General features: G+C 47.1%; 1 protein-coding gene across 1 annotated transcript; it reads left to right on the forward strand.

The window, feature by feature from the left end:
- Nucleotides 1–13999: 13999 nt before the first annotated feature.
- On the forward strand, nucleotides 14000–48630 carry NOX5 (NADPH oxidase 5). Its single transcript, XM_033850031.2, is given in 13 exon segments — nucleotides 14000–14049; nucleotides 25123–25192; nucleotides 26527–26674; nucleotides 26677–26693; nucleotides 28359–28491; nucleotides 31785–31945; nucleotides 35666–35710; nucleotides 36105–36229; nucleotides 36507–36561; nucleotides 36563–36595; nucleotides 37231–37327; nucleotides 44053–44219; nucleotides 45251–48630. Coding segments are annotated over 13 exon segments (1233 nt in total). The 3' UTR covers nucleotides 45383–48630.
- The last annotated feature ends 23197 nt before the right edge of the window (nucleotides 48631–71827 follow it).

Consider the following 71827-nt stretch of genomic DNA (forward strand, 5'->3'; position numbering starts at 1 on the left):
ATCTTTTTTGACAGCATATAATTGGATCCTGTTTGTTTGTTTTCACTCATTCTACCAACCTCTGCATTTTGGTTGGAGAATATAATCCACTTACATTTAAAGCAATTACTGATAAGGAAGGACTTACTTCTGCTATTTTGCTATTTTCTGTATGTCTAATATCTTTTTGTCTCTTATTCCCTCTACTACTCTTTTCTTTTGTGTTTAGTTGATTTTTGTAGTGAACTTTTTTGATTCACTTCTAATTTCCCTTTGTGTATAATTTTTAGATATTTTCTTAGTAGTTATAAAAGGGATTACATATAACATATTAAATTTATAATGATCTAGTTTAAATTGATACCAACTTCAACAGCATACAAAAACTCTGCTCTTATAGAGCTCTGTCTTCACCCCTTTATGTTAATGTTGTTACAAATCACATCTTTATACACTGTGTGCTCAATAATAGATTTATAGTTTTTAAAATGCATTTTCTTTTAATCATGTAGGAAATAAAAAGTGGAGTTAGAAACTAAAACTACAGTAATGCTGGCTTTCATGATTACCCATGTAGTTACTTATACTGGAGACGTATGTTTCTTTTTTTTTTTTTTTTTTGCGGTACGCAGGCTTCTCACTGTTGTGGCCTCTCCCATTGTGGAGCACAGGCTCTGGAGGCGCAGGCTCAGCAGCCATGGCTCACGGACCCAGCCGCTCCACGGCATGTGGGATCATCCCAGACCGGGACATGAACCCACGTCCCCTGCATCAGCAGGCGGACTCTCAACCACTGTGCCACCAGGGAAGCCCCCTATATTTCTTCATACAGCTTTGTGTTACTAACAACTGTCCTTTTATTTCAACTTGAAAGACTCCCTTTAGCATTTCTTGTTGGTCACATCTACTGATAAGGAATTCCCTCAGCTTTTATCTGTGAATGCCTTAATTTCTCCCTCATTTTTGAAGGATAATTTTGCCACACGTAGAATTCTCGATTGACAGCTCTTTTTCTTTCAGTACTTAATTATGTCATCCCACTGCCTTTGGCTCCATGGTTTCTTCTAAGAAATAGGCTGCTAATCTTATTCAGGATCTATTGTACATAATAAGTCACTTCTCTCTTGCTGCTTTTAAGATTCTCTCTTTGTCTTTCAACAGTTTGATTATGTCTCAGTGTCTTAATCTGTTGGGCTGCTATAACAGAATGCCATAGATTACATGGCTTAAAAACAACAGAAATTTATTTCTCACAGTTCTGGAGGCTGGGAAGTCCAAGATCACGGTGCTGGCAGATTCACTCTCTGGTGAGAGTCTGCTTCTGGTTCATAGACAGCCATCTTCTCACTGTGTCCTCACATGGCAGAAGAGGCAAGAGAGTTCTCAGAGTTCTCTTTTATAAAGGCATTAATCCCATTCATGAGGGAAAAGCTCTCATGACCTAATCACCTACCATAGGCCCCACCTCCTAATACCATCACATTGGGGGTTAGGATTTCAACATGAATTTGGAGAAGGTGGGGACACAAACATTCATTCTATAGCACTTAGTATGGATCTCTTTGAGTTTATCATACCTGGAGGTCATTGAGCTTCTTGGATATGAAGATCCATGTCTTTAATAAAATTTGGCGAGTATTCAGCCATTATTTCTTCAAATATTCTTTCTACTTCTTTCTTTTTCTCACATCCTACTAGGACTCCCAAAATGTGTGTATTGGTACATTTGATGGTGTCCCATGGGTCCATTAGGCTTTGTTCACTTTCCTTTATACTTTTTATTTCTGTTCTTCAGACTTTTATAATTTCGATAATCTTATCTTCAGGTTCGTTAATTCTTCTGCCTGTTCAGAGCTGTTGAACCTCTCTAGTGAATTTCTCATTTAAGTATCGTACCTTTCAGCTCCAGAATTTCTGTTTGGTTCCTTTTCATAATTTGTATCTCTTTATTGGTATTCTCATTTTGTTCTTTATTTTCCTACTTTCTTTTAGTTCTTTGACCATGGTTTCCTTTAGCTCTCTGATCATATTAAAGATAATTGATATAAAGTCTATGTCTTTTTGTCCAATGCCTGGATTTACTGCTTCTTTGTATGTCTTGTGACTTTTGTTGAAAACTGAACATTTGAATATTACAATGTGGAAACTTTGGAAATTAAATCTCCTCTTCCCCAGGATTTGCCATTTTGGATTGTCTCTTTGAAGCTTCAGTCACCTATGGTTTAGTGACTTTTCCAAATTATTTTTTCAAAGATTATATTCCTTGCCATGTTTTGTTGTTGAAGTCTACATTCCTTTAGCTTATGGTTAGCTAGTGTTTTGACAGAGATTTCCTTGAATATTAGGAGCTAAAAACAAACAAACAAACAAACAAGCAAACCACCTCTCCTAGTCTTCACAGATTAGCTCTGTGCTGGGGCAAGCTGTTTAGCCTTAGCCTTCGCTTCTTGCTTGTACCAATTCTAGAAATTAGCCAGAAGTGAAGGTTTAGGATCTTCTCAGGTCTTTTCTAAGTATGTGTGTGATTTTCTAAATTCCCCAACATACTTAGAAACTTCCCTTCTTTGGCCAGCTTGCCACCATCATCTTGGATCCTCCACATCTACTCCACAACTCTTTTGTTTTTAGCTGCCTACTTCAACCCAAAATTCCAGCACCTTCCAGCTCTCCAACCCAATTCTACATCAAGCTCTGAGTCCTTCACAGGTCAAAATGCATCAAGAGACCCTGATAAATATTTGTCAGTCTCCTCAGGGTCTGTGTTTAGCAGCACAAAGAACTGGCAGTAGCTTTGGCTCTGTAGATTTTGGGGGGTTTTTGGTTTTTAATATAATTATTTTAGGCAGAGTACCTCTCCCACTATGGAAAGAGAATTTTCCTTCTCTGTGGAGCGTGTTCCATGAGTCATGGGAAGGGCCTGGTCTCCCATTTGCATCTCTAACTGTAGCAGGGGTGAGCAACTTCACCATTTCAACATCGGCTAGAAAACTAATACTAAATTAGCCCACTCAGGAGCAAAGGCAGGGTTTACTGCCAAATACCTCGGCTGCTCTGGACATCTCTGTGTTCTTGCTTTGAAGGAATGACTAGGAGTCTGGAGGCAGGCTTCTGGATTTGTCTCTACTAGAGTGGGTTGGGGTTCCTTATATCCTTATTCAGCTCTGCAGGAGTGAGCTGAGCAGGCAACTAACCCCGGTGGCCAGTTCCATTGACTGGGCTTCCTCAGTCCTGGGTACTTTGTCCCTATGTAGGTGGCAGGAGATGGGGATAGGGCCAAACTTCTTACAAACTTCCCAGCGGTCACTGACATTTCTTGAAGGAGGCAGGGGTTGTCAGATGAGTTTTCTGGTCTGGGTCACCAAGACGGGGTCTGGAGGATGTGTCAACCAGTAGCCTTTGGGCTTCACTTTCAGTCACAAAACAGCCTCCCCTGCCCAGGTTTCATAGATCTGTTCCCGTGTGGTGGTGAAAATCAACGTGACCTTCAGAAAGCCTAAAATATTACAACTTGTGAACACAGGAGGATGCCCTAACCCACCAGCACACAAGAGCATTTTTAAAAAACATTAAAATGTTTTCAACTGCGAAATTTCTTAGACTCTCAGTGTGTTAAAATTGGAGGAGATCTACGAGCTAGGCTGAACCCAGCCCCTCACTTTACAGATGATGAGACAGAGGTCACAAGAGGGGAGGCCTTGCTCAGGGTCACCCTGAAAGCCAGTGGCACAACCAGGACTGCCCCAAGTCCACCCACTGCCCTCACCACCAGTTTGGGGACGAAGGTCCGCACATTCTCCTTTTCTTATTCTTGCTTCTCCTCAGAGCTCATCTTTTGTTTTTTTGTTTTTTTGTTTTTTTTTGCGGGACGCGGGCCTCTCACTGCTGTGGCCTCTCCCGTTGCGGAGCACAGGCTCCGGATGCGCAGGCTTAGTGGCCACGGCTCACGGGCCCAGTCGCTCCGTGGCATGTGAGATCTTCCCGGACCGGGGCACGAACCCGCGTCCCTTGCATCGGCAGGCGGACTCTCAACCACTGCGCCACCAGGGAAGCCCAGAGCTCATCTTTTGAATTCTGTGCCCTTGTTCCTTCTTATCTAGTCCCACTACCACTGCCTTAGTTAAGGCCTCTTGTCGTCTTGCCAGGATGGTGATGATGGTAATAATATTAATGATAGCAGCAGCTGACACTGATTGAGCCCTTACTGCTCACCAGACCCTGTTCTAAACTTTACGAGTATGAACACTTTAAAATCTAACAGCCCTTTGAGGGAGATACTAGTATCACTGTCATCTTATAGATGAAGAAACTGCGGCACAGAAAAGCACAAGGTCATAGAGCTGGTAAGTGGTGGAGCCAGATTTGAATTTGGGCAGTTTGACTCTGGAGTTCATGCTCTCAACCATTTGATTAAACTGCCTTTAGGGGATATTAGCATAATGGGTAACAATTACTACCCCATTTTACAGACCAAGAAACTGTCTTGGTGAGATTAAGCAAGGGCACAAGGCTAGTAAGGAGCAGAGCTGGTTCTCAGGCCAAAGCCGTGGCTCTTAAACACCAGTTATACCTCTTCTTGTCATCATGACCACCCTGCCCCCATCAAACTGACAAAATCTAAGCCTCCAACAGGAAGGCCAAGAAGCAGTATTTTTAACAAACAAATTTAAGAACAACTGGTGTCAGGAGTTTGGGATTGACATGTACACACTGCTGTATTTAATATGGATAACCAACAAGGACCTACTGTATAGCACTGGGAACTCTGCTCACTATTCTGTAATAACCTAAATGGGAAAAGAATTTGAAAAAGAATAGATACATGTATATGTGTAACTGAATCACTTTGCTGTATACGTGAAACTATCACAACAGTGTTAATCAACTATACTCCAATATAAAATAAAAAGTTAAAAAAAAAAAGAACCACTGGTATCAATGGTATCAAGATTAAGGGACTTTGGAATCAAACAGTACAGAGCGTGGAATCCTGGGCCTATCACTTTAACCCCTTTAAGCTTCATTTCTCACTTCTCTAAAAAGGAATATTAGTTATTTTAAACCATAGCTAGTATTTATCACCTGCTCACTGTTGCCCAGGCCCAGTGCCTCACATGCAGTTTCAACTGATCACAGTGCTGTCCCACCAGGTTGTGGTGGCAGTTAAATGAGATAACACCAAGTGTTGACCCGGCATGGACTCAGGCTCAGCAGATAATAGCTATAATCTTAGCCACGATGATAGCTCTCCGTCCATTTTGTGTCTGCTCCTTCTGGATAGGAAGATTCTCACAGTTATGATGTGTGTCTTACTCATTTCTGTGTCTGACCAGGGTCTGGCTCGTAGCCGGTGTCCAGTCAATCTGTAGAAATCTGTTGACACAAAGGCCGAGAGCATGTCCTCTGCTTGCTTCCAAGCCCTTAATGATTTTTTGGCTGAAATGAGCCTCTTGCTTTTCATTTTGTTCCAACTGTTCCCAGTTCTTCCATGAACCTGAGCTATACATGCTTCAGTGATTGTGTTTTTGCTTTAGGGATCAGGGACAGCATAGGGTGGATTTTTGAAGATTTTGCAGACAAGGATGGAAAACCCAGGCAGCTTGGACCAGCCACTGTCACAGTGTAACGGAAGATGTGAGCTGACACACTGGTGGCCAAGGTGGGCGGTGATCTCTCCAAACTTTTCCGTCTGCATCTGAAGTCTCATGAGGCTCATCACTGCGGCTATGGGAGTGTTTCTTTTGATGTCACCCATAAAGTGGGGTGACCACTGCCTTCCTACATCACAGGGTCACTGTGAAGATCAAATCAAATGACCACATGCTTGTGGAGGCTTTTGCTAACTGTAAAGCTCTGTACTGGGGCTAGGCCTTGGTCAGGTGGGCGTTTGGTTCTCAGTGAGTTGCCCCTCCCCTTGGTGGAGACGTCCCTCTCCCAGGACCCAGGGCCTTACCTTCTCATTGTTCTCTTCTCCTACGCCTCTGTTCATTCAGCTCAAGCCAGGCTGGGCTTTCCTGACTTGCTTCTGAATTCTTTCAGACCCACCTTCCTTATCTTTGCCCCCTTGCTTTCAAATTCTTAGCTGACATTTTAATTTTTCTACAGAAACCAGAGTCTTTACAGCATTTCCATCTTACTTTAGCAGTGCACTGTGTCTGCTGGTAAGTCTTATTTGGCAGTCCTGGCTCATGGACCACTGCCTGAGCATGCAGCTGTCTGATAAGCTCTTAGCCATGTGGGGGAGGTCGTCTGTTCCTGTCTTCATCACACACATGCAAGCCTCCTGTCTCCCGGAGCATCCTGTCACATTGCTTGTCCCAAGCCAAGATCTCGCCTTTCAACAGAACCTCATTCAGTCTGTTTCCTTACTGACCTCATGTCATTCCATCAGCATGATCTTCTGGTCCCTTGGTGGCCCTCTGAGTCACTCCAGCTGATGGGATATAACCCAGACTTCTGAGGAACTGAACCTGCTGCTGGTGCCAAGAGCTAACAGGCAGGGAGCTGTGAGTGGGACTTGTGCCTGGGACACCTCGGTATAGACACAGCAGGTCCCACAGGAGGATCTGTTCCCTGCCAGTTGCCCTCAGAAGTCCTGGGCAAAGGCTTGAAGGGCAAGGATCACTAGTGTCCAAGTAGGGGGACCAACTGTCCCAGCTAGCCGGGATCCAGGAGTTTTGCGGGGCACAGGCCGTTCAGTGCTAAACAGAGAAAGTCCTGGTCTTCCTGTGTCTGGGACAGTTCAGCCTCAAGAGGACAAAAGGGGGTCCTTTCACTTCGATTTGGATTTGAGGCCCCTTGATTTTTCAAGGCTCCCTTGATTTTTCTCAGCTGATGAGAGTATGAACAGTGGTTTTGCCTGAGCCTGAAAGCTCTGTCCCTGTCCAGGTGAATGATGACAAGAGGCAGGCCCAGGCAAGCCCTTGCTGGCCCTCAGCAACCTGCCTGATGATGTGGGGAAGTGAGACTCATACACGGGGAGAACAGAGAAAGAGCATGTCTGTTTAAGCTAAGGTGGCAAGGCTCCATCAAGACAAGAGAAACCCCAGGAAATAATGATACAGCCCATTATCGGGTAAGTTAGCTGTTGACCAACGATGCCCATCTATGGGGTCCTGCAGAATGTACAAATCAGACCTTTTCTTCAGGTGAACACGGTGGGGGAAGGATTTGGAAATGAGTCCTCGATTTAATGCATCTGCTTCCGAGGCCCCTTGCTCCCCTGCCACCACTCAATGCGTACACGCATATACACGCACACGCAGCCAGCCTCTCCCCGACTCCTACACATCCCCGCAGGTCCTTGACCCTTGCTGCTTCTGTGTCCAGACCATGGCCCCCGCTGGGCTTCCAGATCCACAAAGGGAGCTGAGTCTCTTGGGCGGTGACTTTCAGCCCTAACAGCATCGCTGGCCTCACAGATGTCCTCATGTAGCCCTTTGGTGGCTGAGGGATTGCTGTATCTGTCCCCCTGCCCTAATAATTCCAGGAGCAAGTACCAGATAGCTAGGGACAGCCCCTGTGCCCCAGAGCCTGCTAGAATTATTCAAACAGGCCAGTCCTAAGCCTGCTTACCCTGCCTCACCCATCCTTCCCATGGAAACTGCAATAAAGGCTCTTGCCCAGTTTCCTCTGCTCTCTCTGTCCTGACTGGCCCCGGTGTTACCCAGTGTGGCCCTGCGAGTTGTGGGGTGCCTCCTGTTTCTAGGGATCTGTGAGTATAACACTCTTCTTCCTTTGTGACAGTTGTCTCTATGTCTGCATGTCTTACCTTACCTGACAAAACAAATATCAGGTAGCTTTATCATGGTCAGGCACACACCTAAGCACTCACTGTACATGGATCATCTCATTAAATCTCAGCACAGTCTGTGAGGCGGGTGCTATTATATTTTGCAGATGAGGAAACGGAGACCTGAGTACACGCAATTAAAATAACAGAGGCAGGATTAAGAATTCAGGCATGCCAATCTGAAAGGCTGCACTCCCAACCTCCACTCTGATCTGCCTCAATTATTATTGAGTAGTTGCCTTATTATTTTTATTACATTAGCAGGCAGGGGCAGGGCAGTCTGGTGTCCCCATAAGCTCCCATGTGAGGGCAGAGGTCAGGTGGGAGAGCTGAGCCGTGTCTCTGGTCCTGGTCCTAAGCAGCCCCACTTGAGAGCTATAAAGGGCTCACGGAAGAGCTGGATCCTAGGTGGGAGGCAACCTTCTGGAGCAACCTGTCTTGATGGATTTGAAGGGCCCTGGGGCAACCCCTGTTTAGAACTCTCTGTCCAGTGATCTGTTTACAATCACCCTCTACCCCCACCATCTGTCAGTCAAGGTTTTAGGTTATGAGCAACAGATACCAGCTCTGGGTAACTTAAGCAACACTGATTAGAAGACTACTGGTACATTAACGGAACTGATAGAGAATTTAGAAAGCCAGCGTAAGAATCATTACACACCAAGAGGAAACTAGTGACTAGGAACACAGCAAATTCACCTTCAGGAACAGTGTGATCAGGATGCAACCTGGCACCCCGTCCCTGGACTCTCACTGTTGATACTCTCACGTTGCTGTGTCTTTCTGACACTGACTCAGTGTCAAAGCCAGTGGGGACTTTTGGGGGTGATGGATATGTTCACTGTCTTCATTGTGGTGACAGTTTCATGGATCTCTACATATGTCAAAGCATATCAAATTGTACATTTGAAATATTTGTAGTTCATTATATGTATTCTTACCTTAATAGCACTATTTAAATAATATAGTCTGGAGAGATCCCTGTGCCTAAAGCTGGGGGGCGGCAGGGAGGGGAGTGGAAGATGAAACAGAGAGTGGGGGGCAAAGGTCAACAGGCCAGCTTCATGTAGAGGCCAGACTGGCCATGAGAGGCGAACCGAGGCTCCTCTCCCCAGCTCTTCTGGAGGGTCCTAGACCTCTTGCTGGGTCATGGCTTGTCAATAGCAAGTTAAACTTGTAGCTGATGTTAGCTTTGATGGAGAAACTACTTCTTCTTCCTCTTTAGGCCTAGCTCTCTGCTCCTCTAACCATCTTGCTCACTGAGCCTCAGTCTGGGAGGGGCAAACTCTCTTCCTTTAGGAGTGGCATTGAGAAAAGTCTCAATGGCTAGAACTGTTGAGGTATAGCATTGCTCAAATGGGTTGCCCTGAAGCAGATAGAGAGGCATGAATTTGTAGCAAGCCATTTATTAAGCTCTTAGGGGACATAGGTAAGGGGATGGGGAAGCAGGACAAAGCCTGGGGCCCCTCAGACAAAGGCCTATGAGGGCAGCTTCTGCCCATCCCGCAGGGAAGTCTGGAGTGGGAAGAACACCTCAGATGTCCCAAGCTGAGCTGGGCTTGCATGCTGTGGCCCACCACCCGCTGGGAGAGGAGAAGGATGCCTACTTCCAGGCACGCCCTGCATTCTTCACTCCAGCAGCCGAGGGCAGCTCCCCCAGAAGAGGTGGGAGTGCTGCTGTGGGAGGTGGACAGGGGCCCAGAAATGATGAAAGGTGCTCTGGATGCAGCACCAACACTGTCCATGACAAGCCAGTGTCTCCTTCAAGTCCCAGCAAGTCCAGGGCTTGGCCGACAGAGGTAATGGAAAGGCAGCCTTGTTTGGAGGAAGGTGAGCCTTGACGTCCAGAGACCCCAGACTTAATTATCACATGATTCTTTTACTTGGCTGTGTGCTTTCAGCCTGTAGGACAAACCAGGCTTAGTTACACACATCTGACACATTCTTCCACTGCTCACGTCAGAGGTATGCAGAAAGATCAGTTTTCAAAAAGTGCTGCACCTTCGATTTTAGTTTGACTACTCATTTTGTCACACTGCTATTATATTCTGCTGGAGACGTGGGGTATCCGCCTATGGGGCCTGCGGGTTGGGAGGGAGAGCAGGGAGAGTGTGAGGAGTCAGTGCTCAGAGAGTCAGCTGACTGGTTTCACGGGCAGGACCACATGCCACTGCACAGAACAGAACGTGGGGACTGGAAATGTGAAGACTGTTTAGTCCACAGGCCTCATTGTACAGATGGGGAAACTGAGGCCCAGAAAGGAGAGACCCTCCACTCCTTTAGCTTATATTTACCCAGCACCTCTCTGTGCCAGGGCTTGCACCAGAGCCTGGGAACAGAATACCAGGATGCCACAGACTCCGACCTTTTAGCTTTTCACCTTGAAATAATTATAGATTCACAAGAAGTTGTAAATGTGGTACAGAAAGGTCCCAAGTGCCCTTCACACAGTTTTCCCCAGTGGCAACATCTGGAATAAAATTACAGTGTAATAGTAAAACCAGGAAACTGACACTGGTACAAGCACACAGTGTTTACATGTACTAATTAATGTGTGTACAGGGGTATGTGTATGTGTGTGTGTGTGTGTGTGTGTGTGTGTGTGTGTGTGTAGTTCTATGTACTGCTATCACAGGTATAGATATGTGTGCCCATCATACAATCGAGACATGGAGCTTTTCTGTCACTGCAAAGGACCTCCCTCTGTGTCCCCTTCATAGTTGTCCACACCCCACCCCCCCCATTCCTCAGGCCACTGCTAAACTACTTTCCATCTCAGACCTTGCTTTTAGGGGGCTCACCTCTTCGGAGGGAGAGAGATGCAGATACAAATCTTGGCAATATGAGGAATAGTAAATACCTATATAAGTATAGGAATGAAATAATACCATGACATTTGGGTGCAGTTAACGTCGCACTCCTGAGGGTGTCTAAGTCAGATTGAATCCATTGAAAGGGGACCAGAAATGGGGTGGTTTCAGCCATTAAAAAGAATGAGGTCGCACTGAGGTAGCTGACGTAGATGACGGAAAAAGCAGATGACGGAAGGCAAAGGACGGAACGGTACATTCTGGCTTGTGTGTGTGTATGTGTGTGTGTGTGTGTGTGTGTGTGTGTGTGGCAGCTCTGTAATCAGATGTCATGTGTACATACACAAACAAACACCACTAATGGTATCACCTGTGGAAAGTGAGACCAGCAGCTGAGGAGGGAGGGATACTCATCTCCTTGTCTACTCTCTTGTGCTATTTCAGTTTTCACTGCGTGTGTGACTTGCTTTTATTAAAAGGAAATGGAATCATTTTGGACCCTCCTTAAGCAAGAAGGAACGTATCCTGTATATTTGTATCCTCATATCGCCATATCCTTGCTTTCTCCTCTCCCTTGGGTTTGCAAAAGGCCCTCTAGGGACTTAGCAGTCTAAAAAGGGGGTTGTGCAGCCTCTAGTTGCCATGGTAGCTGTTGCTCCTGGTGACACAAGATGCAGGCCTGGCCCTCCCAGCCCTGTGAGCAGGGGGCTTGGAACCCGCACACCACCCTGGGTACCAGATGTTAAAAAAGACGTCTCTATCAGTGCTAGCATGGAATGAGTCAGCTGTGTGATTTCAGGAAGACACTGCGTTCAGTGGTCTGCATGCACTGCATGGTGTACGCTTTCTCAAGACAAATGTTCTTTACCTAAAAACATCTTAACCTCTACCTCGGAGCACCAAGCCCCATTCTCCTCCCCGCTGGGATAATCTGGTTTAACTGCCTCTACTGGTTTCTAAACACAGAGTCTGGTTTAGCGGTTGTCTTGGGGGCAGCCCATTCTCACACCAGGGTCCCCTCCCAGCCCATTCATCTTCCTCTCTCAGACCCAGAAACAGGGAGAATTGTTTATTGCTTCTTAGGGGGCTGGAGAACCCTTATTGACCACAAGAGGAAAATCGAGCCACCGTCCAGTGTGTGGGGCTCATGTCAAGACAGCTTTTGTTCTTTTCTGGTGAGTCAACAAGGGCAATAAATGATATAAATTAATTTCTTAATAAACTATTGTGATACATTAAATTCCCAATAGGTTCTTCTGCTTCAACTCAAGTGTGTGTTGATAGAATAAAAGTAAAATGCAGTGAGAACTAGAGGAGAGAACTAAATTAGCTCTCTTGGGGAGGAGTGGGCTGGGGAAGGGAATTTTTGTCGTGGCCCTTGAAGGTTGGGTAGGAGTTCACCAGGTGAAGAAATGAGAAGGCGAGCTATCCTATGCTTGGTGCTAAAACCAGGGACCTGACTCTGACCAGAGATTTTCCGAACTATTACATGCTGCCATGGCCCTGACCCCTCTCTGTCTCCAGGACTGAAGGCATATGTTCAGGTGAACTTAGAGCCTGGAAAGAGGCGATGCTGTCTTGTCAGCTGGCCAGGACATGTTCAGTCCAGATGGAGCCTGTAATACACCGATGTGAACCGAATTGCCAGATACTCCACTTCTCTTGTGGAACCAGTGTCCTGGGAACAGGCCGGGACTGCTGCCCTAAAGTAAGGCCTTACCATTCATGCTGTGATTTCTGTGGGTGCAAACTAGACAGGGTTAAAAGACTGGGGAGAAAAGAAAGGCAAGGCACGGTGGAGAAAGCAGGAAAGCCCAGGCAAGTTTGCTTTGGGGAAGGTCTCAGGCCACGACTCACAGTGGGAACATGATTCACAGACATCCTCCGAGGCCTGATTATTCGAGGCTCATGTTTCCTTCCTCTGGGACTCCCAAAGCCTGATGGTTCTTGGCACTTCTCAAAAGCTAAAGGCAAAAATAATATTTTAATTTTCTCCAACAGAAAGTCTGCGTTATAGCTACTAGCCTTATTCCAAGAACCAATTCTTAGGAAATTGGATTAGGACATAAATTTACAGAGTTCCTGGATCGGCCCAGGATTCTTTTTCCACTTACGCCACATGTGCTCCACCCTGCCTTCTTCTTTGCGTCTGAGATGCAGAGCCCAGCCTCGGGTTTTGCAGTCACCACCTCAGGGTGGAGGCTGGTGGAAAGAGTCGCATTAGGGGACCAGGGCTCTAGTCCCAACTCCACCAACTCCTGAGATACCGCCAGGAGACCACATCCACTTCATGGGCCTCAGTTTCCCCATCTAGAAAGGAAAGGTTGCACTAGATGTTTCATAGAAAAAAATCTGCATACCCATTTTTTAGGGAGGGGAGTCAGTTAAAATTTTACCCACATAACTGAAAATTAATTTAAAGTGTTTGGAAGCCACTGGAATAAATCATCTTCAAGGCTGTACCCAGACCTAATTTCTGTAAGTCTCTAGACTTCTCCATGCTCAAAAGTGGAGGCAGAGTGGGGAGGAGGGAGGTGGTTTGGCTTCAGCCAGGTGCCCGCAGCAACCCTCCCACCGTTGCCCTCTTTTAATAAAGGAGTGTGTCTCACACATGTCACCTGTTTCCTGGGCTGAATGGTGGTGGCACTGGCAGCTGGCTCTTGCTGCACATGTTTCTGGTGGCTGGAGCAGTGAGGGGGTCTCCTGTGCTAAGGATGCAGAAGCGGCTGGGAGGGAAGTGGGGTGGCTGAGGAGGAGAGGTTCTTGCCCAGGCTCCAAGCCCTGCCCCACACTTTCTGGAGAACAGACCACTCCAGGAAGGAGAAGGCAAGGGGCACAAGATCACGTATCCAGTGCGACCCACTGGAGTGTGTACTTGCGGTGTCTCAGTGGAGTCACACAGCCTCATGGGGCTAAGTCTGAGTGTTACTGAGTCTGAGCTCATACTGCTCGCTGCACAACAGGCCAGTCAATTGAGAGGCGAGGTGTTGGGGCAAGGAACAGCAATTTTATTCAGAAAGCCAGCAGACGAGAAGATGGTGGACTCGTGTCCCAAAGAACCATCTTGCCCAGGTTTGGATGCTAGTTCCTTTTATAGAACAAAGAGGGGGAGGTGAGGAGGTAAAGTAAAAAGAAGGCGATCGGTTGTTGGAAATATTTCCTGGTTCCGGCCAGACTCCAGAGGGGATGTGATAATTTCTTCCTTCCTGCAGCCATTCACAGGTGGGCCTGGTGTGTGTGTGTTGGGGGGTTCCTGTGAGCTAAACAAAGGTATTTTAACTTAACAGTCAGGCATGAGAGGCAGGGTTCCTGGAGAATGGGCCATTATGTAAACTTTAAGCTCTAGGCAATATCCCTTGAGTGATTGACTTGTAGCAGAAGGAATACAATACAAAGGTTAAAGTGAAAGCACCATCCCAACATGGAGTCAGATTTGTTCTTCCCTGTTTCAGGAGCAGTCCCTTTCTACAGGTAAGAAAAGTGGGGAACAGGGAGAGGAAGCACACTGGCCTCAGGCAACAAGTGGTGAGCCCAAGTGCTGATTCTGGGGGCGGTGGGGTGAGCGGGAGCATCGGGACCATGACCCCTGGGTAGGCAGTTGGGGCCACATGAACTCACCTATTTCTGCTTCAAGAAGACTAGTCAGGATTCTTTTTCTGGGACTTGGGAAACAAAGCAGGTGGTTGAGAATAATCAAAACAGCCTTCTGAATGAGTGAAAATGAACTGAGTGTCTCTTCTGGGTCAGGTGCTTCCTTGTGGTGTTTCATTGAATCCTCACAACCATGTGCTTTGGTATTCGGGGAAGACCCCCCCTCACCCCCCACAGAGAACTCAGAGAGGGTGAGGGGGCTGCCAGGGAGGGCAGAGCTCCAGCCAAGGCTAGCCCCTCTCACTCACAGGTCTTGTTCCCATCAGGGGGCCCGCTGGCCACACTTGCCAAACAGCTGATTGTCCCACGTGAGTTCCATGAGTACAGTCAGCCCCTCCCTCCTGTCCCTGACCCAGTGCTGGGTACGGAGGAGATGCTCAGAGCCAGAGCATAAGTGTCTTCCAGCCTATTTTAAAGTATTTGAAGCCACTGTTGTGAACTGCTCTCCCCCACCCCTCTTTCCACCGGTGTGCTCCTGTGTGCCAGAAAGCCTTCCAACAGCTAAAGGGAAAACAAGTCTTTCCCTTTAGCAGGAAACTATACCTCAGTGGGCTCCTAGGAAAGGAGCGCTGTGCTGGGAGTCTAGTACTGGAGCAAGCACAAGCCCACTGCAAGCTTCAGTTTCCCCAGCTATGCCATGAGGGTGCCTTTGGTGAGCCTTAAGCCCTCTTCAGGGCCCATGACCCCTGACCCTTTATGGGTGGAGCTTCCAATCTCTCCCAGGAGCAGGGCCCAAAAGGAATCCCCTTCTAGGTTTGCCATCCAGAGGCAGCCACACAGAGACCCCACCTCTGTGGTCCTTGCTGCTTTTCTACTTAAAAATAGTCCTCACTCAGCTTTGACTAGATCAAAGGGACACACTGCTGGAACTTGCTGGCCAGAGGCTGTCACTGTTAACTCTTGCCCGCTGGTTACAGGTGGATTATAGCAAGTCCTGTGGGGACATAAGGAAGAAATAAGGAATATAAGTTCTGTGAGGGCAGGAACCGTTGGTCATCTATTTATCTCTTGGATGGCATAGAATATTTCTTGAAGGAATGTTTGAATGAAATAGTGAATGAGCAGAGGTGATTCCTACCTAGAGCTGATAGGCTCATTGCGGAGGGAAGAGATATATACACAAAAAGTTAAATAATGATCCAAGGACCAAGTTACCATGCAAAGCAACGGTATGACATGTTGCAAGACAGAATTTGTGGTGCAGGAACACAGTGCAACTAATTCTGGGCTGAGGAGAGCAGGAAGAGCCTCTAGAAGAAGTTGGACTTTGGGCTGGACCTTGAGGGGTGAGTCCGGTTTGAGGGGTGTGGAGCCCCCAGATGCTTGCCCTGAAGAGGCAGTTCCTGCAAAGTTTCCGTGTTGGAAACGAGCAAAACACGCTCAAGGTCTCCAACAGAGGATGTGTCTCTGCTCCGGAGAGAAGGGAGACTGGACACGACTGGCGGGGCTCAGAGTGTTCTGGCCCAGGCTCTGCCCCTCAGTTTGTCTGCCTGACAGATGGAGGTCAGAATGTCTACCCCACTGGGATCTTGTTGGGATTTCCTGGGATGTGTTTGCACAAGCATTTTGCGGTCTGCGAAATGTTTTGCAAATACTCACTGTAATCCCAAGATGAAACCTGTTGCTCAAGGCAGGCACAGTGTTTGTTCTCTCTGTGTTTTCCTCAAGCTGAGGGATGGCGACTCAAGGCCCAGGAAACAAACACTGACGAAATCAGTAACCGTTTATGGAGCTGCTACTGTGGGTGGAGCCCCACAGGGGATACAAGAGGAGGAAGCCGGGTCCCAGCCATCAGCAGGAAAACAGAGCCTCTGCTTACTGTTCTTGGCCCCAGGGAACAGCTTCTTGTGAGCCTCTCTCCCAGACACAAGGTGCATAATGTGGGTGAGGTCAACTTTGATGGTTCTAAAAATGTATACCCCTGTGTCTGCTCTTACACTGTGTGCCAAGGCAGGGAGAACAGGAGAAAATCTCCATTGAGCAGAGGAGGGACTGGATCCTGAACAGGGGAGGTGACTTTCCCAGGCCAGACAGTGAGTTGGCCTGGGCATAGAAGCCCCCTCTCCTGATTAATGCCTAGAGCTGTTTCAGTTCCTGCTGACCCTGCTTAGAACTGGAGTTGGGCATCGGGAACGGTTGACTGGAGTGGGGAGATTCCTCTGCGGGATGCTGATGTGGCTGGTCTACTACAGTCATTCACTAAATATCAGTTGAGTAACTATTATAATCCAGGCACTGCTCTAGTGTTGAGATTCATTCGAGAATAAAACAGACTCAAGTCCCCACCCTTATGGAGCTTACTTTCTAGTGGGGGAGGAGGCAGACAAAAAACAATAAGGAAGCACATTATATAGCACATTAGAAGATGGAACGTGCTGTGGAAAGAAGGGAGTAGAGCAGGATAATGGGGATCAGTAGTTTGGGGTGGGTGAGAACCACCTTTAAGACAGGGTGCTCAGGGTAGACTTCATTAAGAAGGTGTGAGATGAGCAAAAGCTTGAAGGAGGGGAGGGAGTTAGCCAGGTAGATCTCTGGAAGAAGAATGTTCCAGGCAGAGGGAATGGTCAGTGCAAAGGCCCTGGGGCAGAAGTGTGCCTGGTATGTTCAAGAAGTACTGAGGAGGCCAGTGTGGCTGGAGCTGAGTGAGCAAGGGGAGAGCCCAAGATGAGGGCACAGAGGTCATGGGGCCATGTCATGGGGGGAATACGGAGGGCTTTGTGGTTATTCTAAGTGGGATGAGAAACCATCTAAAGGTTTTAAGCTGGGGAGTGGCTCATTAATTTACATTTGAAAAGGATCTCCAGGGCCCTGAATAGAGAACAGACTATAAAGGGATGAGGGTGGAACAGAGGGTGAGTTAGGAGGCTGTCCAGGTGAGCAGTGATGGTCCCTCTGGCTAGGGTGGGACCTAAGGAGGGGCAGTCAGATTCTATATCTATTTGTAATGTAGAAGTAGAAGCAGCAGGATTTGCTTGTGGGTTGGATGTCAGACATGTGGGAAAGAAAGGAATAGATGAGTACTCCATAGTTCTGAGGTGAATGGGGAAGGGGTCGTTTACTGAGATGGGAACAGTGGGTGGCTCAGAGTTAGGGATACCGTGAGTCCAGTTTTGGACGTGTTAAGTTTGAGATGCATATTGACATCCAAGTGGAGATGTTAACTGGCCATTGGAATTACTGGACCACAGTTCAGGGCCAAGGTTGGGAATGGAGACATGCACTTGTTGATGAGCTAGTTGACAAGGAATTTAGTTTAGATAGAAAAGATAGGCTGAGCCCAACTTATAAAGGCCAGATAAAAGAACAGGATCTATCCATAAGTCAGGACACTGAGAAGGAGACAGTGAGTTAGAAGGAAACCAGGAAAGGGTGGGATTCTCGAAGTCAAGAGAAGACAGAGGTTCAAGAAGGAAAAAGAATTCACCTTTGTCAAACTGCTAAGGGCTGAGAATGACCCCTTGGCTTGGCCATGAGGACATTGTTGTTCATCTTATTAAGAAAGGTTTCCTTGGGCAATAGAAATCTGATTGGAGTGGGTTCCAAAAATAAAAGGGAAATGACGAAGTGGAGACTGAATATAAGCAACTCTTTCAGGAGGTTTTGCTATTAAGGAGAAACTGGGCAATAGCTAGAGGAAAACGAAGAGGAAAATGATGCAGAAAGCAAGGAGATAATTGCAGGTCACAATCCTCAAGTGGGTGAGAGGATGAGGACTTCAGGGCACAGGGGGCGAGGCAGCTGCAGAGAGGAGCACATGCAGGTGAGCCATCATTTTCCCTATGGCTTGTCCACATCTCAGCTGCCTTTCTGGACTCATCCTGGCAGAGGAAAGCGGCCGTAGCAGTGTTCCCACCCTACAGCAAGCAGAGCAAATCCATGGGCTACAGACTCAGGTCTTAAAATCAGCCCAAAGAATCAACAAATAATATGTTGTAGGGCTGGAGTGAAGATACCATGCTTTTGACAAAAAAAAATGTAGAAGAAAAGTGTTCTAAGCCAAAAAACAACCAGTTGGGAGTACGTCATGTAACGAAGCTCTGTGTCCCCTCTACAGTAAAATATGTCCTACTTTACCCAAGAAATGAGGAAAAGAGGTTTTCACTATTTTTCCTTCCATGATGATGTTTCACTTTGTTACTAATCAGACTAAGGCAAATAAAAATTGAAAATATTGGGCTTCCCTGGTGGCACAGTGGTTGAGAGTCCGCCTGCCGATGCAGGGGACACGGGTTCATGCCCCGGTCCGGGAAGATCCCATGTGGAGCGGAGTGGCTGGGCCCGTGAGCCATGGTCACTGAGCCTGCGCGTCCGGAGCCTGTGCTCTGCAACGGGAGAGACCACAACAGTGAGAGGCCACAACAATGAGACGCCCGTGTGCCACAAAAAAAAAAATCGAAAATATCATTTTTTGCCAAATGGACAAATATTTTTTTTGTCTTGTTATCTCATTTTTTTTAACATCTTTATTGGAGTATAATTGCTTTACAATGCTATGTTAGTTTCTGCTTTATAACAAAGTGAATCAGTTATACATATACATATGTTCCCATATCTCTTCCCTCTTGCATCTCGGTGCTTTGTGACCACCTAGAGGGGTGGGATAGGGAGGGTGGGAGGGAGGGAAACGCAAGTGGACAAATATTTTAAGGGATAATTCTTAGTATTCAAAAATGTTCTGTTAAACAGGCATTTCTTAAAACATGGGTGGGAGTGAAAAATTGGTTCAAGATCTTTGAGAAGCAGTTTGGCTATTGGCTGTAACCAAAAGACTTAGGAAATTTCATACTTCTTGGGCGCAGTAATTCCTCTTTTGGGAATCCAGCCTAGAGAAACCATTGGAAACTTGGACAAAGATTTAATAACAAGATTTCTCAAAAACTTGTTTATGGTAATGGAATAAATATAAGAAAGTTAACTGTCCAAACATAGAAGACTAGTTTACAACATTTTTGACACATTCATATTTAATAATATGGAGAAATGTTTAACATATGTTGGTAAGTGAAAAAAAGTTACAAAATTATTCCAAGTGAATTATTCAATTCCATCTTAGGGATTGTACATCCACTCTTCAATTAGGTCTAGACTAAAAATTATGTATTGAATTATTTAAAATTTTAATAACCATATGTGTCTCCATATTTCTAGTTGCATTTTCTTCATACCAGCTGGGCTGGTTTCATTTCTGCCCATTTTTATTTAAGTTCTTATTCTTTTTTTTATGAATGTTTTTCTTTCCTTTCCTTCTTTGAGAATTCTAAATATGCTTAATGTCTATTATTTTCACTTCTTACAAAATGAATTCCCCCTATTATTGGTTTGATTGGCTGTCTTCTTTGCAGTCATTCTTTTGAGGTCTTTTGGAATACCAGCTTGTTGACTCATCTTGAATGGTGTGTGTGTGTGTGTGTGTGTGTGTGTGTGTTGTGTTGTGTTGTGTTTGTGTTCAGCCCTTCTTTAGAAGTTCTGCATTGCTTCCACCCAGCTTCCTGGTCCCCTCAGTTCAACATTAGCCTTACCTTGGTGGCCTCGGGCTCCCATCCAGGGAGAGCTGAGGATACCATGGGTCCAGTCACCAAGCAGCAGTTGTTGTGGTCCAGCTCTTGGCTAGGAGGCTAAGTACAAAATATAAATCACAGTCCCAGGCAATGGTCAGACACAGCTTTTTCCAGCCCTCTCCCATAAGCAGGGGCATGGCATGTTTCTGCTTCATCTCTGGTCAACAGAGATGTTTATCTTATTTGAGATCAGTTGGTCTTTTAAACTAAAAAAAAATTTTTTTATCTATCATTGCTTTGTATGTGGTACAGATGAGGGGGCCTCAAAGAGTGAATGTAATACCATCTTAACCAGAAGTCCCAAGTCTCAGCTTCTTACTTTTCTGACTCTGGCTTGTGGCTATGAAGAAGTGTCATTAGCATTCATGCCCACCTTTTGCTAACTGCTTTGCTTACTCCACTCCCAATTTTCCCCAGGTACTTGGGTGTCTCACATGTGCTCACGAGCCAGCCTGCTCAAATCCCACCAATCTCGTGCTCCTGGAGCTGTCTACTACCTGGCGGCCCTCCTACTGGCTGTACTGTCCTAGCACCTCCCAGTAGAGGGGTGATCTCCTGGACTTCCAAACATTCAAGACCTCCGAGTCCAAACAGTACCGGAGTCTCCTGCAGTCCCTGTAAAGAACTCCCTGCCTTCCCTATCTCTTCAGAGAACTCAGACCAGAGTTCAAGGGCAGAGCTGAAGAACAGACCCGTGCTTCCCTCTCCTTCTTCCCAGGTTTCACCCCCAAGCCCTCCACTTACAGTGTTCTCCTCAGTGGCCCCTTTCACACAGGTGACACTGATTTCTAGGAGACAGCAGTGAGCAGTCCTGAGACAGATCTTAGTTCCCCTGTATAGGAATTGAACCTGGGTAGCCTGGATGAAAACCAGGAATCCAAGCCGTTAGTCCACCAGGGGCTAGAGGCTAGAAGCAAAGTGCCTCTAGCTCTTTCCCCCATTGAAAGCAAGAATGTTTCAAGGAGGCAAAAACTGCAAAATAGGTACAAAGTTTATTACTAGAGACACAGCCCAATGTATGGGAGAGCACACAGAGAAAGAGTGTATTTATTTAAGTCAGAAGCAAGGCAGAAATACACACCCAGGGAGAAAGGGTATAGCCATCCTTCCTAATGAGGAGGAGTGCAGGAAAGAGGTGATTTAAATCACTTACATAGGACACTTCTTCCTGGTCTTTGTTTACCTTTGGCCAAATATCTGGTTTCTTTTTCCACACCTGACCTGCCCTAGGACCCTCCCCAACATGCCTGCCAACTTTTTGCTAAGATGGTTCCCACTGCAGAGGCCTGTGGCGGTATGTTCCACACCTATTATGGGATGGCGCCCCCTCCCTTTTTGACCCCCAAGGAGCCTTCCCGCCCATGTGCAGACAGGGAAGTTTTCCTTGACCTCCGGAGCGGTCATCTTATCTCTTTACTTCAGCAGAGCTCATCTTCTGCCACTAGCTTTGTCCTTGGAGCATCTGGGTGAGAGCAAAGCTTCAGTTTTCCTCCACTTGACACGTACCAGCTGTCCAGCCCAGGGGCCCATTTATCTCCTACCTCAAAACCAGTTCATGTGAGTGAGTCCATCACACACAACCCCCCTCTGAATCCCAGGCTGGGCTACCTTCTGCATGTGACTAGAAATAGATGCTCAACATTAGCAGTGATTTTATTTGGGTAGGTAGATTATAGTGATTTTTTAAAAAATCTTTTTTAAAGTGTGTGTGTGCTTTTAGGTATTTTTCTAATTCTCTACAGTTAATGTTTATAATTTTGTAATCATGCAACAATATTATTGGGGACATTTCGGTTTCTTCCATGTCCTGGCGATTGTAAATAGTGCTGCAATGAATATTGTGGTATGTGTATCTTTTTGAATTATGGTTTTCTCAGGGGATATGCCCGATAGTGGGATTGCTGGGTCATATGGTAGTTCTATTTTTAGTTTTTTAAGGAATCTCCATATTGTTCTCCATAGTGGCTGTATCAATTTACATTCCCACCAACAGTGCAGGAGGGTTCCCTTTTCTCCACATCCTCTCCAGCAAGTATTGTTTGTAGATTTTTTGATGATGGCCACTCTGACCTGTGTGAGGTGATATCTCATTGTAGTTTTGATTTGCACTTCTCTAATAATTAGTGATGTTGAGCAGCTTTTCATGTGCTTCTTGGCCATCTGTATGTCTTCTATGGAGAAACGTCTATTTAGGTCTTCTGCCCATTTTTGGATTGGGTTGTTTGTTTTTTAAATATTGAGCTGCATGAGCTGTTTATATATTTTGGAGATTAATCCTTTGTCCGATTATTCATTTGCAAATATATTCTCCCATTCTGAGGGTTGTCTTTTCCTCTCATTTAGGGTTTCCTTTGCTGTGCAAAAGCTTTGAAGTTTCATTAGGTCCCATTTGTTTATTTTTATTTCCATTACTCTAGGAGGTGGATCAAAAAAGATCTTGCTGTGAGTTATGTCAAAGAGTGTTCATCCTATGTTTTCCTCTAAGAGTTTTATAGTGTCCAGTCTTACATTTAGGTCTCTAATCCATTTTGAGTTAATTTTTGTGTATGGTGTTAGCAAGTGTTCTAATTTCATTCTTTTACATGTAGCTGTCCAGTTTTTCCAGCACCACTTATTGAAGAGACTGTCTTTTCTCCATTGTATATCCTTGCCTCCTTTGTCATAGATTAGTTGACCAAAAGTGCGTGGGTTTATCTCTGGGCCTTCTATCCTGTTCAATTGATCTATATTTCTGTTTTTGTGCCAGTACCATATTGTCTTGATGACTGTAGCTTTGTAGTATAGTCTGAAGTCAGGGAATCTGATTCCTCCAGCTCAGTTTTTTTCCCTCAAGACTGCTTTGGCTATTCGGGGTCTTTTATGTCTCCATACAAATTTTAAGATTTTTTGTTCTAGTTCTGTAAAAAATGCCATTGGTAATTTTATAGGGATTGCATTGAATCTGTAGATTGCTTTGGGTAGTATAGTCACTTTCACAATATTGATTCTTCCCATCCAAGAACATGGTATATCTCTCCATCTGTTGGTATCATCTTTAATTTCTTTCATCAGTGTCTTATAGTTTAATGCATACAGGTCTTTTGTCTCCCTAGGTAGGTTTATTCCTAGGTATTTTTTTTCTTTTTGTTGCAATGATAAATGGGAGTGTTTCCTTAATTTCTCTTTCAGATTTTTCATCATTAGTGTGTAGGAATGCAAGAGATTTCTGTGCATTAATTTTGTATCCTGCAACTTTACCAAATTCATTGATTAGCTCTAGTAGTTTTCTGGTGGCATCTTTAGGATTTTCTATGTATAGTATCATGTCATCTGTGAACAGTAAGAGTTTTACTTCTTCTTTTCCAATTTGTATTTCTTTTCCTTCTCTGATTGCAATGGCTAGGACTTCCAAAACTATGTTGAATAATAGTGACGAGAGTGGACATCCTTGTCTTGTTCCTGATCTTAGAGAAAATGCTGTCAGTTTTTCACCATGGAGAATGATGTTTGCTGTGGGTTTGTCATATGGCCTTTATTATGTTGAAGTAGGTTCCCTCTATGCCCACTTTCTGGAGAGCTTTTATCATAAATGGGTGTTGAATTTTGTCAAAAGGTTTTTCTGCATCTATTGAGATGATCATATGGTTTTTATTCTTCAATTTGTTAATATGGTGTATCACATTGATTGATTTGTGTATATTGATGAATCCTTGCATCTCTGGGATAAATCCCACTTGATCATGGTGTATGATCCTTTTAATATGTTGTTGGATTCTGTTTGCTAGTATTTTGTTGAGGATTTTTGCATCTATATTCGCCAGTGATATTGGTCTGTAATTTCCTTTTTTTGTGGTATCTTTGTCTGGTTTTTGTATCAGGGTGATGGTGGCCTCATAGTATGAGTTTAGGAGTTTTCCTTCCTCTGCAATTTTTGGAAGAGTTTGAGAAGGATGGATGTTAGCTCTTCTCTAAATGTTTGATAGAATTCACCTGTGAAGCCATCTAGTCCTGGACTTTTGTTTGTTGGAAGATTTTTAATCACAGTTTCAATTTCATTACTTGTGATTGGTCTGTTCATATTTCCTATTTCTTCCTGGTTCAGTCTTGGAAGGTATACCTTTCTTAGAATTTGTCCATTTCTTCCAGGTCGTCCATTTTATTGGCATAGAGTTGCTTGTAGTAGTCTCTTAGGATGCTTTGTATTTCTGCGGTGTCTGTTGTAACTTCTTTTTCATTTTGAATTTTATTGATTTGAGTCCTCTCCCTCTTTTTCTTGATGAGTCTGGCTAATGGTTTATCAATTTTGTTTATCTTCTCAAAGAACCATCTTTTAGTTTTATTGATCTTTGCTATTGTTTTCTTTGTTTCTATTTCATTTATTTCTGCTCTGATCTTTAGATTTCTTTCCTTCTGCTAACTTTGGGGTTTGTTTGTTCTTCTCCTTTAGGTGTAACGTTAGATTGTTTATTTGAGATTTTTCTTCTTTCTTGAGGTAGGCTTGTATAGCTATAAACTTCCCTCTTAGAACTGCTTTTGATGCATCCCATAGGTTTTGGATCATCGTGTTTTTCATTGTCATTTATCTCTAGGTATTTTTTATTTCCTCTTTGATTTCTTTAGTGATCTCTTGGTTATTTAATAACGTATTGTTTAGCCTCCATGTGTTTGTTTTTTCCTTTTTTCCCCTGTAATTGATTTCTAATTTCATAGCGTTGTGGTCAGAAAAGATGCTTGGTATGATTTCAATTTTCTTAAATTTACTGAGGCTTGATTTGTGACCCAAGATGTGATCTATCCTGTAGAATGTTCCGTGCACACTTGAGAAGAAAGTGTAATCTGCTGTTTTTGGATGGAATGTCCTATAAATATCAATTAAATCTATCTGGTCTATTGTGTCATTTAAAGCTTGTGTTTCCTTATTAATTTTCTGTCTGGATGATCTATACATTGGTGTAAGTGAGGTGTTAAAGTCCCCCACTATTAATGTGTTACTGTCAATTTCCTCTTTTAGAGCTGTTAGCAGTTGCCTTATATATTGAGGTGCTCCTATGTTGGGTGCATATATATTTATAATTGTTATATCTTCTTCTCGGATTGATCCCTTGATCATTATGTAGTGTCCTTCCTTGTCTCTTGTAACATTCTTTATTTTTTATTTATTTATTTTTTTTGCGGTATGCAGGCCTTTCACTGTTGTGGTCTCTCCAGTTGCAGAGCACAGTCATCCAGACGCGCAGGCTCAGCGGCCATGGCTCAGGGGCCCAGCCGCTCCACGGCATGTGGGATCTTCCCGGACCGGGGCACGAACCCGTGTCCCCTGCGTCAGCAGGCGGACTCCCAACCACTGCGCCACCAGGGAAGCCCTACTGCTGCTTCTCATGTCCGCCTGCTCCAGCTCCTGTGTCCGCAGGAGCGGCCACTTTGAGGCGCCCCAGCCCTTGCCCCTTTGCCTGTCCCATCCTGGGCTCCCAACTTCATTTCATGCTGCGTTCCCTCTAAATTACTCCAGAGCCCAGGAAGCTCCAGGCGGTCTGCGTACTATGGACGTGTGATTTGGGGTTCTGCCATTGGGCAGTAGTTTTATGTCTGCTGAGTGAAAATGTTCTGCTCTAGAAGATTCTTCTGGCTTTTTTGCTGGCTTATCCCCTTGCTCTAATTGGATTAAACTGAGCACAGGGAGGGGAAGGAACACAGGCTTTCGGGATTCTAATCCCCACCCCACTACTTACGGGTCACTCATTGTCGTCATCTGTAAAACGGAGCTATAATTCTCTACCTTAGGAGTTATTAATATTTTAGGAATTAAATGAGATAATACATGTGAAGCCAATAACTACACACACCTGGCACATGGTCAGTCCAAAAGTATTAGGTCTAGTTTTGCTTTCCTCTCTCTAGCCTCCTCGAGATACAAGAGGTCGCAGAGGATTTGGTTGGGAGACAGGAACTGTCCCTTGGACTGATCTGGTCACATCAGAAGTAGACATATATATGTATACATATACACAGCACCTACTTGGGGCCAGCAATGATCCTTTGAAGTCAGAATCAGCATCCTCATTTGACCCATGAGGAATCTGACTCTCAGAAAAGTAACTTACCAGGCCAAGGTCCCACAGCTAGTAGCAGAGCAGGTATTAAAACTCAGGGCTGGCTTCCCTGGTGGCGCAGTGGTTGAGAGTCCACCTGCCGATGCAGGGGACGCGGGTTCGTGCCCCGGTCTGGGAAGATCCCACATGCCGCAGAGCAGCTGGGCCTGTGAGCCATGGCCGCTGAGCCTGTGAGTCCGGAGCCTGTGCTCCGCAACGGGAGAGGCCACAACTGTGAGAGGCTCGCGTACTGCAAAAAAAAAAACAACCAAAAAAAAACCTCAGGGCTTTGCTCTTTCTCCTCCACTCCCAGGACACCATTGCTGTCTTTCCTTCCTTCCTGCTGAGAAAGGGTCAGTGGGCTGAGACACTGATGCTCATGAGCCCATCAGAGGGGGCAGTTCACTCTGCCCAGAGCACCCCCAGGCAGATGTTCCAGATGTTTGCCACTAGCACCAAGAATCTTCCCTTACAGACTTTCTGGACCAAGCCCCCAGAACAGAGAGGCAACGAAGCTTCCCACTCCCAACCTCCTACCCAAGCCTGTTCCCAGGAGAGGGTGTGTGTGGCCAAGGCTCTGGGCACAGTCCTGGCTTTAAGGATGGCCGTGAACCTTGGCTCTGTTCCACCCCCAGGCCCTGACTCTGGCAACTTACTCCCCACTCCAACAGGTGTTCTATTGGACCCACCTGTCCTACCTCCCATGTCTGCACGGGCCCAACTTCTGGAAGTAGCTGCTGGTCCCCGGCATCTTGTTCTTCCTGGAGAAGGCCGTTGGCCTGGCCGCATCCCTCATGGAGGCCCTGTGCATCGTGGAAGTCATCTCCTCCCTTCCAAGGTGCAAAGGGGGCCTGACGAGCCAAGGGGAGTCACAGGTGGTGGGGTGCAGAAGCTGAGTACTCTGTTAGACCCCCACTCCCAAGGAAATGGGGCACCCCATCACAGTGGAGAAGATAAGCAAAGTGCAAGACTCGATCTAGCCCTCCGGGAGTGACACTTCTGGAAGGGGAATAACAGGTAAGCAGGGTACCACTAAAGGCCAGTGTGCACAGAATACCTTCAGTAAGTATATATTAGTGTGTACAAGGTGGCAGGCCCTGCACTAGGTGACAGAGATGCAGAGAAGGCTCAGGCACTGTCCCGCTCTCCATGGGCACCCAGGCTAGTAGGAGAGCAGCCCTTCCGTTACAGTGCAGGGCTGTGTTGTAAGAGAAGAAGAATCCCAGGAGGTGTTAAAACTCTTTGTCTTTGAGAGATCAGAGAAGCTTCAGAATGAGAGGGGAGCTGCCTTTTCAGGGTTTTGAAAGATGAATAGGAGTTTGTTGGATAGACAAGACAGGGAAGGGTTTGCTTGGATAAGGAACAGCATGGGCAAAGGCACAGAGTTATGAAAGGGCATACTGTGCTTGGGGGACTACAGGTAGTTTGGCACAGCTGGAGCCAAGGTGCCAGGGAGAAGCTGGAGGGGTGGGAAGGGCCTAAGGGTGAGTGGCCTCACTCTGCAGGCCACGGGGAACCCTTGAGCAGGGTGAGGGATGGGTGGGCGGTGGTATTGAGGTGCTTTATACTCCAGCTGCATTTCTTTACTCGCTCTGTAGAAGATGGCTTGGAGGGGACCACTGGGGAGGCTGTTGCATACATGTAGATGAGAGCTCACGAGAGCCTTGACCTTGAACTGGGTGGGGAGGGGGCATGTCACAGAAAGACTCAAGAGGTAACTGGTTGCATTTGCGGTTGAGGTGGGGAAGGCGTCTAGGCTGTCTTGCAGGTGCCTGAGTAACTGGGGCCATTTCTGGAGAAAGGGAAGGCAGTTCTGGATGGGTTTGACTCTGGACAGCTTGAGAGTGAGGACACAGAAGTTGACTAAGAGGCTGAGGTTTCTGTCTAGACCCTGGCATCAGACAGAGTGGTTGGATTCAAATCCCGTGGTTTCTTAGCTGGTGGCCTTGAGCAAGTCATTTAACCTCTCTGAGCCTCAGCCTCTCCTGCGTAAAGTGGAGAAAGAATGACATTCATCTCAGAGAGTCGCTCTGAGGACTAGAGATAGCACTAGAAGAGCTCCACACAGCTCTGGCACCCAGTAAGTGCTCAATAAACGGAAGCTACTAGCCGGGAGGCAGTTGTATCCTGGGGAGATGCCCGTTCACGGTTGGAATACCACCCAGGTGCCACAGAAGTTCCAAGAAAGGGGCTGGAGCAGTCAGGGGCTTCACAGAGTGGGAGGGCCACTGAGAAGCAGTATTTACACCACAAGAAGTGGGATCACACCATGAGCCCCACTTCAGACACAGCCTGACTTCCCTTCTCTGATCACTGCCCACCCCCTGGTTGGCAGATGTGCTGCAGGGGCGAGACCCCACTCACAGGCACAGAAGAGTCTCATGTCTGGGGCCGGCCTGGCTTATGGTGGAGAAAGACGGCCCAGCCTCCATCCTCTGGCCTTGGGGCCCCTGGCAGCTCTGGGCCTGCACAGATGACCCTGGTCTCTTTCTTCTCTCCCCAGGTCACTCATCTCGTCATCAAGAAGCCCCCTCCTTTCCACTACAGGCCTGGCGACTACTTGTAACTGAACATCCCCACCGTCGCACACCACAAGTGGCACCCCTTCACCATCCGCAGCGCTCCCGAGCAGAAAGGTAGGCCTGCGCCAGCCCCACTGGTCACTCAGCAGGTATTACTGAGTCCTTGCCGTGTGCCAAACAAGGCTGGGAACCAGGAACACAGAGGTGAACAAGACCAGACACACAAAGTCGACCTCCCAAAGCTCCCTCTGGAACACAGAGGCAGCCGTGCAGATGCTGACCGAATGAGGTGTTTGGCGCTGTACTGGCTGCCGTGAGGGTCACAGGGGAGGGCCTGGCCTGGTGGGGGAAGTGGGCAGGGTGGCATTTCAGCTGAACTTTGAAAGGTTCGTAGGAGTTTCCTAGGTAGGGAAGGACGAGGGGGTGGAGGCGGAGGGAGAAGCATGAAAACATGGAAACGTAGGAGGGTCTGATGTAGTTTGGGCTGAGAGTTGGGTGGAGTAGGGAGGAAGGAAGTAGGGGCAGTGGGGGCGGGAAAGAGGGTCAGAGAAGGGACCAAAGGCAGACAAGAGTGGCTGGCAAAGTCGATGAGAACCAGGGTGGGACTGTGAAAGACTTCGAACGCAGAGTGGAACGCAGGATGGCGCAGGCGGTTGGGAGCCCGCAGGGGTCTTAAGCGGAGGAACAGCGGCTCAGAGGAGAGGGGACCAGGTCGTTTCCAAAGGGGCTGTGACAGGAAGCCAGGCTTCCGCACTCCATGTGGGCATGAGCCCTATGGGGCGTCAAGGCAGCAGAAACCCTCGCACCCTTCTCCCCCATCCCTGGACCACCCCTATTCCCTCTGGATACCCAGCGCCCGTAGAACTGCTCAGCGGACCCTCCCTTTGCCCAGCTGTCCTCTGACTCACAACCATGCGTGGCCCTGCCTTCTGGTCCTGAGCTGTTGGTCGGGCCACAAGCTGGACCTCTGACCTCCTGGCCAGGCGTTGGCCCTCCCACCTCAAGCGGTGCTTCTGACAGAGGAGGCCTTGCGTGGCCTGTTACAGCGAGACCCTTGCTCGGCTTCATGAGGGGTAAAGGCTTCTGGTTGCCAGGGTTCTCTGACCCACCCCCATCAAAAGCTGTAGCTTCACTCAGGATGCCTCCCACCCCCTGGCCCAGCTCCCTCAGCTCAGGGCGCAGACCCAAGTCCAGGGTTCCCCACCCGGAGCTGCACAACACCCACCCTGGAATCATGTGAGTGGTGGCCTGGAGGTACAATGGGGTGAGGGTGTGGGTTAGAGAGGGTGGGTTACCTTCTTCCTATTTTTCTTTCCTTTGCTGTTTTGTAAAGAACAGATATGCTTCTGGAAAATTCAGACAGTATAGAAACATGTCCTGAAGAAAATTAAAATCCCTCAAGTAATTCCACCCAAAGAAATCCATTGTCCGAAGCGGGAAAGGGCCGATGGGATGAATTGGGAGATTGGGATTGACATATATACACTCTTGATACTATGTATAAAATAGATTCCATAATGAGAACCTACTGTATAGCACAGGGAACTCAATGCTCTGTGGTGACCTAAATGGGAAGGAAATCCAAAAAAGAGGGGATATATGTATACGTATAGTGATTCACTTTGCTATATGGTAGAAGCTAACACAGCATTGTAAAGCAACTATACTTCAATAAAATTTTAAAAAGAAAAAAAAATAAAACCATTGCCTTCCAGATCTCGATACATCTCCATGGATAATCAGAAGCAGAGATAATTCTGCATGCAAGGGATCACTGTTCACACTGTCTCGAAGCCCACTTTTTCTCCATGAATAGTATGTCATGAAAATCTTTGCATGTCAGTTCTCTTAAAAGAAGAACTTTTCCTTTTTATGGCTGCATACTATTCCAGTGTATCAATACTAATATGATTATAATGACCATGTTTATTTTATGGATGTATTATTTATTTGACCAATTCTTGAAGGGGTTTCTTCAGGGTCTCAACTTGGAATCTGCCCATATCTTGGCCCGAGTCCCCTGCAGTGAGCTGAGTGAGTCTATATGGGGGCTGGTAAATCCTCCAACTTTGTTTGCAGAGGTGGCTTACAGAATCAGGAGTGGCACTCAGGCTGGCAGGTGCGGCTGATTGAATTCAGCTGACATTTAAGAGACCTTCTCCGTATGAGTCACTGTGTGAGGCAGTTCAGGGTGCATCTGTGCGACAGGGCATAGCCCAGCCCTCCTGCCTCTTTGCACCCTGCAGGGTGAGGAAGCGCCAGGAAGGCGCGTGGGAGTAGGGATCCAAGCACGTGACTTTTCAGTCCCCTCCTCACAAAGCTGTGAGAGCATGCCTCACCTCTCTGTAAACACAGGGTCCAACCAGTCCATTCAGGAACTTAGGTGGACAAAAAAGTGTGACATCTTGATTTCACTAATAGCTAACTAAAATTTAGCATTTTCTTCAGGTATGAATGCAGGTAACAATGCATAGTAGCATTACCAACCCGTGTGCCTTTTTCGAAATGAAAACCATGGGTTCTTCTTCATATCACATTACGGTTGCTGTCCATACTTTCGGATATCATTCATGCTTATTGCTAATTCACGTTTCCAGTGGCCATGTGACTCCTGCTGCATCTCAGTATTTCATGTATTAACAAAAACGCACATGTATTCTTAAATCAAAATTTTAAAAGATATGTTTTGATAACTGTCTCATTATAATTGGTTTCATTTCTACATATGTTATTCAATGTATTTAAAAACATTCTGAGAAGGAGTCTATCCATTTCCTTCATACGACTGCCAAAAAGAGTCCGTGGTTTAAAATAAAAGAAAAAGGATGAGAACCCTAGACCAGGAGATCTCTTAGGGGCCTCCTTACTCTCATGTGGGTTCTTTCTGGTACCCCTCAACAGAGGGATAGCCCCCCCAGGCTTTTCCATCAGTCATCCACTCAACAGGGAACCTTAGTAAGCAACCCCTGCATCCCAGACACTGGGGGCAGTGCAAGCTGTGGTTCCCACCATTGACTGAGCACCTACTGTGTGCAGAGCCGTTGTCAGGCACCCGGTTGAATGTGGGAGGGAGAGGGTCCCCACCTTGGTGAGACCCTGGCTTGATGGAGGAGGCCTGGCCCCCACCCCTAGGGAGCTCCCAGTGTGCTCAGGGGCACTCTGACCCCTGCCTTGGCAAAGGAGACTGAACCCTTAGGTTGACCTCACCGAGCAAGATTGCCAGGTCTGCACAGAGAGCTCGGCTCTCCAAGTCCCATGACTGTGGCTGCTAGTTTGGGCCTGAGGAAGGACATTCAAAGGAGGACTTAAGGGGTGGACACCCAGTCCCAATCCCTCCAAGTGAGACGGGCCTGTCCCTGCTGGAGAACAGTGCTGAACCCTTTCCTCCCTCCCTGTCTCTTGCTCAGACACCATCTGGCTACACACCCGGTCCCAGGGCCAGTGGATAAACAGGCTGTATGAGTCCTTCAAGAAATCAGACCCAGTGGGCTATGGTTCCGAGAGGCTCTCAAGGAGTTTGAAGATGAGAAGGAGTCAGAGGAAGCCGCAGGGAAGTGACTGCAGGGAAGTAAGGCTCCACCATGGTGACAAACCCATGGGGACCAAGTTGCCTTCTTAGCTGGCAACCACTGAGCAGCTGTCGTGTACACCGGCTGGACGGGGGCACACAGGGCGAGGCAACTACAGACTGTGGGGTCCAAGAGCCTCCTCGAAGCCTGACCACGCCAGATCCTCCCCGCTCCAGTGTGCTCCATTAGAAAGAAGGGGACAATGCAAAGAGGGGGAAATTGAGTTGAGAAAAACCCACCCCCACCTCTCTGCTCTAACGCTTTCTAACTGTATGGCCTTGGGCACATCTTTTAGCCTTGCTGAGCCTCAAAGTTGTTCATCTACAAACTGGACGTGCTTCCCACCGTTGGCTTTCCTTTTACACATGATTCTTTTAAGGACCAATGGAATGAATGCATGTCAAGTATTGAGTGAACTAAGCAACATGGTCCAGAGGGATCATTCATTATCACCATCACCATCATCACCGCCACCATCACCATCACCATCAGCATTGTTATCTTTTGAGCCCTGATGAACTGCACAAGATTGACAATCTGCCAGTGCCTGGAGTGAATACAGGTTCTGGGAGGTTTGTGAGGAATACAGAGAGATCAGAGCAGCACCTGAGGAAGCAGGGATAGATGTAGGAGGCTGAGGGTGCCTGAACACTTAGTAGGCTGTACCACTGAGCCGGGAGACAGGTTAATATGTGGAAACCCTGTTGAAGGTCAAAGGAAGAAAGCCCCCAGGCCTGGCCCAGCCCTGCCTTGCCCCTGTGGAATTTAAAGTCCAGGGGAGAAAACCATGTGGAATCCTGCCTGGTCAGACCAGAGGGACCTTCTAGGACAGTGCCAAGAGCAAAGCTCCGGGAAAGGGAGAGGTAGGTAGAAACAAGCAGAATGTTCTCTCCTGTTAATCAGGGGAAACCTCCCGAAGGAGAAAGCTGATTTTCAAACCCGGGTGAGTCTTGGCACACTGAGATTGGTGGCTAGATACACTAAAAGCAGTGTTTCCTTGGGGTCTTAAGCACCGCTGCCAAAGAATAAACTGGCACAATCTTTCTGGTGGGCAGTCTGGCTATATGTGTCAGCGTTTTAATATCTATACCCAATGGCCCAGCAATGCCATTTTTAGGGATTTAGCCTAACAAGCTGATTGGACACATACACAAGAAGTACATTAACCACCTTGTTCATTCATTCATTTAGCAAATATTTATTGAGCACAGGATCTACTGTTTTCCAGGTACTGTTTTAGATGCTGGAGATATGTCAATAAGCAAAATAGCCATTGGCACTGCTTCCCTTCCGGAGGGGGAGATAGACAGTAAATGCCCAAATAGATATAAAATGTGTCACGTGGTAATAAATGCTATGAAGAAAATCAGTTAGGGTAAAGGGAAAGAGCTAATTTATATAATATACCGTGGTTGTTAACAAGAATGAGAAAATGAGATTAACCAAAATGCCCAACGGTAGGGAAGCAGTTAAAGAAATTACTGATCGCCCGTCTAATAGAATAGTAAGTTGCCTAAAAAAGACTATGTGAATGTATATGCATTAGCACGTAAGCTGGTCAAGATGTAGTAAGTGAAAAAGGCAAATTACAAAACAGTACATTCCATTTATGTGAAACTGTGTGTGTGTGTGTGTGTGTGTGTGTGTGTGTGTGTGTGTGTGTGTGTGTTTGTGTGAAAAAGATCTGGAAGGACAGAGAAAATGTTTAGAGAAGTTGTGTCTTCCAATTCAGGGTACTTTTTTACATTATTCTTTAAAGTTCTGTAGTTTCTGAATCTTTAAAAAAAAAACTAACACGTACTGATCTTGAGGTTTAAATCATAAAGCACTGGTTTTTTTGAAACCAAACAGGGTTTACAGCCCCAGCCCATCCACTCTGGAGCCTCGGCACAAGGTGCAATGACCTCCAAAAAGGATGTCTCTGTGGAGATGATGCCCTACAGGCCCAAGGGAACTCCACAGCAGGGGGATGAAGGCCTGGTGTACGTGGGGACAAAGGACGGGGTTCAGGCACAGTGGGAAGCTGCAACCGAAGACCTGGGCCAGGTAAGGCTGAGGAAGCTGGGGCTGGAGCCTGGAGAGCCAATGATGTTTCTTCCCAGGAACGGTGGGTGGGTCCTTGGAACTTGGAAGAGAAGGCCTCAAGGGCAGGCCACATTCAGGAAGGACCACACACCATGTGGTGTTTCTGTAGCCAGTCACCTGCATGGCACCTTCATAACTTTTGCCATATTTACTTCCCACAGGTGATATTTCCTACTGAATCTTTCTCCTTACATCCCAACATTACTTTCAACCTAATCGTATTTTAAAAGGACTCTTTAGATTGCCATGTTTAATGAAGAACCAGTTATCACGTGCCGTAAACAGAAGATAACTCTGAAAGCAAAAACGATGTAATTAAATTCTTGCCAGATGTTGCTGCCTGCTAAGTGCGGCTCTGAGCCTGAGCTGCATCCACTGCTTGTTCCCTCTCTCTCTCTCTGTCATGCTCTCCATCTCTTTCTTTCTCAGATTGTTAAAAGCAAAAAAAAGGAGGAGGGATTAGTAAGTGTTAGAGAGATGTTAAAGATATAATAACCATGGTGTAAGGCTTTCTCCTTGCAATCAGAAGGATTTTAAAAAATTGTAAGAGAAGTATCCCTCTCACAGTGTACTTCCTAAAATAATCCTCACAAGTAGTTCACATCCAGCACTGTGGAGGACACAGAATTCGGTTGCCGCCAAAGAAGCAACGTGGTGTGACGTGGTGAGTGCAGGATGGGCAGCTGGAGACCCAGGCTCCACCCCGAGCTCTGTGGGAACTTGGGCGAGTCATTTCCACACTCTCGGGTTCGGCTTCTCTCTGTGAAATAAGGGATTTGCTTGGATGATTGTGAAGGTCACTCCTCACCAGAGAGAAACTGTCACAGGCCCCTGCAGCCCTTTGAGTGGGGGGAGGTTCTGTTTCCTTCATCTTCAGGAAGGAAGCACTTTGACCTCAGGGAATCTGGTCTGCCTGTCCTCGGGGCTGGAGGAGTTAGGCAGAGCAGAGGAGGCCTTTTCCCTGCCCTCAGGCAGCTCCCTGTCAGCAAGCCCAGAGCAGGGTCCCAAGGGCAGGGGCGAACTCTGAACCAGGCCCATTCGTGGCTTTTCTGCCTGGAGCAGCTGGGCAAAGCTTCCAGGAGGAGCAGCCACTCCAAGTGAGCTGCACACTGAAGGATGCACAGGAATTTGCCAGCTGGGCAAGAGGAGAGCGTGCTCTAGGCACAGGGAAAGAACGTTCAAGGCCGGGGCTGTGTCTAGAAACATGAAAGCTATCGGGGAGTGGCTGAGCCCAAGAGGCGGCTGGGGTGAGTCTTCTCCCATCACACCCTGAAGCTGACTTGTGTTGGACCTCTAGAGCGATTGTTACATTTTCAGGAATTTTGAGAGCCAGTTATTAAGCACAGTCATTGGTGGGAGCCGTGATGGCAGTGTTTACACTGGAAATCTAGACACTAAAAATCAGGAGTTTGTCGTTGCTGGTGGTGGTGCTTTCTTTTTCTGAGGAGTCCGTGTACCAGCACACCACTGATGTTCTCCCTCAAAAGTGCCCCATGCTCCCTGGAATGGTTGGGGCAGAAAAGGCAATTCCCTTTCTGTAAGGTTGTTCAGACTGGCAAGGGTGAGGAAGCCTCTGAGAAATGCCTGGCCCGCCCACTCCCAGAGACCCACCTTCTCTGCTCTACTCCCTGCAGGTCTCCGAGGTGTCCTCTGAGAACCACCAGTTCTGTAACATCAAGGTGAGAGGCTCAAGGGGGTGACCCCAAGCAGAGGAATCGAAGCCTCTGCCCACGGGGAGGGCTTGCTGTGGCTCTTGGTACCCGGGTTCCACAGTCCCCATGGTCTGACTCCCAGGTCTCCAGATAACGGAACCAAACCCCTGCCCTCCCAGGGCACACGGGGAGTGCTGGCTGGGCCCTGCTCTCACCAGCTCTGCATGTGAACATTCTAGGGCTCTCCCAGACTCTGGCTCAGACCACAGCGTGTAGAATGTGCTCTGAGTGGGAGCCACTTACTCCTGGGTTCCAGCCCAGGAGATGACTGCCTGTATATAAAGGGAGGTCCTGAAGCGTCGGGGTCCGCTTCTCCCTCGCCCACCCATCCTGTCTTTCCTCTAACCCCTCCTGCATGCAGTGCTACATCGATGGCCCTTACAGGACCCCCAACCGCAGGATATTCGCCTCCGAGCATGCTGTGCTCATCGGGGCAGGCGTCGGCATCACCCCCTTTGCTTCCATCCTGCAGAGCATCTTGTACAGGTGGGTGGACAGGCTGTGGCCCTGCCTGCATCCCAGGGCAGAGTCCTGAGAGACGGCCTCCCCTCCCCGCCCTGCCTTCTCCCTCCTTTCACCTGGCTCCCTCTCCCCTTTTCTCTCTTTCCTCTCCTGCTCTTTTTCGGGTCTCACCCCTCCCCCTCCTCATGGGGTGGGCCCTGCCACTCCACCTCCCTCCCTGTGCCCTGCACTGTTCTCTGGGGTCCTGAGAAATCTCATACTCACCCCAAACTCAAGAGCCCCTCCTCTCTTCTCCCCTCAGGCACCAGAAGAGAACGCACATCTGCCCCCACTGCCAGCACTCCGGGAGGGAGGGTGTGTGTGCAGGATGCTGACGTGAAGCTCCACAAGGTGAGTGAGCACCGCCTCCTGCAGGAAGGACTGGGGAGCTCCCCAGACACCAGAGCTACATGCCCCCTGTGCAGAGGCAGGGGAGGGAGAGATGACCCCTCCCCGGCTTGGATGCATTGATCTCTGTGTTCAGGGCTCCCCCAGAGAGACATTCTGGGCCCTAAAGGCAGGCATCTCGTTAAAGAACACGGAGCCTGAAAGTCAGGCAGCCGGGATTCAGTTACAGCCACGATGCTTGCTAGCCGTGACCTGACGGTGGTTTTAAAAATGAAAACGTTTGCCGTTTGAAAATTTATTATTCTGTGTAGGCCACTTCAAAGAGTTTCTAAAAAAAAAACAATGAAGTAATGTTTTTCTGGCTGTCCTAAACTTAAGATCTCAGAATACTGCTTGCTGTAAACAATAGATTATTAGAGAAAATCCTGACCTGGTTGTCAGGACCCCGAGTTCTGATCCCATGCTGCTCTGTGGCCTGGGCAATGTTCCTCACCTCTGCGAGCCTCGGTCTCCCCCTCCCTTAAATGGGGGCGATACTGTGTGCCCTGCTCACAGCAGGGTGGTTACACCAGGGCCCTGGGGATCACAGATATGAGTGAATGAGGTAGGCCCCCTCTGAACTGGACCCTTCTCCGTAGGTGGACTCCATCTGGATCAACCGAGACTAGCGGTCTTTCGAGTGGTTTGTGAGTCTGACCAGAATGGAGATGGACCAGGCCGAGGAGACTCAGGAGGGTAGGAGAGGGGCGGGGCCTGAGGATGATGGAGGTGGGGCAGCGGGTTTCAGGGTCTTTTTAAGAAAGTGTTTAGATTATTCTATCAAAAATGTGGGGGAGGGGATTCCCTGGTGGCGCAGTGGTTGAGAGTCCGCCTGCCGATGCAGGGGACACGGGTTCGTGCCCCGGTCTGGGAAGATCCCACATGCCGCGGAGCGGCTAGGCCCGTGAGCCATTGGCCGCTGAGCCTGCGCGTCCGGAGCCTGTGCTCCACAACGAGAGAGGCCACAACAGTGAGAGGCCCACGTACCGGAAAAAAAAAAAAATGTGGGGGAGAGGGGCCTGCTTTTTTCCCCCAATAAAATGTAATATTTTGTGAAACTTAAAAGAGAGAAGAGAAAAAAAATTCATAATCCCATCTAGGTATCCAGGCATTTTAAAGGATTTCCTTCTGATATTTTTTCTTATTCACATTTTATAAAAATGTATAGCCTCCCCCACCCCATTTCTCTTTTTTATGGCATTTCTTTTTATTCAAAATGAGCACTTATTAAAAAGTTAGATAACCAGGCCTCATTCCAGACCTTCCAAGTCGGATTGTCTGGGAATAGGGCCCGGGAAGGTACATTTTAACACGATTCTCAGACGATTTGTATTCACACTTTTTTTTTTAAAGTTTCCTTGAGGGATAATTTGCATACAATAAAATTCATCAATTTAAGTGTCCAGTAAAGACAATGGGATTTTGACAAGTGTGTCCAGTTTTATAACCATCACCATAATCAAAACATGGGACATTTCTATTACCCCCGAAAGCTCCCTCATCTCACTTTGCTCAATGCCCTCTCTCCACTTGCAGCTCCTGGCAACCTCTGATCTGCTTTCGATCACTATCGTTTTTCCTTTTCTAGAATTTCATAAAAATGGAATCATATAATATGTATGTAGTCTTTTCTAACATCTTTCACTAAACATAATACCTTTGAGATTTATCCATGCTGTTGCATGTTAAATTAAAGTAAGTAGTTAATTCCTTTTTGTAGCTGAGAAGTGTTCCATTTTCTGGATATACCACAATCTTTTTCCACTCAGTTGCTGATGGATGTTAGAGTTATTTCCACTTTTTAGCCATTTTTGACTATGAAAGTCTCTGTGTGGGCATATGTTTCCTCTTCTCTTGGGTAAATACTTAGAATTGGGATTGCTAGGTAGTATGGTATGTGCTAAGTTTTATAAACTGCCAAATTATTTTTCCCAAATGACTGTACCACTTTGTATTTCCATCAGCAGTGGAGTTCCAGTTGCTCCACAACCTCATCAACATTTTTTTCTTTACATCTTTATTGGAGTATAATTGCTTTACAATGTTGTATTAGTTTCTGCTATACAACAAAGTGAATCAGCTATACATATACATATATCCCCATATTCCCTCCCTCTTGAGCCTCCCTCCCATCCTCCCTATCCCACCCCTCTAGGTGGTCACAAAGCACCAAGTCATCAACACTTGATGTTGGCAGTCTTTTTAATTTTAACTATTCTAGCGGTGTATAGGGATATCTCAATATGCTCTTAATTTGCAGTTCCCTAATTAATTATGATGCTGAAGATATTTTTATGGTCTTATTTGCTGTTTGTATGCCTTCTTTGTAAAGTGTCTGTTCAAATATTTTGTCTGCTCTTTAAATCCAGATATTTTTCTTCTTTTTATTAAATTGTAAGAGTTCTTCATATATTATGGAAACAGGTCCATTACCAGGTGTACATTTTATAAATATATTCTCCCAGTCTGTGGTTTGTCTTTTCATTTACTTAAACTGTCTTTTGAAGAACAAAATTTTGAAATTTTAATGATGTCCCATTTATCAGATTTCTTTCCCTTATTCTTCATGCTTTTTGTGTCCTAACTAAAACCTTTGCCTCACTCAAAGTCATGAGTATTTACTCTTAGGTTTTCTCCCAGAAGTTTTATAGTTTTAGCTCTTTATTTAGATCAGTCTCATAGTGAGTTCAACAAGGTCCAGGTTATAAGGTGAATATGCAAAAGTCAATTCTATTTCTATTTACAAACAACAAATAATTAGTATTTGAAAATCTTTAAATAGAATTTTAAGAACCATGAAATACTTAAGGATAAATTTAGCAAAATATGGGCAAGATCTGTATACTAAAAACTACAAAACATTTCTGAGAAACAGTTTTTTTATATTTCTTGTACTTGAAGTTCATTGAACTTCTTGGACATCTGGGCTTATAGTTTCCATCAAATTTGGATAAATTTCAGCCATTCTTTCTTTACATGTTTTTTTTCTGTCTCCCCTTCTCCTTCCTGTCACTTCAATTACACAGATCTTAGACTGTTTGATATCTCACAGGTTATTGTGAGTATGGTTGTTGTTGTTTTTTCCTCTCAATCTGTGCCTCATATCAGATAGTTTCTATTGCTATGTCTTCAAGTTCACTCATCTTTTCTTCTGCAGCAACTTATCTATCCTTCCCACCCTAATAAATGTCCCAGCAGGTTTTGAAAAATAGATATCAAGAAGCTTATTCTAAAATTTATAGGGAAAAACCAAAGCACCTAGAATAGCTATTAATCCTATCCATTGTATTTTTCATTTCTCTTATTGTGTTGTTCTTCTCTAGAAGTTCCATTTGGGTATCTTTTATGTCTTCCATTCCTCTTCTCATCGTAGCTGCTTTGTTTTGTTTTTACATTCTCAAGGACATTTATAATATTTGCTCTAACATCTTTGTCTAAGTCCATCATCTCTGTCATTTCTGGGTCTGTTTCTAATGACTAATTTTCTCCTAGTTATGAATCATATGTTCCTGTTTCTTTACATGCTTGGTAATTGTTTACTGGATGGCAGGTACTGTGAATTGCATGTTGTGTTCTGGATTTTGTGGTATTTCTTTAAATAGCACTGTACTTTGCTCTGTTGCACAGTGACATTGTTTAGGATGGTTTGGATACTTTCAAGACTTGCTTTTAACTTTTGTTAGGGAGAGTCCAGAGCAGGCCTTATTGTGGGGCTAATTCAGCCTCAGGGCTAAGGTGCTGCACCTCTGAGGACTCATCCTACTGCCTTATATATTAGAAGGTCTCTGCACTCTTGATGGTGGAAGACAAACTATTGCCAGCTCTGTTTGAGCTCCAGGTACTGTGAAGCCTCATGTTTTCTGGTAATTTTCTTTCACAAGTGTACAGATTAACACTGAGCCAAAGACTGAGGGGGAACTTCATGCAGATTTCCAGAGCTAGTGAGCCCTCATCCTCCCTTCCTCTTTCTCTTCTTCCTTCGGTCTCTCTTCCTCTTTGCAGTTGCCCTTATTCTAGTTTTGTGCCTGGCACGTTCTAGCTGTCCTGGCTCCCTGATCTCCAATTTCTGTCTCCTCAATTCAGTGAGGCCAACACCAGGTAATTGTAAGGCTCACTTCAGTGTTTCCTCCCTCAGTAATGACAGTCCTACATGACCTGTTGACCAATGTCTGGAAACCACTGTTTTATATATCTTGCTTATTTTTCTAGTTGTTCAAGGTGAGAGAGTAATATGGTTCCTTTTACTCAAGCATAAATTTTTAATAGACGTAATCTGTAAGTAGAAATGAACATGTGAACAAACATATATATTTATTGGAGGTGTGTGCTCAATGTTTCCTGATGAGGTAGCAATCAAAAAGTTTAGAAAATGGTCTAAGATAAAAATTATACAGCTTGGCATGTACGAATTCTTTTGCTGATTTGTATGAATTCTTTTGGTCCCTTCTTTTATGCGTTCATTAAATTGGAATGTTTAAATGTCCTCTCCCCAGTCCCTGCAGTCTCCCCTCCCCGCCCAGCAAGTGTTGTATCCTACATTTTTTACTAAGCATTGCATGATAACATGTTTCTCTGGGTTATTTAATAGTCCTCATGGGACATCTTTGTGGAATACTGAGGTTTTGTACTATGTTTAAAGTTAATCTGTTAGTCATTATTTTGTTTTGTTATGTTTTACTTACGGAAGATCTTAGATAAGGAGGAATATCTCTAGATATGTTTCTAACTTCAAGAGAATTGGTGAGGTTTTTTTTACAGTGTTGAGTCCACTGGAACTAGATCTTATTTGGCTGGTTAATTATCACAAGGTTGCCATGAATAAATTCAAATTCCTATGCTAAACATAGTTTATAAGTTCAAGTAATCAGACACAGTTTTCTACAAAAAACATTCAAACACATATAGTTTACTGTAAGAAACATCCAAAGCCTTAAAGCACCAGTCAACAGTCTTTGGAAGAGAACAAATAAACCCTAGAATATTGTAGTAAAGCTTCTTGCCCTTTCTTGTAAATAACAATTAAAGCAAATATTTATATAGCATTGACTTTGTTCTAAATGCTTTTAAGTATATTAATTCATAAGAAACTTGCTTTTATGATGACAGCCTAAGGGAGAAGTTTAGATTTAATTAAAATTTTCTAGTTACTGGTGTATAAATATTTGCTGTTTGCTTCTTCCTAATCTGTGTAAGCAAAGGGTAACAGCTAACCCACTGCTTTGCATTCTCAAAGCCACTTGAGTCAACAACTTTGTTACCTCAAATTTCTTCCAAGGTTTCTCATTGCAGCTGAAGCACACGGCCTCTGATTTCAACTTTAATCATATACCGAGGTCTGAGTCAAAGAATTTGTGGTTTATAATTTTTAATTTCTATAGCTTAAGCTTCAATTGTGCTGTTTGAGTTGAGTCTTTTACTCTATCCCATAATAGCTATAGAACCTTGGGCACATTGCTTTGCCTCTATCTCCTCATCTGAAAAATATGGATACTACTAAGTACCTACCTCATGGGATTGTTGTGAGGATTGGGTGAGAGATCATCTGTACAGCACTTAGAATAAGGGCTGGAGTTTAATAACTGCTCAGTCAATTCACCAGTAGTAGAAGTCGTACTAATAGTAGTAGAGGTGGTAGTAATGGTAGTAGTAGTAACTGCTCAATAAATTTAATAGTAGTAGCAGAAGTAGTAATAGTAGTAGTAGGAATTGCTCCATAAATTTAGTAGTAAGAGTAGTACCAGTACTAGTAGTATTTAATGGCTATGTAATGAAGGATACGGTGGTTTGCCGTAAATTATTTAACCATGCCCCTACTACTGGACATTTTGTTTATTCCTAATTCTCCGCTATCATAAATAAAGCTGCAATTAATATGCATGAGCACATAGTTTTGTTTTCCCCTTCCTTTGGATGATTTCCTTAAGAGAGTGTCCCAGAAATGGGAGGACTGTCTGGAACACGCTGTCTTGGAGAGAGCAAAAACCTCCACAGTGCCTCCTTCTCCCTCCCGCTCTGATGTCTCATTCTCTCCTTTCTTACCCCTGTGTGGGGGAATGAGGGGGCAGTGACTCTGAGGAAGAAGGGCCAGGGCTGTCTCAGGTGGGCATCCCTTACGGTACGTCTTCTTCCCTCCTGCACCACCACACTACTCAAGTTCAGTGATGTGTGAAATGAAATGTGGTGTCCCTCCTAGGGCCATTTGCATTTTAACAATGGCTGAGATCTTGAGCCAAAGGAAAAGTGGGCTAATCGTGGTGTATGAAACAATAGAGAACAAGCTGGGCTGGCCTGAATCCTTTAGGGAGAGAGAATCCTTTAAGGATAAAGGATTGTCAGCTCATGAATCCAACGTGGTAGATCAGGCCCCGCCGGTTTCTGGCCTGCATTGTGGCGGGGGTGTGGGGCAGCCCTGGCCAGTCTTCTCCCCATCATGGCACACTGGGAAAATGACAACATTTGTTTGCCACCTCTGGGAGAATGGAGGAAACTGCCTGAGCACAGAGGTGCCCACCTGGATGTACCGATTGCCCTAGAGCTGGTGGGATCAGTATCTCACAAACCTGTCCCATTGCAGACACAGAGCTGTGGACGCTCAGGCCTAATGGGTCTCCTAGATGCCAGTCTCTGCCCTGTCCCTTCAGTCCTCTGACTCCCCTCCCTGAAATGCTCTTTTCATCTCATCATGCCCTGCTCCAGTACCCTCTCCCTGCCCCCATTCCCTAGCTGGGCATTCCAGATTCTTCACATTCTGGCCTCACTGTGTATCCAGTCCTACCCGCTGTTGCACCCATTCAAGGATGCTCTGCTCCAGCCAGGCCGTCACATCATGCCCCACAAACTCCAGCCTCCCACCTTTGTCTCATGCTACTCCCTTCTTAGGGTGCTTCCTTCACCTCCCCTTTGAGTCTCAGCCCTCTTCCAAGACCTCGCCCAGTCCCCACCGTCCCAGGAAGCGGCTGCGTGTGCTTCAGCCTGCCCTGTATATCAGTAGCATTTGCCATCTGATCCACTCACTCAACCCTTGACTCTCTGGTCTCAGCGGTCTTTCCATGTGTGCATAGCTTGTGTCCCCAGCTAGGCTGAGCAGACACCATGAGGCACAGAAGGGCATGAGTTCAGAGACCAAGGACAGCCACGCTGCCCTGGGATTCATTTACCTTCTGTAAATATAAGGTCCAGCTCCTGGGGTGGTTGTGAGACTTACATTAGACAATGGCTATATGATAACTCATCTGTGCTCGAGCAGCTCAAGAGAGCCATCTTTCCTCTCTACAGCACTGGTCAAATGGAGGTACTGGGTGAATATGGTTGGCCGACAGTGTGAGTCCTCCTTCAAGCCCCAGGACAAGGTGGCTGGCATCCTGCCCTGTCCCCATCATGGGTGCTGGCCCCTCAATCCTGCCCTCTCCTCCCCCACGTAGGCCGTTTCCTGGAGCTGCGCATGTATATGACCTCCGCGCTGGGCAAGAATGACATGAAGGCCATTGGTTTGCAGATGGCCCTCGATCTCCAGGCCAAGAAGGAGAAGAAGGATTCCATCACGGGCCTCCAGACACGCAGCCAGCCTGGGCGGCCAGATTGGAACGAGGTAAAGGCCACCTGGAGCCCTGAAGCCTGCAGGGACTAGTGGGTCTGAGAGTCTGAGGCAGTGACTGGGGAGATTAGGGCCAAGCAAGCAGGGGCAAAGGTTGAGGCCAGCATCCGAGTCCAGCCAGGATCTCAGGGCTGGAACGGGAGGCAGGGGACCTACATCCTGGCTCCATCACTAGCACCGTTTGTTCCACCCCTAGCCTCCGTTTCCCCATCTGATCACAGAGGAGGTTATAACCATATAACCTCCAAGGCCTCTCCCAGCCCTGACCCCCTGCAAACCAGAGTCTGAAGACCCCAGTGGACAGAGTCCCGGGGAGGCATCGTCTTATCCCTTCCTGGTACAAACAGGGAAACTGAGGCCCAGAGCCACAGAATAGTTTGCAGTCTTTCTACTTTATTCCTCAGATTGGTTTTATTATTATTTTTCCTCCCTGAGCACTTACCAGTTGGGGTGCAGAGTTTGCCTGAAGTGACTAGAAGGTATTGCTTTTCAAACTGCTATAGGTGATCCATGTTTAGATAGTGAGAGTCTGGGGGGAACGGGATGCCGGCGGGGCTTCAGCACCAAGAGAACTTTAGGCAAAGGCAATTCTTAAGCAGAACTTGGGGTGGAAAAGGGTCCTCGCCGGGGGAGAAAGCCTGACTTCAGGAAAGCGGCATTTTGATGGAGGCCCGTGGGCTAGCCTGAGGTTGGGGCTTTGGAGGTCAGTGTACCCTCTGGGCTCTGCCATCGGCTACAGCACTGCAGCTGGTTTAGTGCACATCTCCCCCATGGATGCAGCTCCTTGAACCGAGGGCCTGGATCTTATTTCTTTCTGGTCCAGCCTGGGGTCGGAGTCAGGTTACTCACTGAGCAAACGGCTCCTAAACTAATGGCTGAAGCCAAGCAGCTGTGCCCTGGGGCTCCTCATGGGGAGGACAGCCATCCTGGCCCCTTACGTCTTCGGCTCCACTGGGTGTGTCACTGGGCGGGTCCACGGTCCCCCCTCGTCTCCCTCTGCTCTCCCCCAGCCCTGTGCAGTCCAGGTGTTCCAGAAGTTAGCCACTGAGAAGAAGGGCAAGGTGCAGGTCTTCTTCTGTGGCTTCCCAGCTCTGGCCAAGGTGCTCAAGGACCATTGTAAGCAGTTCGGCTTCAAGTTTTTCCAAGGGAACTTCTAGCCCTGCCTCTCCAAGCTCTGCCCAAACCCGCACTGCCCGCCAGCCGGATCGGATTGCTACCAGGGCCCTGCAGAGACCAGCCTCAGACGACCCAGAAAATCCTGCTCACCGTGCAGAACAGGAGGCCCTAGGGGACCGATGGACTTCCTTCAGAGCCCAGGGAGAAGGGCAGGGCCTTGTGCGGTGCTGCTGTGAGTTCTGGGATTGCTGTGGGACTGGTCAGACTGGGGGCGGGGGATGGAGATGACATGGCTGGGGAGTGCAGGGGGCCTTCTCAGGGCAACAGCTTCTCTAGAAGTCCTCTGAGGATGCCTTCCCTCCTACTACAGTGGTCCCAGACCTGCCTAATCATCAGGATCATTCAGGAACTTCCACACACTCAGCATGTTATTATGAAAGTTTTCAAACATACAGAAAGTTAAAACAATTGTGCAGTGGACAGTGTTACCCACTTTCTAGATTCCTCGGTTAACATTTTGCTGTATTTGCTTTACTGGGAATTTTCCATCTATCCCTCCCTCTAGCCGTCCACAAATCTATCCCATTTATCTGATGCATTTCAAAGCACACTTTGCTACTCCGAGGAGCTTTCTTTAAATGTAGATTCCTGGGTCCCACTCCCAGAAATTCCGATTCTGAAGATCAGGGGGTGAGACGCGGAATGTGTATTTTATCCCAAATCCATTCCCATAGGGAGAGAGAAGCAGCTACTTTTCCCTTCTCCTTATGTCGTTGTCTTCCCGTCTCCCTATTCATCTGTGTCCCTTTTCTCCCTATTTATCTCTGTCTGCCTTTCTCCCTGTGTCTCCCCACTGTGTGTGTCCCTCCCTTGCTCTGCATGACGGTTTTCCCTTCTCTGCACACACTGAGTCATTAGAGAAGCAGTAATGGAGACAGCGTCTCTGTGTGTGTCTCTCCATGGTGGTCACAGAAAGGCCTTGTGCCCAGGAATCTAGCAGGTTGTGACTTGACGCTCAGTTCAGCCATGCCCCAGTGACGTGGCCCTGGCAACCTCTCTGTGACGTGGCCCTGGCAACCTCTCTGAGCCTGTTTCTTCATCTGGAGTATGGGCCCGGTGCCCCGTCCTCCCTGATCACGGTTGCTGAGGGTGAGATGATATACCACCATTCGTGCCCAGGACGTTCATCCTCCGTCCCTGGGTGGCTCTTTATTGCTCCAGGCATCTGAGTCTCTGCATCTTCTCTCTGCACCCTAGCTCCCTCTGGTCTGTGTTCCAGCCTCTGTCTGCATCTGTCACTGTCCGGGTAGGAGTGGATGGCAAGGACAGAAAATACAAAAGACCCCCTAGGAGACTCTTGGGGGAGGAGGGGTCCTAGGTGGCAGGCAGGCGCAGGAGGGCTAGCCTCACCTGTCGGATCCGAGCTGGGCATCTTCTCTCTGCCCCACACTGCAAGCCCCTGGTGACCCCACTGTTCCCGGGCATCCTCTGCCTTGCAGCTGGTTTAGGCCTTGCAGCCTAAACTCTCCTCCCCAAAGCTGCCTTCAGCGGGTTGGAATCAGGCACTTTTCAATGGGATTGTCGATTGTACCTTTCTTTTCTGTGGGTAGGAAGTACTTGGCGTAGAACAGGTAAAGAAGCTGGTGACAACCATGATGGTGACACCCGTTATAAAGGGCTGGGCATCAAAGGGGGAGGGCGGCTGGATGCAGCCAGTGAGGGGAGTGCAGAGGACGAGCAGAGAGGACCCTTGGAGTCATCTTGCGGATGACAATGAAACAAAGTCGGTGGGAATTTCTTTTCAAAAAGAAGCAGCAAGAAAAGGGGATGGTGGATGAGGACGTTGATGTGCATCTTGGGGCAGAGGGTGCAACGCAGAGTGAGGACTGAGACAGAGGAAAGACGGGACACAGGACATCATATTCAAGATGTGGGAGGAGCTGGAGGAAGAATACAAGAGGAAGAGCGGGACCCAGCCGTCAGCTCTGTGGTGAAGGAGGCAACCATGTGCCGTATGGAGGGCAGGAAGACGGGGGACTGGGCTCAAGGAGCCTTTCCTGGGGCTGGGAGCCAGCATATCTGGGAGGCCTCGTGTTGGGGCACTTGTGCATGATCGTCTTTAATTTCCAACAAGCCTGGGATAGGCGCCCAACTCACGTGGAGAAACTCAGACCAAGAGAAGTTGTTACCAGCTTAACTGGCAACACTCTTGGAACCCATTTCCTCCTGCTGAGTCTGTGTTTTCCCCTCGTAATCAGACTTGGGAAGGCTTGGAAAAGCAAAAACAAAAACAAGAACAAGAACAAAAAACAACTGTCGGGCTTCCCTGGTGGCGCAGTGGTTGAGAGTCCGCCTGCCGATGCAGCGGACACGGGTTCGTGCCCCAGTCCGGGAAGATCCCACATGCCGCGGAGCGGCTGGGCCCGTGAGCCATGGCCGCTGAGCCTGCGCGTCCGGAGCCTGTGCTCCGCAACGGGAGAGGCCACAACAGTGAGAGGCCCGCGTACCGCAAAAAAAAACAAAAACAAGAAACAACTGTCACTCTACGGAGGGTAGAGAGAGGTAAGCTAGGAGGTCCTGATGCGCTGGGGTATCTAAAGAGGATATAGCAAAGTCACGGGGGGAGTTGGCAGGGCAGAGTCTGTTTAGCACAGGACTTCACACACACACACACACAGACACACACACACACAGACACACACACACACAGACACACACACACACACACACACACACACACACACGTCACCATTGTTTTACATTTCATCCAGTCTCTGTCCACAATGCCCTAAAACACTGGTGCCCCAGTCCTCAGTCCCTTGCTCTCTCTTTACAGACTTCTACCGGTCTCCCACTCCTCTATACAAACAGCCAACTGTTCATTTAGAACCTTATCTTCCAAAGGGCATGGAAGCAGGTGGAGGAACTTGAACCTCGATTCTAAAATGCCTGAAGGGTCCACACGTGTGACTTGTGACCACGTGTGGCGAAGGCGTTCTCTCCAGACATATTCTGCTTGGCCACTGGAGGGCACTGCGGAACCAGCGATCTCGGGAGGTTTTGTTTTGCTGGGAGGGACACTGGTTGCTGAATGGTAGTGAATCAGGAAGAGCCAGGGAAGACCGTGCCCCACCCCAAAGCTCCCGGCCCTGGCCCACACCTGCAGCCCCAGACTCGAGCAGAACCGTGAAGTCCAGAGACTTCATTTTCTAGATCAGAGTTTCTCTAGCTGCCAGCCCCTTACCGCAACACATAAATGCATGCACAACCCTCCCCTCCCAACCCCCCGCCCCCATACACACACACACACACACACACACACACACACACACACACACACACACACACACACACACACACACACACACACACACACACACACCCCTCCCATCCCTGTACCAGTGTGCAGGTTCTGGGCTTCCCTCTTTTCTGTCTGCAAGGTCAGAACAGGCCTGGCTTGGCTGGAGGGATGGGGTTAGTTGGTCCAGGCTCTGCCACCTCACATTGTCATAGGTGGCAGGATCAAATATGTGGGTATACAGATTACTCGGGCTGTCCGTCTAGATGTTTCCTAGATGCCCAGATGGGGGCCATCCTGCCGTCAACCAGAAACAAATACATCCCGATGGCTGGCTGACTTTTCTCCTTCCACCCAGATGTTGGCAATGCTGTAGGCACATCTGGGGCCAAGATGGCCAAGGTCGACACACACACACACAGAACAGAGAGGGAACACAGGCGACCTGCAGATCAGCGGTGGGTGTATCAGGGTGTGTGCTGCCCTCCTCCATCAAGCTGTGAGCTCCTGGGGGGCAGGCCTGTGGCCCCATAGCCTCCTGTAGAGGGAGGGGCAAGAGCCCTAACTGGATACCAGCTCCCACCAGGGCAAGGGATTACTTAAATGGAATCATCCTCGGGAAGGGTCTTCTGCCTGTAACTGTCACTTGTAATCTGGGGAACAAAAGTGCAGGCACAAGCTCACTGAACGAATTGCTTTGCCAGGAGGCTCCACGACGCTGTTCTGCCGTGACGACAGCTCTGGCAGAGACAGCAGTGTTAGTGAAACAAACCGTCAGGCCCCCGCCCCGAGCAAGCCGCACAAGTGCATTCCGTTAACACACTGCGAGGCAGCAGTGTTGGGGGAACGGGGCGGGGGGACGTGGGCGGTATGGAGAAGTGTCACCGCCTGGCAGACGAGGTGGAGGTTAGGATTAGCCACACCAGCTGAGACTGGCTCTGGGCAAACTCCCTGGAAATGTGCCGCGGAAAGGCCTTTGCCCTCTGAAGTTGGGGCGCCCGACTCTGCATTTGCTTCTGCCCCAGTCAGCTGTGTGACCTTGGATCTGCCCTGTGACCTCTCCGAGCTCTCACTTCCTCAGTGAACAGATGGAGGATGTGAGTGTTTAAATGCCTGTACGTGCATAGTCATTTCCAAAAAGATACACAAAAATATATTTTATCTGTTTGCTCTGGGGAGTGGGAATGAAGAGAAAGGAAGGAAAAGATTTTCTTTTTGGGGTTTTAGGGTTCTTTCTTACTTTGCATTTTCTACCCCTCTATCGATTTTGAAGTTTCTGTGATAAACATGTATTCGTTTTATAGCTTTATTTTTAAAAAGAAACCCAAAGTAGAATGTTAATTAAAAAAAAATTCAAGTACCAAGTTTTGATGTTTCTATTCCATCTCACAAAAACCAAACAGTGTATGTGTATCATGCAGGAGACAGATAGAAATGTATGGGAAGACGTTGAGAAAGATGCACACCGAACAGTTCACAGTGGTCAACTGTGCAAAAGGCAAATGCACTTTTGTGGTTTTCTCTGTTCTGTTTCGTGTGTTTATGTGTTACCCGTGTAATGTTTCACAGCATAGAATTTTTATACCATGTACTTCATATACTACTGGTTTTTTATCTACATACTTATGTGATGGCCTATGTCACTTTTTTTTTTTTTTTTTTTTTTGCGGTACGCGGGTCTCTCGCTGTTGTGGCCTCTCCCGTTGCGGAGCACAGGCTCCGGACGCGCAGGCTCAGCGGCCATGGCTCACGGGCCCAGCCGCTCCGCGGCACGTGGGATCTTCCCGGACCAGGGCACGAACCCGTGTCCCCTGCATCGGCAGGCGGACTCTCAACCACTGCGCCACCAGGGAAGCCCACCTATGTCACTTTTTAAAGAATGAAACAAAATGGAGAGATTGTCTGAGGTGTCTTCTGAAGATCCCTCATATTGATTAGTTCTCGAATGGAAGGGTTTGGGGCATGGCTGGGACTGAGGGAGCCGTCCCTCCAGCTGGGGGGCCTCTCCCGGCCTCTTCTGCAGAGTGTGGCTGCTACAGCGCCCGTATTCAGAATGCAAAGCTGCCAGCTCTAGATGCTCTAAGTATGCAAATGAAAGGCCCCTTCCAGGCCCAGGGCTGGTCCAGAAAGGCTGCCTCGGGTGCACTGTCTCTGCTAAACAAATATTCATATTAACCAGTCTTCCTGACAGACTGATGCGTCTTTTTATGATCTGTCTTTACAATATGATGACTTTCTCCTTTTAAAAATCAGATTAATTCAGACAAGACATTTATTTTATGGGGAAATCCATCCCAGGGGGAAGGAGACTCCAGCTGAAAGGCAGAGATGGCTAGAGAAAGACTCGACTCTCAAGGAAGCTTCGCGCTCCCAACCTCAGCCACGTGGCAGTGGCCCCCAATGAGCTGCCCTGATCCTACCCCGGGACAAGTGGGGCCACCTGGAATCATCCCAGTTGTGTGAGTGTCACCTCCTGGAGGAAACAAAATAAAATAGGAAGGGAGTTTCAGTGTGGTGGAGGGGAAAGGGTGCATTATTTTTCTGGTAAAAGAAAAAAGTTCTGAGATTCCCCCAAACTTGGTTGGATGTCTGTGTATACAGATTAAGCTTGTCTTAAAGAAACCGTGAAGTACGTCCAAGGGACATGAATTATTTGTCTCTGTGCCTCTGTGCCGGGAATGGCGCTACCATCTAATAGGTGCCTGGCAGTTGTTCGTGAATGTTTCTGTGCTATGATCCCTGTTTCAGCTGGTGGCCCATGAGGTACCCTTGACTCTTCTATCTCCCCATCCTCAGCCTTCAGCCAGCCACCGAGCATGTCAACACGTTTCTCAAATCCATTCCCTCCTGCATCGGCCCGGCCTTGGTTCAATCCTTCAATCGCCTCTTGCCTGGACTAATTACATCCACCCCCTGGCTGTCTTCCTTTCTCTAGTCTCTCCGGGTCTGATCCATCCTCCACACTGTTGCAGATCTGATTACACCCCTTCCTGTTGGATAACTGTCCTATCGCAGTCATCGAACTCCTGAGACCGGCACACAGGCCTCCCCACATGAGCACTCGATTAAGATCTGCAGCCGGTATCATTACTGGCCCTTCCTCCTGTGTCTTGCCAACATCCATCTCACCTTCATACTCTAAAAACACCATATAACTCAGAGTTTCCCCGACCACCATGAAATTTCACACCTTCCAGCCTATGCTTCTGCGGTGCCTGACATTTGGAGCACGCTTCCCCGCCTTCAGATTGAGATCTCAGAACACTTTATCAGCTCGTCTATGCAGACTTCCTTGCTGGTCCCTCTCAGCGCAGAAGAACAGCCTCCTCGGTGTGATTGCATGGGACCTACTTCCACGAGAGCATCTGTCGCAGGCACTGGCTTTACCTATGCATGTCTGTGAACTCCTTGAGAGCAGGAACAGGGTTTATGCATCTTTGTCTCCCCTGTGCCTAGCACATAGGAGGTGATCAAGTGTTGGTGTTGATGAGCTGACATAACTCACTTGAACGAACCCCTGTGTCTCCTTCCTTTCCCTACCTGCTCTGCCTGTGACCCCTCAAGGATGAGCAAACTGCAATATCCCTGCAGGCAGACTGGACCAGACTTACATGTGGATAGAGTGGGCAGCTGCCTTCAAGGTGCAACTGCAGGGGCCCTAGAAAGATCCCTGCCTCCCCCACCTCCCATCCCTCCCACACTTGCTTCTCTTCTACAAGCGGAGGTCAGGATTAATATAGAAATCCTAACGGCAGAGGTGGGCTCCACCTCCAGCTCCCCCTGTAGAATGAGGAGGTGGGGCTCAGGGTCCCTTGTACCTCTGGGACACGTCCTTCTCCTCTTCCTCATTCTTCTTTCTTCCTCTAACTCAAAAGAGATGAATGACTTAGAGCCAATGAATCAGAAAATAGGGAAAGAAAAAAAAAAAGAGAGAGTAATTTTGTCAAGTTATTATTCAAAGGAGCTCTCTGGGACCAGGAACAGAGTAGCCCCATCAATCACCCCGCAGAGCTCTGGGGGCCGGCGGGGGGAGACGGCCGCCCTCTGTGCGGATGGCTCAGTGCGTGAGTGAGTGGCTCAGCCGGGAGCCCGAGGCCCTCTGCCAGGCACCACAGGGAGGGAGGGAGGGAGGGAGGCCAGAGGGACACTGAAAGAGGACAGTCAGCCCAAAGCCTGGGGACAAGTCTTACTGACCTGCTTTTCTCGACAGGCCATAGCCCTGGAGCCTGCAGTCTGGGCTGGGCCAGCTCTGGGGAAAGCGCCCCTTGGAGCAGAGCAGAGATAGATGGAGGGGGCAGACCTCAAGCCTGGAGCCTGCTCTCCCCAAGCCTTTGCTTCCCTGAGGGAGGCAGCCACGGCCTCACCCACCAGAAGGGGGACCTACATCCCATTCATCCCAGCATCCCAGGGCTTAGCTCAATGCATGCTCCTCGGATGAGTGAATGGATGGACGGATGACAAACTTGTTACAGCACACTGTTTGCTTCTCTTTGTGTTTTTTATTACTTTACTGGAATTTTTCTGCATAGGTTATTGCTGCTTATTACACTGTAATTATTACCCACTTGGGGGCAGAAGGGAAATCTGAGTCCTCTCTGTGCACAAGTTCTACATATAGGAAGCCCTTGAAAAATAAGTATGGAAGGAAAGAGGGCAGGAGGGAGGGGCAGAGCCTCTTGAATGGCATCAGAGCCTCTGTGCATCTCCAAGGTCCCACTACATCATCATCTGGGAGATTGTTGGCCCCCAGGCTCCACATTAGAGCAATTTTGGTGCTGTTTAGTGGATGAGTTTGTTGAATTCCTGCCGTTTTGGGCGCTGGAGTTGAACAGTGGACGAAAGAGTCAAAGTCCCTGCTCTCAGTTTCCTCATCTGTAAAATGGGGACAACAAGAATGATGGTACCTATTAGATAGAGAAATGGTAAAATGATTAAATAAATAAATGTGCATGAGGTGCTTAAGACAGTGCTCGGCAGGTAGTAAGTTTTAACAGGTGCTGGTTATTTCTGTCTTAGTCCGTTGGGACTACTATAGCATGATACCATAGAATGGGGGGCTCATAAACAACAGGATTTACTTCTCACAGTTCAGGAGGCTGCAGTCTGAGATCAGGGGGCCAGTGTGGTCGGGTTCTGGTGAGGAATCTCTTCCAAGTTGCCCCTCTGCCATCAGAAGGGGTCTGCAGCCTTTTGTCTTCAGGTCCTTTGTGACCAGACATATTTGGGGGCCTGATAAATGCCCTCCCCTCCCAGGAAGGACCACCTGGCTCCCAGGAGTCCCCAGACATCGCCCTCACATGTCCCCGGGGAAGCCCTGGCTAGCTGTGTGGGCATCACTGCATCCTTTCCCGAACTGGCTAATCCTGGGCTGCAGGAGACACGGGAAGATGGGAAGATCCAATCACAGGCGCTCCAGCTTGTGAGGGCTGCATTGTGAATTCGGGGGATAATGTAGGTTCTTTTCTCCCCTGATTGCTTCTGGAATCTCCTGCCTGTTTCTCAAATCTGAGTGCTTCGTTGCCCTCTGCTCTGGCTCTGTCTGTGTGCCTCTTGTCCAGAAGAGGAAAACAGAGAAGTGCTCCTGGGGAATTTCTGTTCAGTGTTGAGGACAAGAAGGCCAGTTTCAGTGAGGCTGTCCCCATGTCACCAGGGGAGCAGGCAGGTGGGATGGTCTTTAAGGGCAGGAGGCAGGAGGGCCTCAAAAAACAACCTGACTCCCCCGTCCAGGCTAGACCGAGGCTAATCTCCCAGGAAGGAAAGCCCCCTCCTCACACCCAAATCTCCCAACAAAATCCTATCAAGTCAGCTGAGGTTTATTATTAGAGAATCACTCATTCATTCATTCATTCATCCACCCCACAAGCACAGTGCCAGGTGACAAGGACACAAAGCGTGGTGCTAACACAATGAAGTAGATGCCAGCACAGGGCCTCATGAACTGCTGTCATGGCCAAAGGAGAGGGGAACCAAGGTCAGGGTGGGGGTGAGATGTCCCCTGACCTTGATCTTGGAGGAGACATGGGAAGCAGGGGTGGAGGGTGTATTTGTACGCACAAGTCTGGACATGTGCAAAGGCACAGAGGTGTGACTGTCTACTCTCAGGGTGGCTGGAGGGCAGGTCAGGAACCTAGCTAGGGAGGGAGTGCACGGTGGAGACAGGCCTGGAGGCTGAGCTATGAGGAGCCACAGACGTAAAGCAAGGGCGTGGCAGGGTCATGTTGGAAAGACCACTGTCCACAGTGTGGACAATGAAATGAAGGGGAGAGCAAATGCAGGGGGAGCAGCTGGTGGAAGAGCACCTGGATTAAGGCAGAGGCGGGGGATGGATTGGGGAATGGGTAAGAGGGGGATGCAGGGATGAGGGGTGAGGACAAAGCCTTCCCACACCGTACCATTCAAGCCGAGACACAAAACCTGTTCAAAGCAGCCCTGGTAAAAGGAATGTTGATGGTCAGGATGGAATGGGCAACACCAACTCCAGTTCGGGATGGACCCAAGTCAGGAGTGAGGCTGCCCTTTCCTTTTTTTTTTTAACTTTTTTTGACGTGAAGCATTTTTTAAAAGTCTTTATTGAATTTGTTACAATATTGCTTCTGTTTTATGTTTTGGTCACGAGGCATGTGGGATCTTAGCCCCCCGACCAGGGGTCAAACCCACACCCACTGCATTGGAAGGTGAAGTCTTAACCACTGGACCGCCAGGGAAGTCCCTGCCCTTCCCTTCTTGAGGTCCTTTGTGTTCTCTTGACACGTCCTGCAGGGTGTCAGGACTTCTCACCCTGGGCAGTAGTCTCTGCATCTCTTACTTCAGATTCTCAAGAGGGAACATCTGAGTGACTCAGCTCACGTGTCCCTGCTTCCAGGCAGTGGATTGGCTGCCTTGGGCTCAGGGTCCACATCTGGTCCCATCAGCCATGGCTGGGATTGGGGAGGGGCCTGGACGTCATAGGACTACACGGTTAGGAGCTGTGACAGGTTCCCCAGAAGGGGTGTGGGCAGGGCAGGCAGTGATCCTGCTTCCTACCATGACGGCATTTACTTGTGCCTCTATTCGATACTGTGCATCCAGACCCAACCAAAGGCTTCTCTCTCTCTCTCGCGGTCCCAGGTTGTTTCGTCTGTGTGGCTGTCATCTTCAGCTAGCCTGAAAGGTCCCTGAGGCTGGATCCTTTCTCTCCCACCCCTCACATTTCCTACAGAGCACTTGGAAAAGAGCTTAGTAAACAGCAGTAAGTACAGACTTTTTGCCTGATCTTGGATTGCATCCAATGTCATTTTTAATTCTTTTACTATTTACTTAAGATTTGCAATAGGATATTTGTCCCTTTGTCAGGGCCTCGCCCTGTGAACAGCGAGGCCGGTGAACAACCTGACCCCGACATCCTTCCCTTGTCTCTGCAAACTGACCCCTGATGGTGTTCTGGGCAACCCCAGGTGAAAATAATGACCAGATTAATTAGTCCTGAGAATTCATGTAGCCATGTGCCTGTTCTCCCCAGTGATGGTGAGAATCTGCTGGGGGTTTTGGGAGAGTTTTCATTTTCCTGATAAAAGGAACAGGAGAGGCTGGTGCCCCCTCTATCTCCTGCTTCCTGTCTTGGCCGAGATTCCTGGACATCCGAGGGATCCTATGACCAGGAGGCAGAAACCAATACACAGGGTGACTGGAGGGCAAAGGTAGAGAGCCCTGGGCACTCCAGGCAGTGTCAAGCCTCTGCCCTCACCCAGTACCTTCTTGCTCTGGGACAGGAAGTTTGCTTTTCTCTGCTGTGTCCCCAACTCCTAGAACAGTGCTGGGCATGAGGTCACCTCTCAATAGTTCTCTGTGGATTGAGGGAATGCCTTTATTTTTAAGGCCACTTTTAGGGGTTGTGTTACTTACAACTAAACATATTCCTAACTGATTCAGTATCTGTAAAAATCTGTGTATGCTAAGATTAATGGAGTAGGCTGGGTGGACCCACAATCTCAGGTGGCACCCTAAAATTTGTAAAAAGATGCTGTGATGAGCCAGCTGGCTCCCTGGCCCTCAACCTTTCTCTGCCTAGAGTGGGGACCACTTACCCCTCTCCCCCCTCCAACCTGCACTTGCACCCCTCCTTTTCTTCAAGGGAAGGGCAGTCACTCATTTTTTTGTGAGTCAGTGTTTTGGTGCTACACATCACCTTCTGGCCTTGTCCTGACCCCCAGAGCGGAGGAGGCAAACAGGACCCAGCCCTTCCCAGGTAGGAGACCCCAAAAGCCCCACCAAACATTAGAGGGGAGGGGAGCAAAGCTGTGCGGGGGTGGGGGAGAGACTTTAAAGTCATTTCCTGCCCCATGGCTCTAGCCTTGCATTATCCCCCACATGAGCCATTAACCTGCTAATTACCAACCAATTAGCTCTGGGGAGGTTGCTGCTTCCACAGTCTTTTAAGCCTTGCTCCTCCTCAGTACACAAAGGGCCCTGACAACCTCAATTCCCACCCCCCATAAGCTGTCCTTGGGGGGCACCTAAAAGGGCCCTCTGCGGACAGGTTCTGAACATCCTCCTGCACCCACTCCAATGGGTGCTGAAGAGAACTTCCCCCAGGAGACTCCACAATCATGAGCATTTATAAGTCAGCAGGTAAGCGAGTTGTATTTCTACCAAATGGGTAGGAAAAAGTAAAGATCATGAGATGACCAGCTTTTCTGAGGTCCTCACTGCAGACCTAAAACCTGACTTTGTAATAGCCCCATTATTTTTATACCCAGCTGAAACAGGAGGGAAGGGGGCAGGGCACAACCTTTAAAGGGCTGACACAGGCATAGGACACAACAAAAACTGGTTCGAGCCAACTAGGTCGAAGATGGCAGAATATTCGACTTCCAGTAGACCTTGAGCCTGATTATACACTCATTGTAATACATCAGCATATGCTAAACAACACACCCACCAGCGCCATGACAGTTCTGAGGCCAACCATAAAAGGTCAAAAGGTGGGCAGTGGCCCAATTCTTGGAAATCCACCCCCCCAAAAAAAATAGTTGGAATAATCCTCCCACTCCTTAGCCTAAGAAATTACCCAGCCCATAAATACTAACCACCCCTTATTTCAGGGCATCTTGCCACACTCTGTCGGTGGAGTGTGTTTCTCTCTAAATAAATCCACTTCTTACCTTTTGCTTTGTCTCTCACTGAATTCTTTCTGAGATGAGACATCAGGAAGCTGAGCTTCATTAAGTCCTGAGACCAGGTGTGTGATCTCAATTAAAAGACGGTGGGTTCAAGTCGCAATCTGAGTTATGCAGTTTCACAGCTAATATCAAACTTTAAGCTTCTCTACTTCTCTTCCTGGGGCTCCCAATTTATTTTCTTGCCACGTTGCTATCAATGCCCCGCTCTCTCCCCCCATTCTCTGTAATGTCATCTAATGTCATCTGCCCTTTCCTGCAAAATCCAGCTCAAATATTTTTCTCTCAGAAATATTACCTTCCTCGGCCTCCCAACCCTATCACCAAATAGTCTGCCTCATGTTTCTAAGCACACATTTGAGTGTGGATTAGTAAATGCTTCAAATCTTTATATTCGCCTATGCACCATCTTCTTGCCCAAACGAAGTTCCTGAGGGTGATTTCTCTGTATCTCTCCTAGTGAGACACCATGGTGTAGTACATAGTGAAAGTTCAAAAATATCGCTGATTGCTTCAATTATCTGTTGCTGTGTAATTCACCGCTCCAGAAGTTAATGGCTTAGACAACCATTTTATTGTCTCTCATGAGTTTGTAGGCTGATGGGGGTCACAGGGTAGTTCTGTTGCATATGATATCGGCTGGGACTGCAGCCATCTGGGAGCTGGACTGGGCTGGGCCATTCCAAGATGGGTCACTCACGTGGCTGGTGCCTTGGAGGAGAGAAATGGAATATTGCCTGCCGCATCAGTAAAAAAAGGATGTCACAGTCATCAGAGATTGCATGAGCTTGTGAGCCCTGAGGGAACTCGGGAAGGAAACAAAGAATACCTGCCCTCTCGCAGCCATCAAACTGCAGTCACTCCCCATGGTGAGCCTTGAGGAAACTGGGGATATGAAAACACAGGACACTGGCCCCAGAGAGCTGAGGTGCATATCAAAGGAATGATTTCAGTGAGCCCAGACTCTTGCATTTTCCCATGCATAGAAAAGTGCTAAATTTCTTAACTTGAGATATCTGGTTTTCTTTAATTAACAATAATCTTTTGATATTCAGACTACCTGCCTTTTGTTGCAAAACTCCTATATAACTTTGTTCCCCCCTCACCTCAGTTCTCTCAGGGTTACTGCAGATGCTGCCTACGTGGCTCGAAGGCCTAAGGATTTCCTCCAAGTAAAACATAACTCTCAACTTTTAGGTTGTGCATATGTTTTAAGTCGACAGAGGGGTGGCTGGAAGGCTGGCCTCAGTTGGGACCGCTGGGCCTCTCTCTCTCTCTCTCTCTCTCTCTCTCTCTCTCTCTCTCTTCCTCTCTTTCTTTCTCTCCTCCCATAGATTCTCAGGGTCTCTCCTTTTCCACCAGCTCTCTATACTGTCTCTGTAATGGAGCAGGACCCTATGGGGCCTTCCCGGGACCGGCCTTCCCCCATATCCTCTGCTTTAGCTCCTCTCCAGGTACTTCTGTACCTAGATAACAGTATTTAATGTACATTTCCTGAGTGGTTTTACAGATGTGAAAAACGCCCACTAAATGGAAGATGTTAACTACTTGATGGCCCAGACCTCCTGGAACCTAAGGATTGATAATGTTAACCTCTGTGACAGCGCCCTGTTACCTCACCATCAACCAATCAGAGAACTGTGCATGAGCTGATCGCATACCTTGCAACGCCCCTCCCTCACCTGGCCTTTAAAAACGCTTTGCCCCTTAGGGGAGCCTCTTTGGGGAGCTCGGGGGTTTTGGGGGGCCTGAGCTGCCCAGAGCATGAGCCACCCATCTCCTTGTGTGGCCCTGCAATAAACCTTGCTCTGCTCCAAATTGCCACATTTCGGTTTGTTTGGCCTAACATCTCTACAGTGCAGAGAGACCAAATTTCTTATACATTGGCTCAAGGCCTCCCCCGGAGCACAAAGGTGGAAGCTTCCAGTGCTTCTTAAGGCTTAGGCCCAGTGTCACTTCCACCATATTTTATTGTTCAAAGCAAGTCACAGACCAGCCCAGATCCAATGTGGAAGGACAGCATGCAGGGCGTGACCATGGGGAGGTGTCTTGGACACTCTGCCTGCTGACGGAATGCCCAATGGCATTTCATCGAGGCGGGGGTCTGGTTTTCTAAAGCACCAAGATTGCTACAAAAGACTCAGCTCTCTCTCCCTCAGACTGTCTTTTTATCAGGAATAAGAAACATACGCACACACACAGAGCTCTGGGAACATTGCCACCCTAACCTGTAAAAATAAAAATCTCTAAGAGGATGAAGTTGTATGTTATGAGGAGAGATTAAACACTATCATTTTTAGCTGCCTATTTATGAGGTGTCTTAAATATTATTTCATTCAATCCTGATCTTCATCCCCATTTTAGAGATGAAGAAACTGAGGCTCAGAAGTGTTAGGTCATCTACTCACAGTGGTGGAGCTATGTCTGTCTAACCCCAAGACCCTTCCATCATACCAAACAGAATCATTAGAGAATGATGTAATGTTTCTAGTCTGCAGAAACAAGACCCTGAAAGCTGAAATTGGCCAGGGTCCCTCAACCAGGATCCTAATCCTCCCTTGGAAGAAAACAGATGCAAAAGCAAGCACAGGGCCTGGTACGTAGTAGGTGTCCAGTAAACACGGCCTGGCACACGGTAGGTTTTCAGTAACGTATGAGCACACCTCTCCACCCCAAACCTATTTCTTCCACAGCTCGCTGTCATGGGTCCCCAGCAGCAGCCGTGATGCTGAGTTGTTGGCATAGTTGCAGGCATAACTGATTCACTCTCTGATTAGATGTGAAGTCGGATGGCCAGCTTGGAAGGGCTCTGTCCACTCCACCTCCCTCCTTTCCCCGCTCGCATTTCACCCAACGGTCCTGTGCTTTTTGAGCAGTCTGTTCCTGGAAAGCAGAGAAAAGTAACAGATTGACTGAGTGTGGCCAAGTGATTTATTTTTAATGTGACTAAACAAGACACACACCTGCCTATGGAAACGCAATCACGCTGAATCATCAGAGACTCAGATGGCCATTTCGGCAAGAAAAAGGAGACAGGGGAGAGAAGGAGAGAGGGGAGCAGAAGAGAGAGGAGGAGAGGAGAGGAGGTCGGGGCCATCTCCTAAAAGTTATGATTTCAACAGCATCAGTGAAGCACCTCCAATGGGGCCAGGTGTCCCCATCTAGCTTGACTGATGCCAAAAATTTCATAATTAGACTTTCATTCCTCTGGTTTAATCAAACACAGGATGTCCCCCACTGAAGTGTAAATGTAACAGGATCAGTGCATAAAACCACACCAACTATTTCTCAGTGAGAAAGATCTTTTACGGAAGCAGGCTTGTTGTTTTTTTTCTTTTTCCTAGGCGGGGATGGGCATTCATGCTAAGTTTACGGGAGTCACCTGTGAGGGAACGAAAGGTCACAGAGAGGAAATCTGGGGGTCCTGGAGACTTCATGGAAGGGTTCTCTCCTTCATGGCTTTAAAAAAAAATTGAAGTATAGTTGATTTACAATGTTGTGTTAGCTTCAGGTGTACAGCAAAGTGATTCAGACATATATCTATACATATATATGTATAGATATATATCCTTTTGCAGATTCTTTTCCCTTATAGGTTATTACAAAATACTGAGTACAGTTCCCTGTGCTATACAGTAGGTCCTTGCTGGTTATCTATTTTATATATAATAGTGTGTATATATTAATCCCAAACTCCTAATTTATCCCTCCCCCTGCTTCCCCCTTTGGTAAGCATAAGTTTGTTTTCTATATCTGTGAGTCTATTTCTGTTTTGTAGATAAGTTCATTTGTATAATTTTTTTAGATTCAACATATAAGTGATATCATGATATTTCACGGCTTTTCTTAATTATAGCAGCTGCCCGTACTGAGCCTTTGCTACGCAGGTGCTGTGGGCACAATCTCACACACGTGTTCTTTCATTCAGTCTTCCCAGCAGCCCTCTCACTCTGCAGGTGAGGGAGCCTTGGCGCAGCCTGGCTTGTCCGTCTCAGCACTCTAAAGGTAAGCTCTGGATACGGCAGGGTTTCTCATGGGACTCCCAGCACCGCCAATGGTGCCTGGGTCTCAGGAGGCACTCAGGGCATCCGTGTCCACAGAGTGAAGGGCCAGGCATGGGACGTGATGCAGACGCTCTAAATCCAGAGCCCGTGCTCTTCGCCATTTGCCATAACTTTCCCCCAGGTAACCCACTCCCTCCTCCCCTCTTCTGGCCAGAGTAGCATGAGAAATTCGTGAACCACGGCCCGGGGGGAGGCTAATGTCCTCCATCATAGCTCCCTCCCCGAGGTCCCTGGGTCAGCCCCAATAACTGGACAGCCAGACCCTTCCACTTTGCACAGCTAGTTGTCTCTTTCCAGGTGCTTCCTCTCCCCAGTACGGCTGTAATGCCTTTGAGGGCAGGCACAGCATCTCCGCGGAGACATTTTTGGGTGATGGATCTGTACTTTTAGAGTTGTACGAGGATCGTTTTCGAGAGCAGCATTGTATCTTTGTGTTTTCTATTAATCCAGATTGTGGTGGGCTTTCTGATCAGTATCCCTCCTCCTGTTCCTAGTATTTGGTCCAGCAGCAAAGGAGGGAGCTGATAAAGTTGAAGAAAAGGGGGGAGTCCATCAGATTGGTAAAATTTTAAAGATTGATAATACTGTGTGTGGGCAAGGATGGGGGAGTGGATACTCATATACTGTTGGTGAGGCCTTTTTAGAAGGCAAATCATCAGTAAACAACAGTGGCTTAAACAAGACAGAAGTTTTATTTTTCTCTCAAAAAGCTAAGCTGGTAGGAAGTCCTGAGAAGAAGCGTGGCTTGGCTGCATGGGGTTATCCAGATGCCCAGGTTCTTTCTATACATCACCCCACCATCCCCAAAAGTACTGTCTTCATCACCTGGTGGAAGCTCGTCCTCACTGCCACCACATCTGATCTCCAAACAGCCTTCTCCATGGAGAAGGAGGAAGTAGGCCGACAGTGTCTTTTACGAGCATGACCCAGAAATTTCACACAATACTTCCCATTGGCCAGAACTTAGTTACCTGTCCCCATGCAGCAAGGGAGCCTGGGAAATCCATTCTCAAGCTGTGCCCAGCTAAAACTCAGGAGATTCGTTGCTAAAGGAAAAAGCGAGAAAATATTTACTGGGGGAAAATAAGCAGTTTTGACACATACAGGAATTACCCAAATTAAAAGTCTACATATCACCTGATCTGGCAATTCTAGTTCAAAAAAATCTATTCTAAGGAAATATTCACACAAGTACATAAAGATTATGTATAAGGATAGTACTGAGGGCTTTCAAATATGTTTGCAAACTCTTTGACACTCCTCCCTTCAAAGGGGCTGGACTTGGTGACTCACTTCTGATGAACAGAATGTGGCAGAGGTAACAGTGTGTGACTTCTGAGGCTAGGTCATAAAGGGCATTTCTGCTTCTGCTTGCTCTCTCTTGAATAACTCACTCTGGGGGAGTCCTGCCACCATGTTGTGAGGACACTCAATCAGCCTCATGGAGAGGGCTACACGGGGAACTAGGAACGAGGGCTCTGCACCATCAGCTATCATCCACTTGCCAGCCCTGGAGCAAGTACACCCTCCAGCCTAGTCAAACCTCAGTGATTGTAGCCCTAGCCAACCTTCTGACTGCAACCCAGTGAAAAACACTGAGCTGGAAGCCATCCAGCCAAGCAGCTCCCAAATTCCTGTCTGGCAAAAACTGTGAGCCATATTAAATATTTATTATAGTTTTAACCCACAAAGTTTTGGGATAATGTGTTAGGCAGCAGTAAATAACTAATACAATAGACATTGTTTCCTTGCTTGTAATAGCAAAAAAAGTTAGAAATACCAGAAATGTCTATGACGAGAGGTCAGGGAGGGTGCTTGGAGGCCCCACACGCACTCCCTGTGGTACACAGTTGTGTATATGTATTGTGTACCCAAAGTGCCTTTTGTGGACACTTAGTATATACACAGTTGTATATATGCATTGAGTACCCAAAGTTCCTTTGTGGACACATATTATACACACAGTTGTGTACATAGGTGCTGTCCTCCTTGGGAGGGTGCTTGGACTGATTCAATCAGCCCCTTGGATCATGTGACTCCTACTGTTAAATCAGTCCCCGTAAATCAGGTGACTCCCATTGATTCAATCAGCATGCTTGTATCACATGACACCCATATATTAAACCGGCCCCCTAAATCACATGACTCCCCTTGATTAAATCAGCCCTGTTAAATATCCTGACCCCCATTAAATCAACCATCCTTCTTAAATCTCCTGACACCCATTATACCAATCAAACCCCTTACTTTTCCTGACCCCCATTAAATCAATCTGCCTTCTTAACTCTCCAGACACCCATTAAGTCATTCTACCTTCTTTTTTTTTTGGCTGCATTGGGTCTTTGTTGCTGCACGCAGGCTTTCTTCTGGTTGCAGCTGTGGGGGGGCGGGGGCTACTCTTCCTCGCGGTGCACAGGCTTCTCATTGCAGTGGCTTCTCTTATTGTGGAGCATGGGCTCTAGGCTCGTGGGCTTCAGTAGTTGTGGCATGCGGGCTCAGTAGTTGTGGCTCGTGGGCTTAGTTGCTCTGCGGCATGTGGGATCTTCCCAGACCAGAGCTCCAACCCGTGTCCCCTGCATTGGCAGGGAGATTCTTAACCACTGAGCCACCAGGGAAGTCCCCATTCTGCCTTCTTAATTCTCCTGTACCCCATTAAATCAATGGGCCTTCTTAATCTCCTGACCACCCTTAAAACAATAAGCCCCCTTAAATCACATGATTGCCTTTGATTCAATCAGTCCCCTTAAATCAGCCCAGGAAGGGTGCTGTCCGGGGTGCTTCGGTGGAGTATAGTTGATTAACAATGTCGTGTTAGTTTCAGCTGTACAGCAAAGTGATTCAGTGAGACATATACATGTATCTATTCTTTTTCAAATTCTTTTCCCATTTAGGTTATTACAGAATAGTGAGCAGAGTTCCCTGTGCTGTACAGTAGGTCCTTGTTGGTTATCTGTTTTAAATATTGTAGTGTGTATATGTCAATCCCAAACTCCCAATTTATCTTTCCCTTTGGTTAACCTTTGGTAACCATAAGTTTGTTTTTGGAGTCTGTGGGTCTGAGTCTGTTTCTGTTTTGTAAGTAAGTTCACTTGTATCATTTTTTTTTGATTCCCCATGTAAGCGCTATCATATGATATTTGTCTTTCTCTGTCTGACTTACTTCATTTAGTATGCTAATTTCCAAGTCCATCCATGTTGCTGCAAATGGCATTATTTCATTCTTTTTAATGGCTGAGTAATATTACATTTTATGTATGTACCACATCTTCTTTATCCATTCACCTGTCAATGGACATTTAGGTTGCTTCCATGTCTTGGCTATTGTAAACAGCACTGCAATGAACATTGGGGTGCATGTATCCTATCAAACCATGGTTTTCTCTGGATATATGCCCAGGCATGGGATTGCTGCATCCTATGGTAGCTCTATTTTTAGTTTTTTAAGGAACCTTCATACTGTTTTCCATAGTGGCTGTACCAATTAACATTCCCACCAACAGTGTAGGAGGGTTCCCTTTTCTCCACACCCTCTCCAGCATTTATTGTTTGTAGACTGTTTGATGAGGGCTATTCTGACCAGTGCAAAGTTATATCTCATTGTAATTTTGATTTGCATTTCTCTAATAACTAACAATGTTAAGAATCTTTTCATGTGCCTCTTGGCCATTTGTATGCCTTCTTTGGAGACGTATTTATGCCTTCTGCCCATGTTTTTTTTTTTTAATAAATTTATTTTATTTATTTATTTTTGGCTGCACTGGGTCTTCATTGCTGCTTGCAGGCTTTCTCTAGTTGCAGCAAGTGGAGGCCACTCTTCGTTATGGTGCGCGGGCTTCTCACTGCGGGGGCTTCTCTTGTTGCAGAGCACGGGCTCTAGGCACACGGGCTTCCATAGTTGTGGCATGTGGGCTCAGTAGTTGTGGCTCACAGGCTCCAGAGCGCAGGCTCAGCAGCTGTGGCTCACGGGCCCAGCTTCTCCATAGCATGTGGGATCTTCCCAGACCAGGGCTCGAGCCCACGTCCCCTGCATTGGCAGGTGGGCTCTCAATCACTGTGCCACCAGGGAAGCCCCTGCCCATTTTTTGATTGGGTTGTTTTTTGTTGTTGAGTTGTATGAGCTGTTTTTATATTTTGGAAATTAAGCCCTTGTTGGTCACATCATTTGCAAATATTTCCCCCCATTCTGTGGGTTGTCTTTTCATTTTATTTAGGGTTTCCTTTGATGTGCAAAAGCTTTTCAGTTTAATTAGGTCTCATTTGTTTATTTTTGTTGTTTTTTCCATTACTATAGGAGAGTAAAGATACTGCTGCAATTTACGTCAAAGAGTGCTCTGCTTATGTTTTCCTCTAAGAGTATCAGGTCTTACATGTAGGTCTTTAATCCATTTTGAGTTTGTTTTTGTGAGTGGTGTAAGATAGGAGTCCCATTTCATTCCTCTACATGTGTTTATCCAGTTTTACCCAACACCATTTATTGAAGAAACTATCTTTTCCACATTGAGTGCTCTTGGCTCTCTTGTTGAATATAAGTTGACAGTATAAGCTGGGGTTAATTCTGGGCTCTTTATTCTGTTCTTGGTCTATGCGTCTATTTTTGTGCCAGTACCGTACTGTTTTTATTACTGTAGCTTTGTAGTACAGTTTGAAATCAGGAAGTGTGTGACACCTCCAGCTTTGTTCTTTTTCCTCAGGATGACTTTGGCTATTTGGGAGTCTTCTGTGATTCCTTATAAACTTTAGGATTTTTTTTTTCTATTTCTGTGAAGAATACTATTGATATTTTGATGGTGATCGCATTGAATCTGTAGATGGTCTTGAGTATTACAGACATTTTAGCAATATTAATTCTTCCGATCCATGAGCACAGATATTTTTCCATTTGTTTTGTCTTGTTTGATTTCTTTCAGAAGTCTTATAGTTTTTGTTGTACAGATCTTTCACTTCCTTGGTTAAATTTATTCCTAAGCATTTTATTGTTTTGATGCTGTTGTGAATGGGATATTTATATTTCTTTTTCATATGCTTTATCCTTAGTGTATAGATATGCAACTAATTTCTGTATGTTCATATTGTACTGACATCACTGATTAGTTTCAACCGTTTTTTGGTAGAGTCTTTGGGGTGTTCTATATACAGGATCATATCACCTGCATTTCTATATACAGGAAGAATAAGTTTTACTTTTCCCCTATTTGGATGCCTATTATTTCTTTGTCTTGCCTAATTACTCTAACTAGGGCTTCCAATACTATATTGAATACAAATGGTGAGAGTGGAAATCCTTATCTTATTTCTGATCTTAGAAGAAAAGCTTTCAATCTTTCTCCGTTGAGTATAATGTTAGCTGTGCCTTTGTTATACATGACGTTTATCATGTTTAGGTGTGTTCCTTCTATACCCAATCTGCTAAGGGTTTTTATCATGAAACGATGTTGTATTTTGTCAAATTGTTTTTCTGTATCTATTGAGATGATCATGTGATTTTTTATCTTTCATTTTATTAATATGTACTGCATTTATTGATTTGCATATGTTGAACCATCCTTGCATGCAAGGTATAAATTCCACCTGGTCGTGGTGTATAATCCTTCTTAAGAGTTCTTGAATTCAGTTTGCTGCTACCTTGTTGAGACTTTTTGTTCCTATATTCACGGGGCTATCGATCTATAGTTTTCATTTCTTGTGGTGTCCTTACATGGCTTTGGTTTCAGGGTAACGCTGGCCTCCTAGAATGAGTTTGGAAGTATTCCCTTCTCAAATTTTTGTAAGAGTTTGAGGAGGAGTGATGTTGAGACATCAGAGAACTCTCTCTCTTGCACACATTGAGGAAAGGCCATATGAGGACATAGCGACAAGGCAGCCGTCTGCAAGCCAGGAAGAGAATGCTCACTAGAAACCAAACTGGCTGAACCTTGATCTTAGACTTTCAGCTTCCATAACTACAGGAAAACAAATGTCTGTTGTTCAAGTTGCCCAGTCTATGGTATTTTGTTATGGCAGCCCCAGAAGACTAATATAGGTAATACTCCCATTTCTTCTCTGTCACCCTCTCTGCACTGAGAGGTCTCAGAAGGCAGAGAGACTTGGTTTTGCTTATAGTTATGTCCCCAGAACCTAGAGCAGGGCCCGACACACCACTGTGCCCAAATAAATATATAAACATTTGAAATTAGCCATTCATACCTAGCAAAACATACAGCACAAAGTAAAACTGCATAGTTTTTTCTGGCATGTGCAATTAATTCATTTATTGCTTCACATTCTTCAGCTTGTCAGTGTTTACTGAACTCCTCCCATGTGCCAGACAGATAACGGTCAATATATGTTGTTTCCTCATGCCAAAATGGACTTGGTGTCCACCTAACTTTGTTGGGACCCTAAAGGAAACCAATTATCCTGCCCTCTCCCCAGGTGTCTGACTGAACTCAGCGTGTCCATCATAGCCATAGAAATATCACTAGCAGGCAATGCCAGTGGGATTGGATCTGCAAAGTGTTTAAAGTTTAGCAAGAAAGCTTTCCGCAAATGTCAACAGTACCACTCTGTTCCCGGCAAACCAGCATCCCAGTCAGCAGGGCTGCCATTTCCGGCTCATTGAGCAATGCTGTAGAAAAGTCCCAACACAATCAAGTTCTCTAGACAAGAAAGCAGAAGGGAGGGAATAGCCATCACAGCGCCTACTACGTGCAATGTGCGGGACGTGTGGCTTCAGTTATGTCGCCTCTGATCCTCACGAAATCACTGACGGATGGAGAGCGGAGGCTCACAGGGGTCACACAGCTCCAGCTGAGGCAGTTGGGGGTCTTCCCTTCAACTTGTTTGAGCAGGAGGGGCTTCAGAGGCCAGTCACAGGAAAAGAGGAGAGCTGTGCTCCTCATGCCCGGGTGTCCTTGGACCCTAATCTTTCCTTCTCCCTCTTCAATTCTCCTGAGTCCACATATAGGGATGTAACGATTTTGGAAATTTTGAGCTGAAGGAGGACAATCTTTGCTTTTAAAGGGGGAGCTGTTAGGGTGTTTGCCTATTGGGATGCTGGGATAGCACCTGGTAACTTGATGGGATTTCAAAATGAAGTTACTAATAGAAATTACACACTGGGAATTACACAGTTTCCAGAGAAATTGCTAATAGAGAGTGGCTTGTGCTGGGAGGTTGGAAATGTTGCTCCAGGCTCTCACAGCTGTGCGCAGAAGGTATTGAGGCCAGGCACGGCGGAAATGGTATAGGAGGGGTCCCCTTGCAGACTTGGCTCTGCACAGGAAGTAGAGCAAGCAGGAGCCAATGTAAAAGTATAAAACCAGATGCAAAAGACACCGTCCCGGGGCTTCCCTGGTGGCGCAGTGGTTGAGAGTCCGCCTGCCGATGCAGGGGACACGGGTTCGTGCCCCGGTCCGGGAAGATCCCACATGCCGCGGAGCGGCTGGTCCCGTGAGCCATGGCCGCTGAGCCTGCGCGTCCGGAGCCTGTGCTCCGCAACGGGAGAGGCCACAGCAGTGAGAGGCCCGCGTACCGCAAAAAAAAAAAAAAAAAAGACACCGTCCCCACGCTAGCTATCAGTCTGTCCCTGGGTGGAGATCTGAAGACATTTCATCTTGGACACAGGCAGGCAGCCGTAGGCTAGAGCCCAATTCCTGATTCCTGGGCAGGGGAGGATAGCCTGAGGGCAGCAAGTTCCTAACTTTGATCTCCACACATCCCTCCCTGAGAGAGTGTGGAGGAATGCAGGAGAGACACTACCGCAGAGGGAGCAGCATGTGCGGGGAGGTCAGGAGTATGGCTGGGGTGAGAGCCCATGAGCTGGAAAGTGGGAGGTGAGGCTAGAGCAGGCAGCAAGCACCACGGTGCGATCCGCCGCATAAGTGACCTTAGTCTCGGGTTACATCTGTCTCACCTCCTTTCAACCTCAGAAGTGCCCTGTTGGGCAGTAGGTTCTATTGTCGCCCTACTAATAAGCCATTTTGAGACGCTCTTTATCCTGACAGTGATGAGAAAGATTGCAGGGTTTTAAATGAGGAGAGCCACACAATCAGGTTTGTGAATGTGTGTGTGTGTGTGTGTGTGTGTGTGTGTGTGTCGGGGGGTTGTGAGGATTGCTTAATGATAATTGTTTTGAAGAGCTAACATGTTCATACAGGTCAAAATGTTAAAAGACTGAGAATTCTCCCTTCCACCCCTGCCCTCCTCCCATCCACCCACCCACTGGCCCCTATGACCTAATTTCCCTCCCTAGAAGCAAACCATGTTACCAATTTCTTGTGTGTCTTTGCAGAGATATTTAACGCACATACAAACAGATTTTCTTTGCCTTTTGTTTCTATCATTTTCTCTCTAATCCTTTTTTAATTTTCATTTAATTTTCTGACTTCCCTTATTTCTCTTGCTTTCTCCCTCTGAATTTCTATTTCTTCTCCTTCAGATTTTAGACTTCATTTTAAGAATGAAGGTTAAACAGTTCTCTTTTTTTCTTCCACGTCTTCCCTGAGCCCTGCTGGCTCAGGATTCATTTCCTCCTATTATTTCATGACCTCTTCCCTGAGGTCTCTTCACTATGTTTTCTTAATTTTCTGGTTAGAATTTTCATGTGTTCCGTGGCAACATTTTTTTGGTGCGCCTTTGCCTGCTGTTGCTTTTTTTTTTTCCCTCCTTTTTTCTTGTCAAACCTCTGTATAGATGATTCATCATTGAAGCTGGTGATTTATTTTTTTCCTTGCCCGTGGACCTCCTGTATGAGAGTGGCCGAGGTTGCCTTCCAGGTGGTCTAAATTTTCCTTATGACCCAGGGTTAATATAAGTGCACTTAGCCTTGATTTATCTCCAGCCAACGGTGATGCTTTTTCCAGTGTAAAGCCTCTCCTCCCCTGTTGCCACAGAGACAGACCACTTCCTACAAATATGGCTTGTCTGGGTGATGCCTCATTTAGTCCTGGTCCAGCAGAGCTCATGCCACCAGCATCTGTGCCTGCTTCCTGCTGTTGTAAACAAGGGCTTTCTGTATTGCACCTCCAGGTGTGCCCCTCACCCTGTGGTGAGCGTTTTGCAGGTTGTCCCCGAGACTCTGCAGTGAACTGTCCTCACTCCACCGTCCTCCTGTGAGTGCCTCTGCTGCTTTTTTTTTTTTCTCCCTGCTTTCAGGATCCGAGTTCCCCAACCAGGGATTGAATCCACTGAAAGCATAGAGTCCTAACCGCTGGGATGCCAGGGAATTCCCTGAGTGCCTCTGCTTTGGAGGCAACTCTTCTACCTATTTTGTGTTTTAAGCATCTCCTACTTTCCCTAAAAATGGAGTTTGTAATTACTCAATTCCTTTTCAGTTTTAGATTATTTCCAGTAAAAGAAAAGGGGATTGCTAACTTTACATCATCTTCAAATGAGAAGTTCTCAGCTTAGAAAGACTATGTTGGCTGTGGCAGTGAGAGACTGAGGCAGAAAGATGGCAGGCTGTTAGACCAGAGAGGAGCTTGCTCCTGCATTGGGAGTTGATGTTGGGGAGGAAGAGAAGTGGACCCAAGACAGACTTAGGAGGTGCGTTGATAACTTTGGCTGATTAGATGTTTGAGTGAGGGTAGGGGGTGTGGACCAGAAGGGGGTGGACAATTTTAGGGCAGGCTACTGGAAGCTGCTTGTGATGTGACATGGAGCTGGGCTTCCTCTTCTGCAGCTTCCTGCCAAGTTCCAAGCCAACTCTGTTTAGGCTGGGCCCTCTGGGAAGAGTGTAGGAGAGTCCTAATGGGACAGTGAGCTTCCCACCCGTTCCTTGGGAGGTCCCCTGCAGATATCTGTATGAAACTCTGATGGAGACCTCCGAGAAGACCTGAGGCAATCAGAGTTCCTTGCCATTCCAAAATTTCTGTCCTATTAACCCAGTCTCCCTGATGATGAGACCTGAAAATAGGGTTTGCAAGATTAAAAAAAAAAAACTGGGCATAAAATGCTCTGTAAAATGATTGATATCCCAGTGTTTCCTGCCAA

This window comes from Tursiops truncatus, chromosome 2 (assembly GCF_011762595.2).
Source record: "Tursiops truncatus isolate mTurTru1 chromosome 2, mTurTru1.mat.Y, whole genome shotgun sequence".
Taxonomy (NCBI): domain Eukaryota; kingdom Metazoa; phylum Chordata; class Mammalia; order Artiodactyla; family Delphinidae; genus Tursiops; species Tursiops truncatus.